We start from the raw sequence: 72089 nt of genomic DNA, 5'->3' as shown, positions 1-72089 counted from the left end.
ACGCGGAGGTGTGGGCGATAACACAGCGCCGCATGCTGCACGCCTTCCATCCAACTTCGTGCCCCTATCGCTCACCCATGCGACTCAACATGTACTGTCGAGCCCCGAGTCACGGAGGAACTTGAGCAGGATCGAAACACCTAGCTCCCTCCCGAATGTCGATGTCCCAGAGAGGGCCCAATTATTCGTGCTGTCCACTGATTGATGAGACCATGAGAAAATGGGCCACCGAAAGTGCGGCTATCTCAATCATAAAAAAAAAGGCTCCAGCGACATGGGAATAAAAAAAATTACTTGCAAAATAAAAACAAAATATAGCAGGAAGGAATACCATCGGAGGCTTAGAGCATCACTTAACTCGGCAATCCTACTATACAACGTGCAAAGTCAGAGCGCGCTGTGTCAGCGAAATGCAAACAACCAGTCACGCGTGCATCACAAGAACGATCTCTGTCCAGTCTCGGCATGAAAAGGAAAGTGTCGCCAGCTGTGGCATGTGCAGTCGCTATACGCGTCAACCCGTTCATTGACGCACGCTTCGAGCTTCGTACCAAATTCATGGCACTCTAACATAATAGGGGTGTCAACGAGTGCTTGAAGGTCGACGATGACGCGTGAATTCCAGTCATGCGTGGCTCCACTGGAGTGGACGCTGGTGCCGTGGGTGTAGAAAGGCAGCTCCACTATTGTGAAGCTTCTTAGTTATGCAACACGGGCGCGATCAATGCCACAATGACCGGAAGCAAAAGATAGCCTGTCTCTCAACTTATTTTTTTTTTCGCTAGCCTGATCTCCAGTGTGGTGCGCGGAAGGTTTGTTGCCCGATGTGCCGCTATGCGAGCGCAGCCACTGGAAAGCGGCTGTAAGACTAATGCTGCTTAATTCCCCGAATGAACGCAACAAACGCTGAGCGCACTTGTGAGACGGAAAGCCTCGCTATAATAACTGTAGCGCAACCTCGATGTCTGAAAGAACTCTAAGCTGGGGCCGGCAAGGTTTTCGCAGGGCTGCTTCAATGGCAACACTGTGTCAAGCCGATAGAGGACAAGACATGGTCTAATTTTACAGCTCGTAACCCAAATCACAGGCCACTCAACAAGTTCCACTTGCCGTGAAACTTGTTGAGTGGCCTGTAAATATAAATATATACATATATATATATATATATATATATGGTAGCTACTGCGGAAATCTCGTCGGCGGCGTTCTCAACCTATTGTATGACAAAATGCAACTCCTCGACCAATCATTAACCGCAGGTGGTCGAAATTTCCGGCGTCCTCCACTACGGCGTGCCTCATAATCAGAAAGTGGTTTTGGCACGTAAAGCCTCATAATTTTTTTTTAGACCATTCATTGGCGTCGGCATTTTGTCGGCGCCAGGCTTTCAGCGGCACGGTCTGCCAACTAGTTGGCCAATCGTCGGCATCGTTGTCATGTCGGTGTCGTGTCGGCTTAGTGTGACTAGGCCTTAAAGGTACACTAAATGCAAATACTAAGTCGACGTGGGCAGTTTAAATACCGTTCCACAAACCTCGCAACGCTTGCTCAGTGCCAAGAAAAGACTTAGTTTGCGAGAAAAATGTATCTGAAGGGTCCGAATACCTTTATCGCAATTCTCATCTCCCGCCACCCAACCGGGGGAGTGGTGACATTGCATACGCTATCACTACCCTTTGCTGCCGTCGATGAAAAACGTTGCCCGACAGATGGCGGTACCGAGCCAAGACAAAGCAGTGGATTCGCCGCTGCAGCTGCTTTTTGGTGAAGTGGCGTAGACCGTTCGGGCATCCCGCGGCATCACATGGAAGTTGAATTGTCCGCTGCTTGCAGTTTGTGCGAGTTTCGCGAGCCAGCCAAACCAGCGCACCACTACGCGATAACGAAACTACTGAAACGCGAAAGCGTGGGCGGTTGAGTACTTGTGACAGCTAGCATTTAACTGAGGAGTACTTTCGTCATCGGGCACCTCAATGTCTCAGGGGAGTCTATGATCATGACGTGCATTTACCTCACTTTCTCGGTTATTAAGCCTATGTTCGCAATAATTTGACGCCTTAGAGGTACTCAAGCACTAATCTATCACTATAGCTTGACTTAATGCTTGCCTTTAGTCTCCCTTTAAAGGGTCACTAAAGGCAAATATTAAGTCAAGCTACCTCTTTACCTATTATGTTTTACCTCTTATGTTTTTCTTTTAGAGTTGACGCCTTTGAACGCTTGCAGGCCCCTGTGCTCATGGCTTACCAGACAAACCCTAGGGTTCCCGGCTTCCGCTGGGGCATCTGCGTCGTCTCAGAATGCAACGAAGAAGAGCTCCAAGCAGTCGCTCGCTCCCGTACGACATTTTTTACATTACGGTCTATCCTGGCAGACGGCCTTTGTATACAGGCTCATGCTTCCTGCGAGTCAAAATTTGAGTTTCGCTCGCAAGGCGAAGCATCGGTGCGATAGCAAATTAGCGCACAACCATACGAAGTAAGGATAGTAGTTTTATCGGCCGTATAAACTTGGAAACATTCGCTTACTAACTGAATTAACAAGCATGTGGTGTCAGCGCGCACGAGCAAGCATGAACACATCACACTCGATGAGCATGGGCACTCGCCGTCAAAACGCTGGTGCGACCAAGCGCAGCAGCAGCAACGAGCGAAGTGACCTCGCGCGGTCTATCGCTTCAACGCAGGAGCGGCGACAACACAGCGCACACAAATGTACGAACCGTCTGCAGATCCCTTAGAAGATAAAGCGCACGCAACCGCGCCCGGCCGTGCAAAGTACGCACTTGTTGGCGGAGTCGAAGCCGCCCCCCCCCCTCCCTACCGCGCTGCCTACCCGCTTTCCCCATATACGGCGCGCGAGATTGAACCGTGATCGTCAGTTCCGCATGCGTCCGGTCGCGTTTTTACTCTATGCGTTTTTACAATTGCTAGTAGGTACAGCGGGGCGTGGCGCTTTTGAAGGCGCTCGACGTTTCTGCGCAGGCGCGAGTAAGAGCGGGTGCGAGAGAAAAATCTGGGTGCCTTTGCTCCTTGAATATGTGACTCTGCCTAGGCACTACGGTGAAGTTTGTTTGCGCGTGTAGCGTGCGTTTGTCCCTAGGCGTGCCGGCATGGCGGAGGGGGGTCGAGTTTGTTTGCGCTCGGACTCTGGCTGCCGGCGCGGTGAAACAGGTGAACCAGCGCGCACTGACACCCCATTTGGTGATCGCTGTGTCTAAAGGTACGACGGAGAGACCTTCTCGTCTCGCGCATACAGCGCTGTTGCTGAGTCAGTCATGCCGTACTATAACTTTGGCATGCCTTACGGCACTCTATACCTTCAAAAAAGAAAAAAAAAAGACTTGTTTCCGTGGGGGAGCAATAGGGGCCGTTGCAGAGGCCGCGCCTGCACTCCTGGACTTTTCAGGAGCATTTCTGAGTGGTCCCCTTTGAGTAAAATAAACGCACAGCGCCTTAGCAACCACGGTTGAATGCAGTTGCCTGATGTCACGCCGTGAGGATTACTGGCTTTTGCGTCTCGTCCACGTTATGTTAGGTTAGGTTAGGTTTAGCTCAGGTTTACGTTAGCTTAGGTTACGCTACGTTAACGTAAAAAGTGTTTGGGTGGCGCGGCGTCACAGCGGTTGTGCCGTGCGGCTTATTGTCTTTGCGTCTCGGCCACGTTGCTATCGTAATAAAAGCAAAAGGTGCCTGCGCGCGCGCACACACCTAGACAAACAGAGACGTGGTAAATGCTGGATGGCGTTAATGATGCCGGTGGATCGCGCAAATGATGCACGCATAATGTTGGCTGCTTGCGTGATCCACTGTTGTAAACTTCAGCTTATTTTACCTGTAAATGTCTTCTCTGTAAATGTTTTCAATGGGCAACCGAGAAAGGCTTGAGGGCTACTTAGTACAGCTTGTTGAGACGGCATGCATTTGCAGAAACATGATAACCAGCGCTGCATGCATTCCTCGACTGACGATGGCTGAAATATTTCGGGAAGTCTTTTACTGGGATGCAGTGGCCGGTAAATTATTCTTAGTAAATCAGGAACCAAGCGTTCGCGGTTAGCACTGTATCATAAAACTCACATACCGCTCTTTTTTATAATTTTGCACAATACATCCGGCCTCTAGCTACATGACCGATAAGAATGCGGAATTTATTGCTGGACATATCTGCAATAATGCTAACTTGTTTTTCGGCTCAAATGGAAACTATTACCGCGTATGAGCGTTACTTTGCACGCACTAATATGTTTAAATTGAGCTTTTTCCCTTGATCCATAGAAGATTGGAATTCCTTACCTGGGTCTATTCGCTCATGCTCATCCCGTAGTTTTGCATCTGCCCTCCAAGATGAATGGTCCTAGCACTTTACCGTCATCGTTGTATTGTACTTTTCTGTGCATAATTTTGTTTTGTTAATCCACTCCTGCTATAGCGCTTATTGTGCTGAAGTATGTATAAATAAATAAACAAACAAATAAAATAAATATTGTTGTGATTTATTTCGTTCTATTCCATGCCACTCTTATCATCCACCGCTCACGGTCGGCTGATCCCATCGATAACGCGGGCGGAGCGTCGCTCTAACCACTTACGAAGCGCGAAAAAGACTAGCATGGGAAAAGGCATCGTGACATCCGGCTTGTATCCACAAGTACTCTTTGAGACCAGTCATCTCGGTGAAACTGCACGTACAACTTGAGAACATCTAAACGTGCTACGAAACTAAAACCACACTGACGCATAACTCTGGCTGTGGCTTGACGGTGACGAGCTATAGATTCGTAGTTTTGTAGGTTTGGCACTTCTAAAGCTTGTACGTTTAGTATTGTAGCGCCCAGCGACGCCGTTACGCGCGGACGCTGAAGGTCGACGCTCTCGGTGGGCAAAAAGACGAGGAAAATAAAGTTAGGCGGCGCGTGCTCACGGCGCAAGCACGGTACGCGCTAGTACGTCATAAGAGCCTGCTACGTTTGTGCTGTGGTTCTGGCGCGCCGCTGCAATCCCTTGGTTCCCGATATTGGTGACCCGGACTTGCTTGAGTTCGGCCTGTTTGAGTATGTGCGCACGCCCCTTGGGCTACGCAACGCAGCTCAAACGTTCCAGAGGTTCATTGCCGAGGTAACGCGCGCACTCCCGGCTGTATTTTCTTACATCGACGACATCCTCGTCGCGATTCCCAATCCACAAGATCATGAGCGTCACCTCCGGTAACTCTTTCAATGCCTTCAACAATTTGGCCTGGTTGTCAACCCCCAGAAATGCGTCTTCGGGTCCGCCGAGCTCGAGTTCCTGGGTCACCATATCTCGGCTCTGGGAATTTGTCCGTTGCCTTCCCACGTCCAGGCCGTACAAGACTTCCCAGCACCCACTATCCTACTCCGGCTGCCTGAGTTCCTGGGCCTAGTGAATTTCTCCCGACGCTTTCTTCCACACTGCGCTGAGCTTCTGCATCCATTGACTGGCCTTCTTCGCACAACCAAGTGCTTCTCATACGCTATTTTCTGGTCTCCCTAAGCTCAAGCTGCTTTCCGGGCTGCTAAACAAGCCATCGCCGATTCGATGCTTCTCATCCACCCGAGAACTCGCATGACGGTGGATGCTTCGAGTTTGGCCATCGACACTGTTCTCCAGCAGCAAATTGGCTACGAGTGGCGTCCACTGGGCTTCTTCTCTCGGAAGCTCCAAGCTGGTGAGACTCGCTACCCAAGACCCGCGAGCTGCTCGCTATCTACTGCACCATCCAGCACTTCCGGCACTTCTTGGAGGGCCAGCCATTTTATGTTCTAACGGATCATAAGCCTCTGGTGTATGTAACTCTTCCAAGTACGTCGCACGTGAACTTACTCAACTGGCCTATATATCGGATCATCGGAATATTCGGCGCATCAAAGGCAGCGAAAACGAAGCAGCTGAAGCACTCTCCCGCATCACCTCCCTCGGCACCCTCCATCACCTCCCTCGTTCCCAGTCCACATCAACTGTGGACTGGGAACGTCTCGCTCGGGCGCAGATGGAAGACCCTGAGCTGCAAGCGCTGCGTAACCATCCCTGTTCCCGCCGCCTAAAACTCGTTCCTCACCCGTTTGTTTGTGCCTGGCTCACTCGAGTGTGACACGTCAGCGGCTGCACCTCGCCCCTTCATTCCTGCTGCTTCCGCCGTGCAGTGTTCCAGCCCTTTCGCGACATCTGACATCTCAGCATCCGAGCCATGCAGCGGCTCGTTACGCAGCGCTACGTCTGGCGCCGATGGCCGCCACTGGGTACGTTCGTGGCTTGCGTACCAGACCGCCGAAGTGACCCCCCCCCACACGAACAGTCCCACGCAGCCTTTCTTGCCTCCTGGCTGTCGCTTTCCACCTTCCACCACCTTACCACCTTCCTATGGTGCTTCTTGGCCTACGCGCTCTCCTTCGTCGTGACCTTGGCTGTTCTCCGGCCGAACTCGTATATGAGGCACCCCTGCGACTTCCTGGAGACTTGCTCATTCCCTCGGACCCCTCTCCCAAGCCGCTGCAGTAACTCCAATGCTTACAGGACTGCATTCAGCGACTGCGTCCGTCCCGTCTCGATTTTCAGACCACAGCATCTTTGTGCATCTGAACCTTGCGTCGTCGACCCACGTCTTTCTCAGACGAGGCGCTGTAAAGACACCTCTTCCACCCTCCTACGATCGGCCGCACCCTGTCGTCCACAAGAAGCCGAAGTCCGCCACCATTCTATCGAATGGTCGCGAAGAGGTAGTCTCATTGACCGCCTCAAACCGGCCTAACTCGAGACGCCTCCCACGGAGCTCACCGCGGATCTGCACGCAACCCATACAGCACCGTCTCCACTTCGCCCACGAGTACATCTCGCCGTTCCGTCTGGGCGGGGGGCCCTGTAGCGCCCACCGGCGCCGCTAAGCGCGGATGCTCAAGGTCGGCGCTCTCGGTCGGCAATGCAAAAAAGATCACGAAAATAAAGTTGCGCAGCGCGTGCTCGCGGCGCAAGCACAGCACCCGCTAATCCGTTCCAAGAGCCGGCCGCGCTGGTCCTCTAGTCCTGGCACTCCGCTGCAATCCCTCGGTTCCCAACGGCATCATATTTGAAACAGACGTTTCCGGGAAATGAGAAAGACCATACGCTTATTGCCGACATATCTGCAAGTGAAACTTTTGTCGCGACGCAGCATGCGTTTAAAGATAGGTCAAGTTAGATATAACATTAATAAGGTAGCCTGTTTCAATTGCGACCTTCTGCATGTGCTTGCTTCACTGTGGCTGACACAGACCAGAGCTTGACGTTTGGTGTTCGTACTTTTGCAGTCATTGGCGACGCCGTGACGGTAAATGTGAAAAACTGCGTCACGGACATCACGCCGCCGCTCACCACATCGCAGGTCGCCATCGTGTGAGTGTTTCCTTTACAACTGTCAGCGTATTGCGCGTGTATATAGCCCTTGTAAAAGGCTTTGATACCAAGGGTGCCGACGAACGCGGTTTCGTCGCTCGTTGTACATGGAGCCAAAATATAAAAAATAAAGGCTTACGATAAGTAGTTTTGTGCACAGCCTGCGCAGTGCGTTGCTTATTTTAAGGCGGCGCGTTGAGACCGCAATAACTAAAGTAGGGAAACTTTCGCAAGTTTCCCATGTACAAAAAATAATGATAATAATTGCGGGTGTCTTTTCACACGCTCTGCCTCATGCGTAAAAGCGTACGAACGCCTGCTTATTTTACATAGCCAAAAAGATACGTGCCTACACATAAGTAAGACGCCAGCGCACGCGCATGGAGTAGCTGGCAAATGCACGGAGACACCACGAGACAATATGCATAGCAATACGGGCACGCAACGGGTATTTGATTAGTATTCTAGTTCCTATAGCAGTTTGACCTAATTAATGCGTCATCTTTAACTTGTGCGGGTCAAACCCCGATTGTCCTTTCACATGCATGTAAAACGCATAAATGCTCACATGATACAACCGCTTGACCGATTTGAATCAAATATAATGCATTTGAGAGAGAAAGTAAAATTGTAGGAATACGAGCAAAATAATTTTTAGGAGTGTAAATTTTTCATTAAGGTTGCCGAAAATTTTAGATGAGTACAAAAAAAATTGAAGCACAAAGTTCACAAATTCAAAATTCTGCAACAAAAACAGGTATCGCAGTTCTGTAAAGTGCATCTGTTAGAAGATCCCAAGCGCACAAATGTGCATTAATTTACAATTTACGTGAGGTTGTTACAATGCTTGCAATGTTTTTGCAAAAGTCTCACTCCTACATTACAGGTATATATTTTAAAGCGGTGTAGAATACATCAATTTTGCCACCTTTACAAGATGTCCCAATTGGTGTAGTTTACAGCGTTGCCGCTGCGACCAGCTTCATTTGCGAATAAAATCCTTCCTCTACGTGATTCGTTATTATGTACACGCCCAAACCGTCATGTCACCTACTTTTTATCCTCAGGTATGTTGCAACTGATGGTGAACGAGAAGAAAGGGGGTTAACCGAGGGGCCTATCTTTATTAGTCATATCATAAGAAGCCAACAAACACTGACACCAAGGACAACATAGGGGAAATTACTAGTGCTTGGTAAATGAAATAAAGAAACGGTAAATTAATAGAAATGAAAGTGAATGAAATAGCAACTTGCCGCAAGTCTGGAACGATCCCACAAGTTGCTTTTTCATCCACTTTCATTTCCATTAATTTATCGTTTCTTTAATTCAGTTAGTAAGTTCAAGTAATATCCCCTATGTTGTCGGCGGCATCTTTGTTGGCTTCTCATGATACGATTAGAAAAAAATCGGGCCCCTCGGTTAACCACGTTACTTCTCGTTTATTACATAACGAGGGTCTCGAATCCGGCAACATTGGTGCCTTCAGGTAGCATGTGTGGGTTTATTGACCCGTTGGCTTCACCCAAAAAGATCACGTTCTCGTGACGCCTGCGGCAAAAAGGATGTTTCACATCCTCCATCAAGACCCTGAGTGGTGGCGCTGGCTAACACTCCCAGGGTTCTACTAGGAAACATAAATACCCAAGACAGTGGATGGGAAAATGGCGCCGCGGTAGCTCAATTGGTAGAGCATCGCACGCGTAATGCGAAGGTTGTGGGATCGTTGCCCACCTGCGGCAAGTTGCTTTTTCATCCACTTTCATTTCCATTAATTTATCGTTTCTTTAGTTCATTTATTAAGCAGAAGTATTTTCCCCTATGTTGTCCTTGATGTCAGTGCTTGTAGGCTTCTTATGATATAACTTATGGTGAAGTTACCTAAGGCCCAGCACTTATCGCGTGTTCCCCAAATTGCTGAGGACCACTGCAAAAGGGCCAGACGCACTCGCGTAGGCTGAAAAATAGAGAAGGCAAGCAGATGCGGTCCCATACGCTTGAAGCGTATGAAATTCATGCGTGGACATGATTGTGCGCGCACGTTAAGTGTATACTGCAGGTGATGCAGTACCTTTAACGGGTGTACGCATGCAGTCATACCTGTTTGCGTAGACTCGTTATGAACGTGATTATGTACATCCTCTCTGTGCGGGGCATGCGCAGAGCAGTGCGTCAACGCATTTATATGCTGGATTCGCAAGTGGGTGATTGCACCCAAAGTGCAAATTCACCTGCTTACGCAGGAGTTGCTGGGACATGCAAGTCTAAAACCAGTCGTCAAAGGGTGGGGATTGTTGGTTGCTCAAGGTTCTGACTGATGTAGCACAAATGGCGGGGCACGGTCCTGCTCAACTGAGCGTCGCTGTACTCGAACAGGGCGGGAAAACTAATTATTGCTCGCATTATTTCAAATGAAGTTGGCTAAAATCTGAAAAATGTTTAATGCGGCTCCGACTGCACCTAGCCCTGAGCCCAGGCCGAAGGTCTGATTTAACAGCATTAAAATTTCTGTCGAATGAAAGCGGATGTTTACGCAAGCAATTCTATTCAGGTCGCAGATTTATCCCTACGGTAGTGCAGAGCGTGGTAGCCCGCTCAAATAACCGTGCTTTAAAGAAGGCATTAGCATAGTTTCGGCTGCATTGATGGAGTTCCATGTGTAATGTTTATAAAATGGGCATAGCGTAGGCAATGTTCGTGATCAATGTGCTGCCTGCTACAGCTCTTTTTTTGTACGAGAGCAAGCCTGCCAACTGCATATTTTTTTTTTTAGTTGTTCAAGTATACTAGCTATGGCATCATCCTAAAATAGAAAGTCTGCCTGTGACTGTCCTCGGAGATCTCAACGCGGTTGGTGAGCTTGCTTCCTAATCCTCGCGTTGCGGATGGACAAAAGTTTTTTTTAAGCAGATGCAATTCTTGCACTGAAAGACTGTGAAATACTTGAAATACACTAGGCGCAAGGCACGCGCGCATTTGCTTTTCCACTTAAATTGAGAGTATGGCCGCACTAGTAGAAAAAAAATTGTTTCTTTTTCTCAGACGTGTTTAGGGGCATAGGTTGGCATACTCGCTCTCGAGTACACCGACTTGTGCTCGCTCGACAGGTTGCCCAGACGTGGGACATACCGCGTGTTTCAGCGAACACTTTCGAAAATTCTTAAAGGTTGCCTGTGGCATGTAGCACGATTCTAGTTCATGAGCTGGTCTACTCGAAGCAGCGGACACTACTTGCGCACAAAAATTGAAATGCATTATCGACTAATTAACGAAAAATTAACCAATGAATTTGTTAACTAATTACCTTATCGCCTACATTGCAATTTACAAATTCTAGCCGTGGAGTTCGCAAGACGGATTCACTTCGAAGGAATTCTGAGGATCAAACCGGTTTCGAGATATTAATTTCGAACTTTGCGCAGAAATTCATTGGCGTTCCAGTTACTTTGTTAACAAAACGTCGTTTTATGCATTCAAGCACAAGCGTAAACTGGAACGTCAATGCATTTTCGGCAAAGCTCGGGAATAAAAATCTCCAAACCAGTATGATAAGGTAAGTAGTTAAAAAATTCATTGGTGATTTTTTTTTTTGTTAATTAGTCGATAATGCATTTCAATTTTTGTGTGCAAGTAGTGTCCGCCGCTTCGAGTAGACCAGCTCATGAACTAGAATGGTCCTACATGCCACAGGCAACATTTAAGAATTTTCGAAAGTGTTCGCTGAAACACCCGGTATAGTGTGAGTGAGCGACGAAGGCTGTGCTGGTGGGAATGGGAATGAGTGCCTGCGTGTGAGTGGACGCATCAAGAGGTGTGAGTGCCGGTCAGGGTGAGCAGCTGCGAAAGACGGTGGCGGTGAGTGGACGCGAGAGTGAACGCGAGTGACCGTCGGCTAGTGTGAGTGGACGACCGGACGAACGTGCGTAAGTGCCGGTGAGTCTCAGTGGACGCCAGTGTGAGCATTAATGGGTGCCGATCAGTGTGAGCAGGCATGAGCCTGACAGAGCCCGATGAAGAAAAAAGAAAACATTGGCTAGTGAATATGAGCGAGTTTTCACTTATTGAGACGACCTTTAACAGGTGGGGTACTTTTGATTTCGATGTGCCCGCTGAAACACCGTGCAAAGAAAAAAAAAAAAACTCGCTTTCGGACTCACGCCATCACGGCATAAGACAGTGGTCGCTGCATTCCTAGCCGTGTACACTTGAATATTGGAGTAGCCTCGTCATGGCTGGTCCGAGTTGCCGTCCGGAAAGCACGAGCGTGGTGCCGACGAGAAAATATCGAGGGAGAGAGAAACAGCTAGTACGAGGAGCGGCTTGTACTTCGTGATGCGAAGCCATCCAATGTAAACTTATTCTTTGCTATGCTTCTTATCATTTATTATTGTATGCTTCTTTCATTATTAGTTAACTCTCGTTGTATTCCATTGTATTGTATTGCGGTGTCCATCGATTCTGACAAAAAAAATTATTGCAACTGATGAAGATGCCAACAGTAAATTCATGCAAGATAGGAAATAATTTATAGAATTCAGAGCACTTCGTCTTGAAAGGGAGGCTTAGGCGAGGTAATTTATTTACTTATGTAGCGCAAAAAAAACGATGTAAAGCGAATTAACGTGATCGTAAAACTATATGTCACGGGTTCCAGGATATCGAACCCGCAGTGCCCACAGTGCACAGGACACGTGCGGTACTGTGTCAGCTGCACGTGTTACGGGACGCGTATCAGTGCACGTGTGTACATTACGCAATTGGAAATACTGAGCAGCGTCACCCTTGGCTGCGGTGTCTGATGGTCAAGTTACATTCTTGTGATCTCGTACAAGAAGGAAGGTTTTTCACGAACCTCTTTTATACGCAGCGTATGGCGACCAGGCAATGTCGAGGCGCTTGTAACATAACTCGTAGGGGATCGGTTTATAGTTACGTAAGCAACGAATAAATATTGTCGCACAGTGCATGTCCGGCAATTGCCTCATTCGCACTGCATAACAGCGCCTTGAGCCATTCTCTTCCGCAGGGCTATCCTGGCGACCATTCTCAGCCTCATGTTGGCCGCTACCTTTGTGGACGCGTACGCATCCGATGACGCAAAGAAGAACGGTGAGTAGGCGTAAGTAGAAGGTGCCGCGTAGTATAACGCAACGTAGCCACTTGTTAAACAGGCCGATGCACCGATAGCGGCGGACGTTGAAAAGCATACAAGCACGTGTTGTAACCTAGGGCGCTATAACGTAAAACAATTGCAAACTTTTCTATTCCATTTTCTGCACTCAGCCCTCCGCTATTGGTCAAGAACTTTTTTAGACCACCCCCACTTCACCTGTCTGTCACGCGATGTCATGAAAACCGCGAGAGCTCCCCATCTCATATAATGTGTACACACTGATTATGCATGATTTGACCGAACAAAAGAAAAACAGCTATTTCTGATTCGACGCCTTTTCACCGTTAGCCCTCTGCGATTGGTCAAAAGTTTTCGGGCTGCACCCACTTTACCTGCCTGTTGCGCGACGTCACAAAACCGCGAGAGCTCACCGCTTCAAAGTGACGTGCATGCTTTAAAGATGCATTAATAAGCCGAACAAAACGGAATTTCTTTTTTCTGAGTAGCCGCAGGCTGCCCCGTTCCGAAAGGAATAAAAGATGGCTGCCACCGATCACTCAGGCACTGGCTACTCGCACCTGCCGGAGAGCCTGGGTTTATTTGCGTAGAATAAAGCTTTTTGCGTGGCCGTGTAACGTTTTCGAGCACTTTTCCAATTCAAAGAAGAAACACGGCCAATACATTCGCAAAAAAATAAAACCTACTCATACTTGATAACAGACTTCTTATCCTCCACGGTGGCGTCGGTCCCTTTTTTTTTTTTTAGTAAGGTAAGGTTTCAGAGGTAAAATGACTTCAACGTTTGGACTTACAAATATGTGACCCTTCAAACCCTATAAACAATATAAACCTTGGAGACTCCGTGTAGCTGTGGGAAATCAATTAGATTACTTTTTTTTTCCAATTCATTTTCACGGGTGAACTGTGGAAAAGACGGGAAAAAATATCGCCCTGGTTTTACTGACAACAATGTTTTACTTTTTCACGTTAAACCCACCCCTTATGTAAAACCCCCTGCAGGGGGTCTTTAAGGAAATAAAAATGAAATGAAATGAAAACAAGAGGACAAAAAAAGAGCGGAAAAGACGGGGAGTTTAGCCAGTGTAAGTACACGCTGGCCATCTTGGGCTAGGGAGAGGCGCAAAGGGACCAAACAGTGATAGAATGAAAAAAAGGGCTAAGAAAGAAGAAGGGGCGAGGGGAATTCCCACTTAACGTGATGCAATGGGCTACAACTTTCACAGTCAAGACAGCCGCCCAATGCCTGAGGCTGCACGCGCAATTCGCGCTAAATTAACCTCAGACGCGGCACCTGTATTCTAGAGAAGCCGCTTAATCTAGGGGCTCGATTTCTTGAAGATGTAATTCATTATTTCATCTATCTATACATTATTTCTTTTTACATTCACGTAAAGCGGTAAAAGGAAGAAAAATAGACACTCCATTGCTGTTACTAATATTACTGCGTACCTGGTGGTGCTTTTCGCATAAGTGGCCGTGAATGTCCTGATGTGCTTCTCCATGCCGGCCAACCTGAGGCTGCTGGCGTCCACGCCCGAGAAGACGTCGAACGCTTACAACCTGCGCTTCCTGCACGGCATCCGTGCCTTCAGCATCTACTACATCGTCTTCGGGCACTCTACGACAGAGCTGGCGTTCACCACATGTAAGAGCCAGCACGAGAGCATGAACAGTGGGTTGGGTCTACATCGCGATTAGGAGAGCTATGTCGACCATAGCTTCTCGCTTAGTCGCCCCAAGATTCCGCAGCGCCGGGTGCGCGGCGAAGGGCTGTGCCACTGATGATCGGAACGAGTTAGTTCAACGACGTATCCGGTGGCACTGTCGGAAAGGCATCAACAGAAAAAAAAAAGAAAACAATTTGCTTGTAAGGTTAAGTTATTATTTCGCCAAAAAACTATCCTACTTTTTATTTGTATTAATAGGGCAACCGGTGCTTTTGGCACGTGTTATTTATCGCGAAATGAAGAAGGCATGACCGTTTGGTACGGCAGAAATGTTTCACGAAACGTTTTTTTTTTCATATTATATTCGATCCCCATCTAATCGAAATGGCCGCGCTGAATGGCGTATTATGTGCGTCCAGTTTCGCAACAGTGCGGTCAAGCCCATACGGTGGTGCAATGCAGCCCCGTTTTGGTCGCAAGGTTGTTGATTTTGCGCCTATCAATATGGCGCAAAGGCTCGGTGAACGAGGGCAGGTACATGCCCATGAGAAATTTGGACACCATGGTCGTAAAGAGCGCGCCTAGCGCCAGCCAACAAGAAGGCTTTTGCAGAACCTTTGCAAAAATAAAATACACATTCGACAAAAATTGGTACGCACAATGTCTTATACACCACAGCCGCTGACATCTACCAACGTTTCTTTAACGGACGTCTGCCGTTTATTCACAAGTACCCCCGCTCGTTCAGAATTTTCGGTCCTGCACTCCAACCTTTCAAAAATAGGCTCACTCGATATAGCGTGTGCATTCTCATGTATTCTCGTGGACTGAGAAAAATGTCCAACACGCAATAAAAGGAACGCACTTTGTCATTTGTTGCTCTGACCTGGCAGACACGTGAACCATGTGCCCGAGGGAGTGGCTGCTTAGGACGAGGTGGACGAGCAGTGCTGCTCGCTCAAGCTTTCGGCACACATGTTAACCTCTCGCGGACGGCATATAAGGCCGTCTTATGTATACATGCACACCATAACCGAAACATGCGATGCAGTCTTACTTGGCAGCACTATTGAACTCACTCAGGCAGACACCCACTCGTACTCATTTCGACTCACACTCCCAAGTTGTCGCGCGCTCATACTCTCACCTGCTCTCACTCCCAGCGACCCACTGACATCCATACTCGCGTCCACTGACACTCAACAGCCCTCATTGACGTTCGTACTCGCATACCCTGGACCCTTGGACATTTACGCTTACATGCCTGTGAATTAGGTGCGCGCATGAGTATGCCAACCTCATCGCTAGAACACCGAAGAACCTGGACGCAGGTGTAAGGAGCGCACTCAATGCCAGCCAACTGTAGACCTATAGACCTCCACGCTAACACTCACATTTCACAAAAATAGGCTTACCCAATTCTATGCACACCTGCCAAGCTTACATTTGTGAAAGTTGATATATTGGACATGTGTCCAATGTTCGCATACTCTCACTTAGGCTCACTGGTTCCAACGGACAACGCTCGGGGATATAGCAGTCATTCAATACAAAATATATTAAAAACAAAACAAAAACGGAAGGACCATTATAAGGAAGGTCAGATGGGAAGGTCCAAACACTGTTTCCCAAGAAAGCGCGCCATCCGCAGCTGTTCTAAGCTTGACTCATTGTTCCCACCTCTGCTGGCCTTAAAGCAGACAGATTAACGCAGCATGCGACTGCGACACGTCTTTCTCAATTTCACTGTAAGGACATGAGGAGAATTCAGGGCGCCTGATGTTGCGTAAATGGTCGGCGAAAGCATAATTTACACAACCATACAATAGGCGTCCGATAAACGCATCAGCGTAAATCAGTGGAATGCATCGGTGTAACACAGAACTTTTGGTCGCCACAAATCGTCAACAAGGAAAATAAAGGAAAAGAAGTTCAGCTATCTCGCATATATAAAACTTGCACATGTTGTGCTCACCTAATTTGTGTGCAAATATTTTATCATAAAAAGATAATGTGGAAACCAAAGCGAAATTATATGTTTGATGGTATACACACGACAATATTGGGTGGGTACAATTCGAACTTTGAAAACCGATGGCAAAAGGCCCCAATGACGTAGATTTGGGCATACCCCAGTGTGTATTAAACACCGAGCCACAAAACGATACTTGGCATATACTAGACATATACTAGGATACTAGGCATATAAAACAATGCTCAAAACCTGCGTACTCGCCGCAATAGAAGGAGAAAGAAATAGCAAATTTTTTGGTTGATAAGCTTTCCTGAAACAGTTATTCTTTTCAGGGTACCTGAGTAGTTATTTGAAGTCCTTAGAGCCTGCGGTCGCATTCACAAAGCTTTTCGTTCGTACGTTCTCTTTGGCATATGCTTGCCACCTTCACTAATAATATGTCCAGCCCCAGGATTTACTGGAAATTGCTATTAAGAACAATTCTAGCGTAAGAAAATTAGCGCAGAAACCTCCGCCGCTACAATTGTTCGTAAGGGCAAATTCCAACCTATATTGATCAGGGTGTCTACCAAGTTGACATTTTCGAATTCCCTGAGTATTCCAGGTTTTCCCTGAGCAGGGGGGGGCTTTGCGAATTTCCCTGAATGAGCCAGAACTTTGTTTTATGCCAAGACGGGCTGACACCATGTTGCCCGATGCTGTCACTCTCTAGTAAGCATGTAGAAAGAAAACAAGACTTAATCCAGTTTGAATAGTAAGGAGTAATATCTATTTTATTCAAAACGAAAACAGAAGGAAGGTGTTAGTAAGATGCACAGCCAATCAAATATATTCGAAAAAAAATGGTAAAGCCCATTCGAAATCGAGTCGAACATTTTCAAATATGAATGAAAAGGAGATGAATAAAGAAGTAAGTATTTTAGAATATGAGCTATTTCTATCAACTGATAGCAAGTTCATCCGTATGAGGCCTGAACTTTGTCACAACTAAGATTCTCTCTCAGCATCTGGAAAGTCAACCTCAACTGTCCTGACATACTCTCAGCCCGTACACATCTCAGTGTTGGCTTTCACTGCTTTAAAGAGTCAGTCAACTTTAAAGAGTCAGCGTCAGCCAACACTGTTTTTTGAGCTCAAGCTCCTTCAAAGAGGCGGCGGCACGCTTCCTTTCCGGTTCATTCCTCAGTGCGTCGGTCCTTTCTGTTCTCATCCTCCTTCCGCCACGCATTCGCCCCACGGACCATTTGAAGCATCCTCTTGGTCAGCTGTACAGTCAACGTCCGAATTTTCGGACTCCCTAGGGGCCACGAAAACGTCTGAAAAATCAGGCATTCCAAAAAAAAAAAATGAATGCATGTCTTTAACTGCCATTAAGGGCTCGAATTGCCACAGGCAAGTCTGAAAAAAGTTATTAAGGCCTGCCAGTACACTTATCAGTCATATCGGTGCTTGTACTGTGGCAGGAGACAGGGGTGCACGCGTGTATAAATAAAGGGACACTAAAGGCAAATATTCAGTCAAGCTAAAGTGATAGATTAGTGCTCCAGAATCTCTAAGGCGTCAATATTATCGCGAACACAGCCTTAATAATCGAGAAATTGAGGTGAATGCAAGACATAGAGGAAATTCAAGTACTTGCCCGATGACGAAGGCACTCCTCAGTTAAATTCTGTCACTAGTACTAAACCATTCGTTGCAAAAACATCCTTGTATTATACGACAAAATAAAATGCTATTTGCCCAGTTCTATATAATTTTTTTTAGAAAAGAGAACTCATTGAAATTACGCTTGACAACGACGCGGGCGGTCTAAAGGTTTCATTTTTGCTCGACTCTGCGCCGCCAACGCTTTCGCATTTGACTAGTGCTGCGCTGGCTTTGCTGGCTCGCGAAAATCGCACAAACTACAAGTAGCAGTGAATTCAACTTCCATGTGATGTCGCGGGATGCCCGAACGGTCTACGCCATTTGACAAAAAAGCAGCTGACGCGACGAATCCACCTCTCTGGTTGGATGAATGTTATGAGCGTCCCCTTTGGAACAGGGCAGTGGGTTGCGCCACCAAGCTCTTGCTATTATACTGCTTAATGTCCTACCTAAGTTAAAAAAGAAAAAAACAACCCCACGATGAATTCCCATACCCAAATTTTCTGACCCCCTATTGTGAACTTTGTTCTTGTCTCCGTTTTTTGTCATTTACGTACTTTCTTTAATCTTCCAATCGCCTCTTACTGATCTCTATTGCGGACATGTTTACTTTTCCCCTGCTCTCGCTGAACCCAAGGGCTTCAAGGAAGCCAGTGGTGCCTAAATCGACCACTCGGCAGATATCTTCACATTCTAATAAAACATGCTCCATCGTTTCCATAGCTTTACAGTAGCAAGCGCATGCTTCTTCTTCCTTCTTATATCTCCCTTTATAGGTGCGTGTTCGAAGGCATCCCGATCTCGCTTTGCAAAGTAATGCGATTCCCTTTGAGTTATCATAAATTGTTTCTTTCCTGATTTCGGTTTTCCCTCTTAAGTAGTTACTCATGGAAGGTTTCTTTTACATTGCCGCCACCCATGAGATTATTTGAGCCTTTCTGACTTTCCGCTTGACGTACTTTGTTGCTGTGTTGCCCACCCTACAGGCCGCATACATGCTGGTAATCTTCCTAGTTCGTTTCCTCCACTGTGAATCAATGTTTTTCCTGTACAGATACCTCGAACACTCTCCCAGCTCAGTAACTTTCTTCCATATTCCTCAGTCGTTCTTCATACTCAATTTCACTGCGAATTTCCCTCACTTCGAAACTAGTCCAGCCCATATCACCCTGCACAGCTTCATTTGTAGTCTTTCCGTGAGCGCCCAAGGCGAGGCGACCCACTGACCTTTGGTTCCCATCGAGTCCTGATTGTACCCCTGATTTGATTAAAGCAAACAACTGCATTTCCAAAAGTAAGTCCTGGAACCATTACACCTTTCCACATACCTCGGAGCCCCTCGTACCTATTGTGTCCCCATAGCGCTCTGTGCTTCATTATGGCTGCATTTTCCCCCTTCTCTGTTATAGTTTTTTCCTGTGTTTCCATATATCTATTGCCTTCGTTTATCCATATACCAAGGTATTTATATTCTGTTACCCGAGGTATTTCCTGGCCCTGCATCTCCACTGTCTGTTCACAGTTCTCATTGAATACCATTACAACTGGTTTTCTAACACTAAATTTCAAACCTAAACTGTTGCCCTCCTGTCCACAGATATTAGCCAGACGTTGCAAATCATTTTGCTTGTTAGCTAGCAACAGAATGTCGTCCGCATAAAGTAAACCTGGAAGCTGCTACTCTACTACTGTACGCGTCTGTTTGTATGAGATGTTAAACCCGATATTGCTTCCTTCTAGCGCCCTCTCCATCCTCACCATGTGCATCATAGACAGCCGTGGGGATAAAGGGCACCCCTGCCACAGTCCCTTGTTGATATCAACTTTCTCCTCGCTCCACATCCCTTCCCATTCTCTGTCTTGGATCGGTACCGCCGTCTGTCGGGCGCCGTTTTACTCACCGATGGCAGCAAAGGGTGGTGATGGGGTATGCAACGTCACTACTCCCCCCGCTATGGTGGCGGGAGATTTGAATTTCGAAAAAGGCATTCGGACCATTAAGATGCAATTTTCTCGTAAACTAATACTTTTCTTGGCGCGAAACGAGCGTTGCAAGGTTTCTGGAATGGTATTTAAACAATCCACGTCGACTTCGCATTTGCCTTTAGTGTCCCTTTAAGGAATACATACTTTGTCTCGTGACAATTGCCCCTTCCCACGCTTGTTATGCTTAGCTGCGTAACATTTCTGCATTGAGGCGAAGCTAACTTTCGGAGCTTGGCATTACGCAACGCGCTGTGCTTTGCGAGCCTCGAAGCGAATCGCAAAGATTACAAAGGCGGAGTCGGTGCCATCGGTGACAGTGGCGAATTCTTTCAATGAAAAACACGGCACCGCACGGCAAGAAGCTTAATAGCGAATATAGAAGCAGCTAGGCCTAACGTTGCCGCGGTGGTGGCTACGGCTGCCAGCGGATCTGCGTGCGAGAGCGCCGGTTCGAGGCAGCGAGATAATCAAAATGGCGGCGGTGGTGACTTTGGCTAATGCAATTTCACACCTGCAGTCACGGAAATTTACACTGACTCCATGGGGTACGTGGTGGTGCCACGAAGCCGTGCAAATATCGGTCATGTCCGAAAAATCGGGCGTCTGGAAAATCGGTCGTCAACTACTCAGGCAATACCTCGGGCCGACGACGCGGCATCAATGACGATTCGTTGCGACTCCTCTGTTACTGGAGTCAGCATTAACGCGACTTTCGTTCCCTTTCAATATAATTACAGCTAATTTTCCCTGACAGAAGCAGACATTCCCTGAGTTTTCCCTGAGTATTTCCAGACTATTCTAATTCCCTGATATAAATTCCCGCCCGGTTTTCCCAGTTGGTCGACACCCTGCTTGATGCTCCACATATTATTGATGGCGGTTGGTCAACAGCAAAAAAAAAAAGTGCTTAATAACGAACAGCTGTGTGAATTCGGCCTCTGAGGCGTTATTCACGAGGAGTTCTTAAAGGGGCCCGAAACACTTTTCGAACATAGTACGAAAGCGCTACCCATCTGCATAAGAGGCTCCTTTGAGCATGTGAGCCAAATATTGGCCAAACATGGCTCCTTTGAGCATGTGAGCCAAATATTGGCCAAATATGGCTCCTTTGAGCATGTGAGCCAAATATTGCAGTAGGGCAGTTACAATCTCAGGTCAAAAGCACCGCAAAAAATCGCTTGCTCTCGCATCCGTAATGTCGTTATGCAGCGTCATCCCAAGCAGCTGGACCTACCAACGTCTATTGGCTAATTTCGTGATCGTGAAGACTGCGAATAATACTCTGCTCTCCGCTTTGGTAACCAATAGTTCAGTCGCTAAACAAAGCCTCATTTATAACACAAATTACCGTGAATTCGTGACAGCATTTGACAGATTAAACGAGACTTTGAGCATTATTTGTTGCAGGGTGCTTTACTGGCTGCAGAGTGCAATTTTTCGTTTGAAGCGCGTCAGCATCGAGGCGTCCCACAATGTTGTTTCTGCGAAGGCATTGAGCGTTCAGGAAGGAGGTGCTCCCGCTCCCGCATCAGTTCATAATTGATGCGGATTTAGATTGTGATTGGCAACGCTTAGCTGACTCATTTCGGGGCGTTGTGTCGTGCGAGTGGGCGCACCGGCGCGGCATCGTGCACTAGATGGCTCGCAGCAGGCAGTGCCCGATCTCGGAGGCGGTGCTCCCAGGCTGCGGCTTGCGTTCTGCGCCACATCGCTGTGCACGTCGCCTTGTCCGCCCGCCCGACGATGCGCGTTGAATGAGGACACACTGAACGACGTACGCACAAATTATAAGTTCCTTTAACTCTGTGGAAAGGCGAGGCTGGGGTGCGACTGCCCGCAATGCCAGATCCGCCAGCATCCAATAACATCTTCATCCATACTCGTAACTCCCAAAGTTGAAGTGTTGCTTGTAAATATTTAAAGGACTGTATATTATTATAACTGCTACTGTACCTTGAGTTTGCGCGTTCAAATAGATTTCTTTTGTAGAGAATCTCGCAACCAAAAATGGTGCCAGGAGTGTTAATTAGTTACAAAGAATTCTCGCAGAATGACTGAACTAATACGTAACAGAGCACCATTGTTATCACTTACAATGATTTGCAAATGAAGACTCTCTTAATAGATGGTGATTAACAAATACTGTATAATTAACACTTTCGAAGCGTAACAAATGTAATCGCAACTGCACAAATGAAATTCTATCCAGCTTTACAAAATCATGATACCATTGAAAATCTAACCCAATGTTATTTCATTCGCAAGCATATTGTGCATCAATTTGACGTTTGTGTTTATTTGTGACATTGCACTGAACGTTTCTAGCGCCAGATCAAAGAGAAAGTTCAGTTAACCTGGCACACGCTTTTTCTTCTACTAAGCCTATATTTGAAGCTAATCGCGAAACCCATTCTTTCTACGCAGCTGGGTCTATGTATATCCTGCCATACATGGATCAGTACGACTCGACTCTGACGGCAGCTTCCTTCATGTCTGTGGACAATTTCTTCTTCTTGAGGCACGTGAGGCACCTGTGACACGCTTGTCTGCAACTACTGCAAAAAATGAAAAGCAAGAAAGTTTCTAGGAACATTTACTTTTGTCTGCTCACTCCAGCTTCCTAAAAGAAATATATAGCGCTCTTACCTGGATACAACACAAGATGCAGTTGAACATTTTGTTTGGCATAGGTACTATATGTTTGGGTGTGAAAACGCTACTGTAACTACTTCTGTGTAAAATCAGTCGCGCTCCAATTCATTTTTTTTTTCGTGCTTATGGACACGGACACAATCACAGTGACAATTCTAGAAAGACGTAGAGATCGTTCATAAATCTTTGAATGAGTGTCTAATGTCTGCAACAGTGGATTCATGAAAGAATTTTTTTGAATATATATTCTAGATTGTGGTTGTTCTTTTGTTCTGACCCCGTCTCACGATAGTAAGGCTGCTATGTTGAGTGTTACTTTGTTGTGGTGTTCACGTTCTTTCCGTTTACTCCCTGCAATAATCGCACGTTATGAGCATATCTGTTTTGCGTCTTTGGCTAGGCCTTTCTTCCACTGTGTGCGGTATATGTAATTATGACAGGTACCCTAACGTTCCTCAACCATGAGCACATGTGGCACCCATTATACCGCTTCAATGTCCGTAGTTCCGGTGCCAAAGTTGCATGATGTAACCTTTCCGTATGTTCTCCGTGGGAAACATGCACACGAAAACTTGCTCCCTTTCAGAGCTAGAGCGAAGAACCCTAAGATCACTGCATTATTAGATACTTTTAGCGTGTCCGGTATTCGGGCTAGCGCGGGCGGTTTTCCGGTTTAGCGGAGGCGCCAACCTGAGCGGCCAGATTGGTGGCGCCAGCTGGTGGCGCAAAGCTCAACCACACAAACACAGAGCTAATTACTATATTCTCCTTAGCTGCTGGCGTAAATTTTCGACAGTGGCGTAATCGTGTTCACAATTACGCCGCTGCCAAAAATTTGCATGGGTGGCGAAGCAGGATATGGTGAGCTACTGCAGTTTTAGCTATGCGTTTGTCTGGTTGAGCTCTACAACACCAGGCGGCTTCCCCGCTCACGTTTACGCCCCGACCATCCGGTAATCCGCCCAAACCGCTCCCGTTTACCGGAATAGCGTACAAGCTAAATGTCTCTATAGTGGACGCAAGGCAGCTCCCGTAAGCCTGCGGAAAACGTTTTAATTTTCGACAAATCTTTCAGGTGCTTACTTGTTGATACAAAAAAGTGTTCCCATACACAGATATGCGTTCTCATGTTTACTGCCTGTTTTGTCTTTCATGCGCTCGGAATGCAGCGCCAAGTCAGAGGCGTTCGCACAGGCCAGTCGCCCTCAGGAAACACAAAGGCGCCTTCACAGCTTCGTGGGCCGACGAGCGATGAGCACGGTGCTCGAGTATAGCGCCTGCACGGACGAATATTCTGCGCAAATGCGAGATAATATATATAGTATGTAAGCGATAACCACTTCCGCTAGGTCACCACTATACGAAACGTCGCGGGTTGTTGACAGCTGAAGAAAAAATGCCTATCCAGGAAGAGCATTTTCATCATACATCTTCTGGCACATTGCCGGTGCACTTAAGTCGAGGCTCTCTATTCGCAGCGGGTACCTGCTGTTCTACACACTAAGCGGCGTCAAGAACGGAAGAGGAGTCGTAGCTGTCATTATCATCGCGGTTCGACGTTGGTACAGGTAAGTGCCTTTACTATTGCACCATTAGTACAAACGCTAAACACGTGCTGCAAAAGCTCCGTTCGCCTTCAGTGTTTCCTCGTCTTACTCGCTCATAACTGCTGGTGTACCACGGGCAGTGGCGCTAAGGTCGTTCGTAATTACGCTGCCGAAACTGAAAGTCACCAAAGGCAGTCGTTTTAAAATGGCCGCGAAGCCCGTTTGCAGAGGCATACATAGGCGAAAAATTGCACAATGAGTATAATGATGATGATTGTAAAGGCTTTATTATGAATGCAAGGAAGAAACTACCGACGAAACGCCTGCCAAAGCCAGATAGTGTTTGAAACGTCGCTCTGGCGTTCAATGGAGTCGCAACATAGTAGCCAGAAAAAAGTGCGCGCGTAGTGCAAAATGAAAATTTTCGGTACACATATGTGTCAGATCGTGCGTTTGCATCTAATATCAATTATATCTATTTCTATACACTGTCATTGTGGTATTTTCTAGGTGCTTATTTGCCTCTCTCAATGACCCCGTTTTTTATAGTGTTTGTCACGTCTAAATCGTTTGCTCACACTGCATGGTATTGAGGCGCCAATTACTCAGTTCTTGAGTTTTCTATAGGAGGAGTTGAACCAACACACTTACAGTGAAGAAGGGAGCGAAAAAGAAATAAAACGGCTGCGGCGGCAATAGTCAGGGCGAAGGTGCGATACCCTGCACCGTTGTGCACAGGGGAATAATACAAATACTCATAGTCCAATAAGTAGAAGCACACATCATCATCATCATCATCAAGATAATCATCATCATCATCAGCCTGGTTACGCCCACTGCAGGGCAAAGGCTTCTCCTATACTTCTCCAACTACCCCGGTCATGTACTAATTGTGGCCATGTTGTCCCTGCAAACTTCTTAATCTCATCCACCCACCTAACTATCTGCCGCCTGCTGCTACGCTTCCCTTCCCTTGGAATCCAGTCCGTAACCCTTAATGACCATCGGTTATCTTCCCTCCTCATTACATGTCCTGCCCATGCCCCATTTATTTTTCTTGATTTCAACTAAGATGTCATTAACTCACGTTTGTTCCCTTACCAAATCTGCCCTTTTCTTATCCCTTAACGTTACACCTATCATTCTTCTTTCCATAGCTCGTTGCGTCGTCCTCAACGCGCAACGATCCAAAACACCAGCGCTGTCTCAAAGCCAGAGTTCCACTTAGCATAAAAACAGTGCTGTAGCCACACTGAATGATGTCAGCATTTCCTTTTGTTTAAGGTTTATGAAATGGTGTCGAAAAAATCAACGAATTCACTCGGTAATCTTGATAACCTAACGTACATAAACAAAAGGTTCGGTGGTGGATGCACTTATTTCTGCCTGAATGTCTCATGGAGTCGTATGTATATATCTCAGTAAAATCGGCAGTATACGATATTTTGTTTCATTCTTCTGCCTGTTCTATACCGCCTTGCTTTCTTTCTACCTACAGGTAGAAAGAAAGTCCAATAAGTACAGGCTGCCAGGCAGAACTTTGCCGCGAGTATCACTGCCTTACGCGTACCGCATGTAACTCTTTCCGTTCAGCTTGCTGTAGATACAATAATTCTCAGTTCATTTCGTGAAAAGTTGAATAAAAACACACACGTTCAACGTCAAATGGTTTCGGCTCGCTTCCGCTATGACACGGCTCCTTGACGTAAAGAAAAGGGTTAACCAAGGGGCCCGATTTTTTTATTAATCGTATCATGAGTAGCCAACAAAGACACCAAGGACAACACAGGGGGAATTAATTGCACTTACTAATTGAAATAAAGAAATTATAAATAATGGAGTGAAAAGTGGATGAAAGAAAACTTGCCGCAGATGGGGAACCATCCCACGTCTTTCTCATTCTTACATAACGAGGGTCTCGATTCCGGCAACAATGATGCCTTCAGGTAGCATGCGCCGGTTTATTAACCAGTTGCCTACACCCAGACAGATCACGTGCTCGTGACTCCTGCGGCAGAAAGGATGCCGCCGCCAAGGTTTGTGAATGGTGGCACTGGTTAACACTCTCAGGGTTAGTTCTAGCAGTAACACAAAAATACCCCAAGAAGTGGATGGAAAGACGGCGCCGCGGTAGCTCAATTGGTAGAGCGTCGCACGCGTAATCCGAAAGACGTGGGATCGTTCCCCACCTTCGGCAAGTTGTTTTTTCATCCACTTTCAATCCCCTTAATTTATCATTTCAGGTAGTAAGTACAATTTTCCCTGTGTGGTGTCTTTGTTTGTTGGCTACTCATGGCTCCTTGACGTGTGACTTTCAAGAACGTTGCGGTGCTGCATGTGTAAGATACGACGATTGTGACGGGAGAGTTGACCCACGTTCAACATGGTGAACAGCGCTAATTACGAGACAAATGACACAAACAGAACAAATACGCCGTTCGCTATGTTGGCCGCGCGGATCCTGCGAACTCGTGCCATTAATAAAGCAGCTGCGTCTTCATTCGCGCAGCTAGTCCCATGCTTGTTTGTTTTTCGCACTGCTTTTCGTCTTACGTCTTACGCTCGTTGACACGCCTCTTGAGGCAGCTACGTGCGGGGCGGTGAGCCGATGCTGTCTTGAGAAATATGCAACAGTTATGCCGTTGAAGCGTTGCGGAAGCGCTGTAGAGGGCTCGCCAAGGAGTTACACTCTTTACACCTCGCGTTTTCTGAGTAATATTGGTTAATGGATCATAAAACTTGCCTGAACGGCCAGCCGTCACCTAACCCATATCAGTATAGTGTTTCTAGATACTAGTGTTATTTAGGTCCGGAGGCAAGGCAGCACGTCAAATTGAGAGTTTATATATATATATATAGATCTGGTCAATCGCATTTCGCAAGGCAATCAACCGCGCTGCAGAGTTGAGAGATTATATGAATGCAATTTATTCGGTGATGATCTGTCGCCTCCCTCTTTGCCACTTGGGCAATCAAGCTGCACTTCAAGTTAATTTAATTTATAAGTCACATACTACATCATTATAGAGAAGGACGTTGCAGAGCCCATAGCGGAAAATGAACCTCCTATGACAAAATGTGTATAATACAAAAACGTTTTGTAGCTCAACAGAAGCGGCAATGTAATCGTATAGGTAAAGCGTATAAATATAGAAGTACAGTTGTAGTTCATGGCGATTTCAACACAGTTATTTACTTAATTATCAGCATTGCGACCATCCATTGTTTCTTTCGTGAGTTTTTTAGTGTTCTTTTTAGTATAGCTTGATACTACGAACTAGTTAAGCGCACCATTGTTAAAAAGGAATAGAAACTGCCATTCGCCAATGGAGGCCCTGCGAATGAAAAGTATCATGGAGGTACAAATTCATCTGGGCGCCATATTCACAAAAAGAGTTCTTACGCTAAGTCTATTCGTAAGACAGCAGATTTCAGCCAATGGCTATAGAATGGACATATCATTAGCGAAGGGTAATAATATGTCATTGGCAAAGGACACTGACAAAGTGCTCAATCAACAAAAGATCGAGCTCCTTGGATCCACTTAGCTCCGTGCTCAGGCATGCGCCTTAACTTGAAGGCCAAGCTTGACTTGATCTAGATGACGTTTGACGTGAACACGCCGAAGGAAACGCAATGAGCGTTTTGTTCACGTTCACGCAGGCGTCATCTAGATCACGTAAGCTAGGGCTTCAAGTTCGGGCTTCAAGTTAGGGCTTCTCGCTCATTACGAGCTTTGTGAATTTCGTCCTGGAATTTCTTTTCTCCGGCCATTTCCTGTACTCAGAGTATACGCCAACTCTCTTCGCCCCACCATGACAGGCTTGTGTTGCCCCTGGTGTTCGTGGCATGCTGTTTCTCGCTGCTGCCGTTGTTTACTACGGGACCAACCACTACCGTCGTTTACAACAAGTTCTACGAAGACGTCTCCAGCTACTGGTGGGCTCTAGTCTTCAACATCCGCAACATGTATGAAGAGCTCACATTCGTACGTATACCAGTGTCCTGAAAGGGGCAGGCGGCTGACCGCCACTAGAAAAACTGTTACTGCAAGGGTAATTTTTTTGTGTGTGTCATGCATTAATATGCGTACAATGTTTGTTTCCAATGACGAAGGCTCGCATGCCTAGGGAAAAGAGGAGAAAACGGTAGGGCTGGTATGTCCAGACGCGTGGATGAGCAATAGAGAGTTTGTAAAGTACGGGATGGTCGCCACCCAGGTTTGGCGGGCATCCAGATAGTCACGGCTAATCACTGGCCTAGATAAGTACGGCGCAATATATCCCCCTCCCTTCGGCTGAGGGCAACTCAGCCGAAGGAAGGGGGATACATAGAGCCAGTATGTAAAATACTGGCTGTATGGAGCATTCGCTCTCGGTACCAGTCGGTACAGAGTGAGGCGCATAGACGTGTTCACATCCTAGTCGTTACGAATAGGGTTGAGCGTTGTCGGTATAACGAAGAAGCTTTGTTTGCCTCTTCCGCCAACGTTTCGAATCCTGGCTACTGCCCTATTGGCTGCTGGCTACTGCCTTGCACAGTTGCCTAGTACGGACATACTAAAACCAGTGCTGAATATAGCGTAAACCGAGTTGACCCCGTGTGGCACATGATGTACGTAAGCGCGAACGTGAGCTCCATCACAAACACACCGTCGTCGTCCTTCCGTCGCGGTCACTTCACAGCCTTCATTCCGTGATGATCGTTCCTTTATCGTGATGCCGTCCTTATCGTACCGCCGTTTTCACTATGTCTTCGCCACTGCGTTGTCACATTTTAGTCATCACGCCGCCTTCTTCACCCTGTCATCATTATTCCGTCGTCGTCGCTCCGTCGTGGCCATTCCATCGTTATTTCGGCGTCGTGGTCACGCCGTTCTAACCATGTACTAGTCGCCATTTAGCAATCATCATACCTTCGACGTCATACTGTTGTCATCACGCCGTCGTAATCATGCCGTCATTCGATCATCTTCATGCTGGCGTCATTTTGCCGTCGTCATACAGTCGTCGTCGTGAATTCGTGGTCATGCCATTATCGTCATGCCGTCATAGTCATCCCATTGTGATCATGCTGCTGTCGTCACGCTGTCGTCATCATACAATCACAGCCATTCCAATGTCGTACCACTGTCATCACATTGACGCCATACCATCATCGTCACACTAATAAACAATATGTTTGCGAGATTAATTTTTGTTAATTCATCGGTTTCTTGTTGAATTAACTATTGTGTAAGGTTGCGCTCTTCTTTCTTTTCTATATAGTTTTGTAATATCCCCTCGCTTAGTACTGAAGTCTTGAAGGCTGTGAGATAAGTAATTAAATGCCCTCGCCGTCCTACAGTCGCAGCCATGCCGACGTGATTTTCCATTGTCCGCATTATGTCTTAGTCATTCCAGTCTCACCATTTCATTGTCGTTATGTCGTAGTCGTCCCGACAACGTCGTCATAGAGTCGCCATCATCGTAGTTGTTCTATCGTCGTCACTCGATCGTCGTCATGCCATTGTCGTCTTCGTCGTCACGCCGTCGTGTGATGCCGTTGTCTTCATTCAATCCTCGTCGTATCTTCGTCGGCGTGAGTGTGATCCACAGTACAGCTTGTTCGTGTGTTTTGTACTTGTAAATGGTCGATAAACAAAAACACTTTTTCGCAAATGCCAATAAAAGCTTCGCTTAAGCTAATTCCCACAGCAAATGGTATACGCATACTTTGTTTCTACAAAGCTCGCCGTACTTGGTTCGGTCGTCATCTCCACCCAAAAATTCCGTCTTTTCTGTGAATACATGCCTTTAAGTAAAGCTTGCACCAGTTTCTTTTCTGTTTTCCTTTTTTATTGACATGTTTTTGCGTCAACTTGTCAGCTTTCTTTCGATGACTATATGGTATACTAACTTTTTTTTATGTTAAAATAAATTCTACAAGTGCAGACCCTGCTCCTGAAAACTCTAGTTATCTCCAACAAGCATAATAACGTTTAGAAGACGCTATCTAGCAAGGGCACAATGCCATACAGTGGTCAAGGAGAAATGAAAAGTGCATGCAATTGGTATTTGAACATACAATATAATGATGCTTCATTATTAACACTATGAGGCCAGAAAGCGCCAAATCATACAGAAGAAACGCTGCAGAAATCATCTATGATTATTGTGAAGAGAGAGAGGTAACTCATAAGGGAAAGGCAGGGAGGTTAACCAGGCTGAGCCCGGTAGGCTACCCTGCAGTGGGCAAGCGGGAAAGGGGATTGAAAGAGGGGAAGGAAGAAAGAAGGTCACATCTCCACTGTTACGCACACAAGCGCGCACCACTGAGTCGGTGACAGGTGGTCATACAGGCTGGTGCATTTCAAGAAACGTACCAGCGCCTTTTTGACTTTGCACGTAGCAGACGCACGAGGTCACAGGCCCAAGATCGTCTCCTCTGAGAGAGAGGACGGTTATCTCAGTACTCCAAAGCTGTACGAAGGGCACTCCTCTCGTCTTCGTATGCAGGGCAGCCACGCAGGAAATGTTCGGTCGTTTCTTCGACACCACATCTGCTGCATTTGGGACTGTCCGCCATTCCAGTTAGGAGTGAGTAGGGGTTTGTGAAAGAAACACCTATTCGCAAGCGGCACAGTAGCGTTTAGTCCCGTAGGTTACAATCCGGTAAAACTTCCAATGTTATATGCAGGTCCATAGCATATAGGCCCCGGTTGTTGAACTCCGGTGTGTTCCATTTTCTTACAGTAACAGTTTGGCGAAGACCGCTGAGGTGCCGCGCTGCATCCGTTCTCGACAATGGCATCGAGGTGCTTTCGCATACATTATGTGACTCACGGGCAACTTTGACGGCACTTTTATTGCCAGCACTGCCCGGCTAGTCACTGAAATAGAATGGCGTGGCCTCCGTCCACTGGTTGGTGGTAGCGTATCTGTATCTCTGCTGCCAATTGTTCATGTGGGCTGTGGCGCAGAGATGATAAAAGTGATTGCGCGGCTGCCTTTGAATCACAAAATACAGCCCAGTGATTTTGTGGTTGTTGCTGCACATACAGTTGAACTACGCTACGGAGGGCGGAAAGTTCGGATCCTGTCGATGTTGTGACATGGCTGATGTTGAACTTCTTGCAGATTACATCGACGGAAATTGACTACTGCACCAGTAGATCTGGTTAGAGTCGAAGAGCCATCGGTATGAGCGTGAACTCGATTGGTGTATGAATCATGCAGTAGATGTAGAGCGGCTTGATTGAGGGCACAACTTGGCAAGTCGGACTTTTTTTCAAACTCCTGGAATGGAAAGCCGCATTTGTGGCTGCCAGAGAAACCACAAAGGACAAGGTGATCTTGCTGCAGGCGTGAATCGGACGGAAGAGAGGATCAGTACGAGGCTTGTTAGGTTCGACCTGCGGAGGCTGGCGCACTTAGGGGAAGCGACCGTCGAACTTTGCCTGGCCAGCTGCGATGACTCACTTTGTGAAAACAAGAATGCACCTCGTCAACAACCCGTTGGCGCCGGCATGTCTGCTACGGTGACTCGCTTTGTAAAGACGAAAATACGCCGCGTGCCCAAGCGAGCGTCGCCGAGATGTCTGGACGCAGTCAGCGGACCAAGTATTGTTTGTGGAGTCGCCATCGCCTTCGCGGTTTGATTGGAGCAGGGGAACTCCTGGAAGAAGAAGTTTTGGGGCACTGACTTCTCGATGAGAACAAGTCTCTCCCTTCAACAACGTCCTCAGCGTGGATGAGTTGGACGACGGCATGGGCCAGCTACCATTTCTTTCATGCCCTACCCCAACCATTACAGGCTACAATGCCCAAAAAGTCGCATCTGGTCCACTTTCCGAGAGGAAAACAAGGCATTTAGGCTGGAGTCGGGAAAGGTAACGAAGATGATTCCTAAGGGTGTCTATGAGCACATATGTACTGATGGGATGTTCCTTAGCGATGGCAATTGTTGCGGCTGTTGAAGCGCATCGCGGTAGACCCAGACATGTTTAAGCACTTGAGCTTGCCTGCTCTCAAGCACTCGGAGATTTATCCTCCGGGTGCTTTACAGCACCGGAGTGCTGTAATGCAAGAAACCCATGAAGAGCGCTTTGTACAGTTGAAGCATAGAACGCACCTATCGTCCCCATGCTTTTCCAGCTATGGCTTTGAAAATATGGCTGATTGAGAGGAGTCTCTTCCTTGGGCAGGATACATGGGGGCCCCAGGAGAGGTCGCGGTCAACAATCATCCCTAAAAATCGATGGGTTTGTGCAACATAGGCTGGCCATTAATAGACATCGGGTATCCAGTCATCGATTTTCGCGTGAGGGCGACTAATGTGCATTTTCTGTAGAAATTCTGAGGCCTTGTCTCTGAAGATAAGTACACATCATCCTTGCAGCCGAGTAGAACTTGTTGCTGGGCGAGTTGGCTGGGATCAAATGAATACATTGTTGCGCCAAAAAAAGGAAAATAGTCTTGGGAGGAAGAGTACGAAGCGACAGTTTTTAGATCTGTCTTTAGTTTTTGACAAAAACCACGTATGTTGGCAGTATCGCCCACGTGCCCAGATGGAATTGCTACCGTACGATTCGGCACACTCAAAGTTAGTTAAAAGAGGAATAGCCACTCTGCCTTGAATCTGCTCTCATGAAGTCGTGCCCTCACGCGATGCAGACTAGCTTTGATAAGCAATTGGCGAGGCTACACGCAGCCGGCTACCCAAGCTGGGTCGTTGGGGCGGTGTCAAAAACATTGCTCCAGAAAGTGAAGGGAAAAAGGCATACGCCTAGGCCCGACCAAAAACGAGGCAAACCCGCAGTGGTGCCATACGTCCCCAAGCTTTCCCACAAATTGAAGAAAGTCGCTGCTAGGTTTGGTGTTCCAGTTGTTTTCTCGGCGCCACGCAAGTTGGCTGGACTGTGTCCGCGCATAAGCCACGTTAATAAAAAGTCAGGATGCCAGAAAAAGCACACTAGACAGTACGTGAAATGTGCGACGGGCGTTATGTGAGAAATTCTACGTTGGACAAACGGGGAGATGTGTTAATGACCGGACCCGGGAGCATAAATTGTCTGTAATCAACAAAGTATAGCGCATTTACCTGCGCATTGCACGATTTGCCTGGAAGGCAGATGCCAGCCACTACTGCGTGAGATAAAGATACTTGGCAGGAGTGGTGATACGTTAGCAAGAGAACTTTTGGAGACATATCACATAAAAGAGAGAGGCACGCGTTATATTTGTGATACGTCTGTTTTTCTGTTTGAAAACGAGTTGCAACTGTTAAAAGCATCACTGTAATCGCTCTAAGCAACATTGACGTACGCATGCGCATTTGTTCATTCTCCCTGCCCTGCTGTAAGAATAAAATCAGTTGAAGTTCAGCGCTCAATCTGTCGTTTCGTACTCTCCCTCCCAAGTCTTTATTTTCCTTTTTTTGCGCAACAATATATTCAATAGAACGTTGCAGCCTTTTGCAACCTTGCGCGAACCTGCGGCCGAGTTACTCCTGACGCCCAGGTGCAGATGTCATCTGCGTAAATTGACAGACAGGCCAAATTGACAGACAGGCCAAACAGGAAAACAGGCCAAACGGCAGGATTGCGGCAGGAATTCCGCCAGCCCAAGCAAAGCGAGGTTGAACAAAACCGGGCTCAAAACGTCACCTTGTGGAACTCCACGGCTGGTGTAGTGGTCGGAAGTTTGACCATCTTCGGTGACTACAAGGAAGCTCCTTCCAGACAGGTAGCTCCGACTCCATCAAAAAGCGCGGCCTCCGATTGCAGCAGCCACGAGTGCGTCACGAATGACTTCGTGATAAACATTATCATAAGCGCCCCTCACATCTAAAAATAGCGCTACAGAGGGGTTTGGATGATTTCTGTTGTCGAATCGAAGACACAAGATTAAGGACATTGTCGACCGACGAACGGCCTCGTCGAAAACCCTTCATCGCGTCTGGATAAACATTGTAATTTTCAAAAAACCACTCGAGGCGCGTGAGAATCATCCTTTCCATCAACTTGCCAACACAGCTGGCGAGAGCAATAGGTCGAAATGATGTCAGTTCAAGGGGAGGCTTTCCATGCTTTAAGATTGGGACAAGACGGCTACGCTTCGACTCAGAAAGAACAACTCCGTCACTCCATGAGACGTTGAGATGACGCAGCAGGATCTCTCGTGCTTCATGCTCAAGGTGGCGGATAGCAGCGTACGTGATGTTGTCGGGTCCGGGCGAAAAGCAACGCCTGCAAGTGGCTAGAGCAGCCTCTTGTTCTTCCGTGGAGAAAGGTTCGTCCATTGCCGAAACTTGCTTGAAGGGAACTTGGCAGAATTCAAGATCGTTTAGTAGCTCTCTGTCACCTGCAATTGCCTCACCAAACTTATCCCCAACATCCACTTCTCGACAACCTTGGTGGACAGTCAGAGTGGCTTAAAGGGCTGGCGTTGCTGAGGAGAAGAGCGAAGGTCTTGGAGAGTTCGCCATACGCGAGAGAGAACTTTGCGTGGGTCCAACGAGTTACGAAATGATTGCCATCGTTCATTGTCTAATTTGTCCGTGCGACGACGTATTTTCTTCTGCGTGCACCTGGCCTCCCTAATGTCTTGAATCGACCTTGTGAGTCTATATCTCCTCTGAGCGCGTCGATGCAATGCTCGAAGCCTTTCTAATTCAATGACAAAGTCAGTGCGACAAGCAGCGCGTTGCAGCATGCATCGCGCGCGCAATCATATGGTCTACGCTACGTGCAATGCCGCCCTTGCATTCAGCGTTCACAAAGGCTTCAAATGCAGGCCAATCAATCGCTAGACAGACCATAGGAGAAGACATACTGCTTACACCTTTTATGGCAACGTAAGTAGGAATATGGTAACTTCCACGTGCTTTTAAGTCAGTAAACCAGTAGACGCTCGAAGTAGGGCGTCGCGGCACCAAAGCAAGATCTGGGCAGCCGCTGCACGACAACTCTTTCAAGAATGTTGGGCTGCCGTCGTTCAAAAGGCAGAGGTCATGGTTCGAAGCAAAATATACAAGAGTCCTGCATCTTAAATTGGTTCTTGTACTTCCTCAAATTGGGTGGTGAGCATGAAAATCTCCTGTGATTATCCAAGGACTGAAGGTCGTCATCAAAACATTTTCAAGCCTTTTGCAGTCTAAACGACTTGATGGGGAAATGTATCTTGCGATGAGTGTGAAGGAGAGCCTGTCCTTCTTTATGCTAAGGCCCACATACTGGTTATCGTCATGGGGAGGCACGGCCTGGGCCACGTAGGTGAGCTCCTTGCGAACATAAACAAGGTCCTTGCTGCTTTTGTCACACGTCGCGGAAACAAAAGAATCGTATCCTGATAGTCTGAGAATGTTTTTCACGTTTCCTTAACAGATGACTAGCACCGGAAATAACAAAAATTGGAAATACGTGACAAAATTGACAAAAGTGACAAAAGTTGGGAGTACGTGATTTCAGGCTTCTCGCATTCCGCTGAACTGAGGCATTCTTGACTTCTTGAAAGGTTCGCTTCTGCAGAATTGGGCGAGCCATGTTTCTAATGCAAGCTCTCAAGCACAGGAGCGAGAGCATTCAGTACTTCTAAAGCGCATCGAGCAGTCGAAGTTTGTGCATTCCCCAAAAGCGTGCGAATCGCAGCCATTAGTGACGTCAGCAGTATAACCAGCTGTACATTCTGTTCAGGCAACTTGTCGGAAGCAGGAGGTACGTTCGATGAAGGCGATGTTAGCCGCTCAAGCTCAGCAGGTGGGCGTGCATTTGGCTGTGCAGGACAGGCAACGTCATAATCACTTTTCTGGGCTTCTCTGTAATTCATAGCGTGACGTCTGGTATCGCGCAATGACTGCTGTTCCACAATTCGAGGTGATGACGCCGGTGGGCGAGGTTGGCGCTGTGAGTGGCCTTTCGCGTATTTGGCGAAAGTCGGCGGTGGCGGCGGAAGCGCCGTTTTTCCACAGAAACGACTGTTTCCCGGTGCGTAGAGCCTTGCCTTACGTTCTCCTTAGGTATACTCCACTCAATCTTGATTCGGGGCAATTTCTCGACGTCGCTTCATGCGATCCTTTGCAATTTCTGCACTTAAGTGCAGTTTCTGGCAGGATTCCGTGGTGTTAGACTCAGCGCAGCGCGCACATATACTGCCGCGTTATTACAAACGCCTCTGGCGTGACCCAACCGAAGGCACTTGTGGCGCTGCAGAGGTTTCGGAATGAACGGTTTACGGTTTTACGGGGTGGCGAAAATGGCCCACCTTAACATTACATGGTATGGCGTTGTCCTTGAAGACTATCTTCCCACAGCGCGAATTGCCAATTCGAGATAGCTCCATGAAGGTAGCATCAGGAGTGGCTGCCTTGACTAGGATAGGCAAGTCTTCATTTGGTATTGAAACATATACGTCATAGATGACACCTGTTGTAGTAGCCTTGTCAAATGGAATGTGGCAGCGCACTCTGATCCCGTTCATATCGGTTACTGTACGCAAGATGTGAAAAGTGGTTGAATGCAGGACATATACGGCGAGTATATTCTTGCGAGTGTTAATTCTTATGTCGGTTATCTCATTTGGTACTAATCTTTCAAGGAAAGCCGATACAGCTTGCCTATTCAGGTGGCGCAAATTGCACGAGGGAACCACCGGCATGAAGAGTACGGTGGGGGCTCGAGAACGGCTCGTATCCTGTACAGTCGACACACTTGAAGGCGAAGGTGTCCTAAGGCTCCTCCACTTCGCCTTGCGGCTTCGCAATGTTTGGGAGCCGCCTTCGGAGTCTTCTCCGCTGGCTCAGTAAAGTTCCGTGCTCCCACTGGCGGCATCGTTCAGTTCACTGTTACGCTTCCGCGATGGCACCGCTGAACGCGAGGCCAGGCCTGGAGCAAGCCAGGCAGTGTCCACTTCCATAACTGCCGGCGGCGGACCGATGTCCCGCAGGTAAACGCCGGGAAAATAAAAAAAATCATCAGGAGACGGGAAAGCACCGGTCAACTAGAGACACACTTCGTTGTCGTTATTGTCAAAGTATGCAAATAGCTTAAGCGGACACCGTAAATGGATTGTGCACAATAGCAATACTTAGGAAGTGGGCTGTTGACGTCGATAAAGGTGTTTTACGAGGGCGGCGCAAATTATTGCGGACATGTTTTGGTTGACGGCATGATAGCTTGAAGATGACGATGTGACCTTGATGGAATGACTACGAATGAGATGATGACGGTCCGAAGACGAAGGCAGCATGACGACAACAGAATGGTCTCCCACGTGACAACGATGGCATGACACCGGCGGCTCCCCTGATATTGCTTCTGCTCTCGTTTCTGCACTCCGGTCTAAACAAAGTTGTGTTGAGCGGCCAGCAAGACGAAACGGCGGATATCGACTAGGTACGCGCAGCACCTTTGGTTAACGAACGCGTCCCGCAACCGTCAGCCACGGCCACGGAGGTACGCGACACAGCGCCACCAAAGATCGGAGCATCTAAACCTTCAAACTCCACAAATCTTTCGCCCTGAAGCACGTGTGCCTCAAGGAGCTAGTTGGCATTCGGCGACAAATGCAACCTGCAATTCAATTGCATCGCGAGAAAGTCGGCGGAGAAGGTCCAACCACCGAGCACCACAGAAACGTGCAAAAAAGCTAAAGAAAGCTATTTTCTTTAATATCACTACGTAGATACGACCACGTGTTACCACCAGTGAACTTGCTCAGCTCATCAACCATAGTGTCCGCAGCCCCGCTATATGGTTGACTACAAGAGCTAGGGCAACCCGCCGCCGCGCCCGGGTGCCCTTTCTTTACTTTTCGTCTCCGTCGCAACGGCAAATAAACCCGAGGCTCTTAAGAAAAAGATTCGGATTGCTTGGGAGGCAGGCTGACTCGTGACTTTGACCTCACCATGCTTCTTTTATCGGAGCGCATGCATGTAGGCTAGCAGCTGTGCGCCAGTCGCCATACTGGCCCTGAGAGGTTTATTTCACTCACACTTTTCGGTTCATACAGAATACCTGGGAAATATTCACCATACTTTTTTTATCGGGTGAACGCGTAAACGCTGAACCTTGACTATAGCCAAGGTTGAGCAGAGTAACTAGGTGGGCCTGTTGGTTGAACATAGTGGCAGGCTACAGCACGCGAACCGACGGAAACAAAGGAGGCACACAAAGTACAAAGACACAGCGCTGTACTTTGTGTGCCTCGTTTGCCTCCATCGGTTACCGGGCTGTAGCCTTCCACTATAGCCAAGGGTCTTTCCAAGGAGTCCATGGAGAGGCTGATTAATTTTTTTTTCTTTTTTGTCATCCTGTTGGGTTGCCAGTGTCATCCCATTTCGGGCAGCGATTGTTTCTTGCCGCAACATCGCGCCGCTGTGCCTATTGCACAGGAACTGGCTTCGTAGCAAGTGACTCTTAAAAATAGTGTTTATGGTATGAGTTGGATTATTTTATTTTGCCAGATAGAGAGAGTTGACGGAACCGGTACAGGCAATGACATGTCTTATGCGAAGTTCCTTGGAATACAGGTACACTGGAGTAAATTTCTGTACAGTAATCAATGTGAGTATGCATGCTATTGATGAAGGCTTTTAAACTATAAGTTGTGATGTCTGGCGAAGTCCTATTCGAGGTGACCGAGGGAAGTTTTCACAGGGGTAGGTACGCTATTGCCGCTTGAAACATGTCCTCACGGATTTGAGGAAAAAGGTGTTTCCTGGAAAACTGGCGTGCGCGCATTGGTCACACATCTATCGGAAGGTATACGTAATGAGCGTCGCTTACAGAGGAGCCCCTGAAAGCAGCCTATCAGTGGATTTTCAAATCGGGGACGAGATGCGACGCGACTCCCCGACAATTACAGCGAGGATGACAGAGGTACGGATCTGCCATTTTGCATTTGTGCGCGCGAATTAGTATTATTTGTGTAGTGACAGCGTCCGGAAAGGCACTCTACGACGGCGGGCAGGTTTCCGATGTCGCTGCGATGTGGGAAGATCCATTCCGCACACGCGCGGAGTGCTTGTCTTAGTCTAGCATGACAGCGCACGGCTACGAATGCAATGTATGGATTGAAAAGCGCTGACTTGCTGGCATAACTTAGTCGCCGTAGTAAGCTTGCTGTGTACCCGTGCGACGAATCTACGCGCCCGAAATAGTTACAGGAGCCGTGCATTTGTTTCCGATAGAGAGTGTACGGAATTGGCAACCCGAAAGATAAGCGACACTTTTCAAGCATTGATAACGTAAGCTTGCTAGTTTTACGAATGTATGTAGTGCAATGGTGCGCAATTTGATAACTATGCACTTCACACACGATTCAGTTAGCCGCTCTTTATGGCCGATTACCACCTGAAGTTATCGCCGGTGTAGGGCACTCGGCGTGACGGATAAGAAAATATTGTTACGGAAGGATAAAAGAAGAGAAAGGAAGAAGAAGGATCGCGAGACGCTGGCTGCTGCGTGTTGTTGCTGGTCAGCCATCTTAACCGCATTGAGTCTGCAAATACAGCCTGTCTATACTCCTAACATCCCCGTAATAATATTTTTGGGAAATGTATTGTTAGAAAACACAGCCACCGGCTTCAGAAAGGCCCGAACAAGTACTCATTTTAAAGTTTCGGCCCATGGTCTTACGCCCGATCAGCTAGTGAAGCGCACGGCTTACGGGAAGACGCAGAACGATGCTGTACGCCTAGCTGAGCGCATGCTTCTTTCCTTGTAAGCACCCTGGGATATGTCAATACTGAACGATGTGCGATATTGCAAGGGGGATTCACAGCCTTATAGTTGCTCGCGAGACCCGTTTCCTGCAAGCTGTAAATAACCGCCTCGACTCGCCACGGGAGCAAGGCGTTATGCTCTTGAGCACGAGGTTACGGGTTCGATACCGGCCGCGTCGACCATATTCTGATGGGGGCAGAACGCAAGAAATTAATTCGAAGTCCCACACTACGGCGTCCCTCATAATCAGATCGTGGTTCTGGCACGTGAAGCCGTTGAACTTAATTTAAGATATTTTAACGACCACCTCGTATGGATATCTTACAGGACGCAGTTTTCATTTTCACATTCAGCGTCTTCTAAAGACTGGAATATCAACAACAGCTGGCGCGCAATATATGTGTAAACAAAAGTTTAAGATTATAAGCGATCCCGTGCTCCAACAAGCATCACATCACAGGTCTCTCAATTCCTCAATTTTGTGACAGCTGGCCGCGTGAATTGATTGGGTGCAGTGCATGACAGTGTGCTTAAATCCTAAACACGCATGAAACAACAAAACTCGAACACTTAAACAAGGAGGCAACAAGAAGCATCGATTGCTTCATGCAAAGGATGCAGTGTCTCTTCCCGCCAACTTTCGCGCGCATAGCGAGTGTTACTGTGGGCTACAAGCGCTCGCACTCGTCGATGTGGCGCGATACAGGACGTCGCCGATAGTTGCAGACTCAACACGCGCACCACTCTACAATAGAGCACGTAACGTAAACGATGCGGCATCAGCGCTTCCCCAGCCGACGCAGAGAGGGACGGCGTTTCCGATTTGCGCGCTGCGTACAGGCGGCGCTATGGTCGCGAATATCACCGCCGATACGGGTGAACTTGTTCCTCTACCATCTCGCAACACACACACGCACATGAAATTGTCTCCAACCAGCGTTCGATGCACCTTAAATGTCGCGCTCCACACGACGTATGTCTTGAGCTGCGCGTTTCTGAGAACCGCTTTTAGGCCATACTACGTACAGATGAGTTCGCTGCGATACCGCGCCCCATACTTTCTCTGCGAGCGGCGAAGGTTCGTGGCTCGCGCAACTAATCACTGCATAAGGACGAATATCATTCCGTGGCAAAAACGTTGCACCCAACTCGAAATGGGCGTCGGGAAAAAGAAATCTAACGTGGTGTTGACCAACGCTGCACGAAAATCGTGCAATTCTTTGGAAACATTCAAGGTTCTTTCATCTCGTTACAAACATTTGCGTGCTTTATATTTTCCTTTTTTTCTGAATATACCTTGAATTTCCCAACTACGTCTCTTCTAAGAAACACCCGAATGAGATGACCAGCTAGGTTTTGCTTTCGCTTCATTCACGATCACCTCGCTGATCTCTAAAACATCGCTTAATGCCTAATCGCTTTTGCAGGGTATCAACGCCTATACTTGGTACATCTCGGCAGACTACCAGCTCTTCCTTGCAGCTCTTCTTGCTTACCAGCTGGTTGGGTAAGGCTTCTTCTGGTGGGGACGTTCGGTGGCACCAGAAAATCACCAATGAGTTCTTTTCTCAGTTTCGCTCTATCATACTGCGTTATACAATTGGCATAAATTTTTTTTTGCGAGACTGCTGGAGGAACATCTGTTCTGCCTAATCGCATTATTCCTTTTTCTAGTTTACTTGAAGCACCAATGACAAAATATTTTGTAGAGAGTTGTGCAAAAATTACGACTATATGATGTGCGTAGAACATCTTGAAGTGGCAGCGCAATAAAACGAAGACAGAAGGCAGGAACACGGGACAGCGCTGAACTCACAACTAACTTTATTCGAAGGCATACACAAACTTATGTACACAACTCTTAGCCACGTGCTCTCCCATCGATGGCGTCATTATCAGTGCGCAGGCAAAAAACGCAGAACCCTGTAATCTAATGCTACACTATGAGGCGGCTTAAAAATTCAAGTTCACTGTCATGCAAATTTGACGATGGCATGCTTACACAACGCGACCCTTTTTTACTGATATAGCAGGCCTCAATAATCTCCCTCGTGGTCTGATTTGTATGCGTGGAAAGTATTGTGGTGTTGTTATAGATTGGAGTGCACCCATGCTCAGAGCAATGCCGCGCGACATGCGAGTAGACATTACTCGATAGCGAGCACCTATGCTCAGACAATCTAATATTCAGGCAACGACCTGTTTGACCGATATAGACGTGACCGCAGGAAAATGGAAGCTCGTAAACAACTCCCATTCTACAGTGCACAAACGGGGAGGAATGCTTAACAGTACAGCCTTTCCCAGCATGAGTGGAGGCAGCCTGGGCCAATTTCCTATCAATCTTACCACAAATTTTCCTGCGGTCACGTCTATATCGGTTAACTGATTAGTCGAAGAATCTACTTTTACATGTGGTCAATGACTGGTTACATGTGTTCATGGCCGATTATGTAAATTTTTCGGCTCGCATGTGCTTCCATGTTGTTGAGTTTTCCTCCTGCTTTTCTCCCTCTTTTATTTTTTCTTGTTTTTTTTTTTGTCCACCAGAACACGTGCAATCATAGCCGCTCTGGCGATGCTGTCTATTGCATGCAGCTCCTTCACTGCATGGCAGATTCACGGAAGTAGGTACTCACCGGTTATCGTTCAACTGACAGAGACGTACGAGTGAGTACATTTCGACTTGCATTGCAAGCATGCTGAAATAGGAGTGGCGAAAAAGTGGCGTGGTAACGTAGCAGTCATTTTAAAAATATGTCTGAATTCTAAACATAGTACATTTTATTGCGCATGGAATGCGTATACATGTAGGCAGTGAGCAAGCGTTTTCACCGAGCTTTCACTGACACTTGGCGCTTTCCCAGATCCCCACCGCTTTTGCGAATGCCTAAACTACTTCTGAGCGTAAACTTGCTGATATGATAAAAAAATGTGACCACTGGACCACCACGTCACGACGCCTTGCGCCATCGTCTTAAGATTCGAAATCCTTTAAACTTCTAGTTTACACGAGCAATGCTCATAAGGATTGGGTCATTGACTCACGGTGAGAACCATTAATACACGCATATGCTTGTCCACCTGCCGACGCTCGCAACATGTGAATTTTGCGACTGAGGTTATGCGGTGCTTTATATAGTTGGTGGAGGGAGTCGAGTTAATTGCTTTTCAAGATGCAACAGATGCCTGATTTGTGGACTCGTTCGCAGTGACTACTTGAAAATGTTGACCGACGTCTACATGCTTCCTACATACCACGGCGTCTGCTTCTTTGGCGGTTGTATTACGTTCTACGTGGTTAAAAAGTTCAAAAACGAAAAGATTTCAAAGGTAAGCCAATACATTTGCAAACGCTAATTGAGAAATAGTCGCTTACTGGGAAAGAAGCAGGTAATGTTCGTATACGACAAGACTGTACTTAGCGTATGCAGAGTTTGTTTTCTGGAATCTAGTAAAAGCAATTATGACGTGTGTATATGAAGGAATTTGGAATATCTTTGTAATGTGTTTTACGTACAGCGACATTTTCTACTAAGGGTCCTTGCCACATACGGACAGTTTCTTTCTGCTGATGGAGCAGTCGTTCGCCACCGCCAAGCGAGTGTTGAGAAATCAAATTTAATTTAATCGCAGGGACATGTACAACATTAACAATACTAAACGACGATACAATGGCTACAGTGTGTTGTACTCGATGCGATGTGCTCAGCAAGAAAAGCAATGAAAAATAGATAGAAGGCGCAATGGGCAAGCGGTTTAAACGTTTGTGACATGTCACGTCAAATGCGTACTCAGAACCGCTGCAGGATTGTATGTACTACAGGGAAAATATCGCTTGCACTCACACTTAGGGGAAGAGATGACACCTGGTACGGGCGCGAGAGTAGCGTTTTACGTAAGTTAACAAACACTACTGTACACCATTCCATTCGCAAATCAACTCTACTGCCGAAGAAACTCGGCGAAATCAGCTAGTGACCACATACGCAGTGTGCCAACCTGAGCAACAATGTTTTAGCTGGCTACCGAGAATTTTCTGGAACATTTCTGAAGTTCCACAATATATTATTTTACGTTGCAGCGCACGAGACACTCGGCTGTTTCTGGTCGATACTGTAGAGCCTCAGTGGAGATCTCAAGCATCTTAGCAACTAGCCTCCAGAACGTGCACGCCTTGACTCTGTGTTCGTTAGCTGTTTTTTTTTTTTATGCGAAGCATATTACTAGAGCTCAACCCAGCTCCTCAGGCGCGGCGGTGTCGCCTTCAATACCACGTGACACCGTGACGTCACGACAGAGGAGAAACGGGGCTCCAACTCGCGCCATCGCTCGCGGCGTCGCGGCGGTATATAAGCAGCTGCGCTTTTATGCGAAGCATATTACTAGAGCTTTCTAGGTGGCTTTGGCTCAACTCTTGCAAGATGGGCTGGGTGGGAACCGAACCAGGGTCTCCGGAGTGTGAGACGGAGACGCTACCACTGAGCCACGAGTACGATGCTTCGAAACGGTACAAAAGCGCCTCTAGTGAATGCGGTGTTGCCTTAGAAACGAGCTGTTTCTAAGGCTCAGGCGTGCATCGCTTGCTCAGGCGCACATTTCGTTGCCGCGCCGAACGCTGCGTTGCTCGACGCTCACCGCGTCCAATGCGGGGCGCGTAGTCGCTGCGCCGTAACCCATTGTCTTACACCCCTTGGCGGGTCGACGGGAACGCTGTCGCTTTCCACTCTTGAAGGCGAAGCAGAGTAACGCATGAGTTGTTTCTTCTACCAGCCGAACCAAATATAGCCAAGCAACAGCAGTTCACCAGGCTAAACAGTGGTTCAACAACTAAAATAAAGGCTAGTATGCTTCGCATCCTGGGCTTAACCTTAGCTAAGCCACAGCCATTTTTTTTCACAGTACATTGGATTTCAACACATCTGCCTCGTTCAACAGCCTGTCGCACGCAACGTCTCACAAAGCTTTGAAACCGGTGTCATGCACCCCTCAACTCGTAGACTTGGTCGTGATAAGAGTTGAGTATGCAAGCACGCAGCCGCTTCACACTACGCTTCTGGCGTTACAGCTGATGGAGCCAAGTGCCCACAAAAGGTAGCACAAGCATTCAATGATCGTAACCCAACCAGTAGACATCGCCCGTATTCGCAAAAAAAGTATCGACGCTACAATTGTTCTTCAGAGCACATCCCATGCCGCTAATCCCGTAGCTCGACGTACTATTAGCGAACGCACCCGCCCAATGGCAAATAGCACTTACGAACGAAAAACTTGGTAAATTGGGCCTCGGAGACCATCGCCACAATTGTCGCTCGCGATCCAATACGATTCATTGCCACTCCTATTTTTCAAATTCACCAATATGACCTAGTGAGCGTCTCCCTGTTTTCTTCTTTCTACCCCCTTTTCCCTTAATTTTAGTGAATTAAATTTTCCCTTAACTTTTGAAATTTGTCTCACTGACTTCCCTAGCCTTTCGCTCTTTTCGCCTTTTTCACTCTTCTGTGGCCGAACCCACAAATCTTTTTTTTTTTTTTTTGTTCGTAAGTAACCTTTGCCATTGGCCGGCCCTTCGTTAATAATCAGTACCGTGTCAGGATTGGCTGGAATTTGTTTGCACGAACAATGCTAATGTAAGAGTTCTTTTTTAATACGGTGTCTCAGCCCGGTATTCGCAGAAAAGTATATACTTAGGTTTGAACATGCACGTGAGAGCAGATGGCCGGCGTTCCTGATGTTGGACATACCATTAGCGAAGGCAACCGGCCAGTTACACTCAGCACTTTCGAAAGAACGAAATGAGTTGCCAATACGGGCTCCGGTACGCTGCTTCCAAGCCGAAGCTACAATAATAAAAAAAGAAACGTATTCACTGTGCATACTGCCGGTGACGGAGAGAGCGCAACTCGTGCATATAGTTTACTAAGAAATACGTGCTCATTGAGGGGAGCCTTTTCATGATGGAAAGCTCTCACTGAATTTAGCGACGCAGGCCGAAACGGCGATCGGGCAACAGACTGTGCAGGGCCTTCGGTTGCAGGATGCGCCTATAATGCCTCGTTTATGCGCTGCACGTTTGCCTTTAGCCGAACATACGAGTAAATGCATCCTCTACTCACAGTTAGCGTAAAAGTAAACAAAGAATACCAATAGTGTATAACAGACCAATATTCCAAATACACACTAGCCGCAAACTGTAACGTGCGCCGATTGATCGGCGAAGTTAATCGTCGATGCGGCGAAATAACAACAAACGCGTTTTCCCATTTAAATCACCGCGTCCACGTTCGTGTTAACGCAGAAGTGAACATTTGATCTCAAAACCACCCCGACTGCGCTGGCGGTTGTTGGTACCACCACCATCGTATACCGTGCGATCTCTCTTTAATGGAAAGAGATATTTTTTAAAAAGGATTTGAACGTTGTGATGATACTTTCTTCACTATCCGTTTTTTTTTTCAGTACTGCGGACACTTGGTGGTCGAGTAGCCGTTGCAGTCCGGTCAATTATTAAACAAGATTCGTAAATTATCTTGAATTAACTGGCTTTAACGCCAATGTGGTAATGGTCATTTTAAAACAGGACGAAAGCGGAGTTCATCGCATCGGTTAAGCCCTGTTTAGAAGAAAAAACAGTGTTTCCATTAATGTAGTTCACCCGGTATAGTTACGCTAGACTTTGTGACAGTGATGTGAAACCCTGACCAGGAAAAATCTCCGAACCACATCGTAGACATACTGCCTGAAAGGAGTGAAAACCGAGTCCTTAAATTAAATATCCAATTCCGTATGCACACTCACGTAGTAGTACGTCGGCAAGGCCTTGTTTTCTGCACGTATATTAATAATTTCTATAGGCTAAAATAGGTCAAACATTCCGTAAGCCAGAAATTGACAGTCAGAGATATCCAATATTGCGTGCATTTCGAAGTTAACTTTAGCCGCAAAAAAAAAAAGAAAAGAAAGGAAACAGAACGACAATAATTTGCCTCGGACACTTCGTGAAATGTACATAAAATTTGTGTGTTTGTGCGGAGCGTTAAACGCCATATATCTGTAATTGACATTTAATTTATCTGTAACTGTGTTTGTGTTCCCAGTTGGTCTAAGATGTATAGTATAGAGGACGCGTAGCCGAACATTTCTGTGAACACATGACGTGTATACAGGGTGTTTCAGCGAACACTTTCAAAAATTTTAAAGGTTGCTTGTGGCAGAATGCACAATTCTAGTTCATGAGTTGGTCTACTCGAAGCGGTGGACATTGCTTGCACAAAAAATTGAAACGCACAATCGACTAATTAACAAACAATTGCTAATTCAGTTCTAACTACCTACCTTATGACCCATGTTGCAATTTGCAAATTCTACCCGTGGAATTCACAAGGCGGATCCACTTAGAACGAATTCTCAGGATCACATCAGTTTCGAGATAATAATTCCCGAACTTTGCGGAGAAATGCGGACAAATGCTCTGAAACACCCGGTATAATCCACAGTAGCTTCATCCTGGTGGTATCGTCTCGTCATCGTGACTCGCTCAGTTTGTATTGGCAATTGCTGAAATAATATTTTTCTAAACACAAAAGCAATAGTGCCTGGTCGGGATAATGTACCGATTCTATTCCAATGTCATTCCTTTTCGTGCTTCCTCACTGGGCCCAGCGACGCTCGGCCTACGCTACCAGCGGTATCAGCGGTATGCTGGATGATAAAAAAATGGAATAGAGCGAAAAGAATACTTACCTTACAGCGGCCCTGGATTCATGATGTGCAGCTTTAATACGCCTATACTCTTCCCTACATCCTATTTCACTGCCTCAATTATTATGCGCACACACAATAAAAGAACGTTGTTTTGATACCTGTTTGAAGATTACGGCGACCAGAGGCTCTCGTCGTTGAGATGCAGAACGTATACGCGTGTTTTAAGTGAAAAGGAGCGTGCGCAGCTAAGTTTCCTATTCCTACGTCATACGGAGAAAAAAGTCAGTTTCACCCGAAAGGGGAACCAACGAGGCATGGTGTATCGCACGCACGGGCAAACATAAGCACATCCCACTCGACGAGCGCGGACGCTCTCTGTCAAAACGCTGACGTGAGCAAGAGCAGCTGCAGCACCGAGCGAATTGACCTTCGCACTGCCTCTCGTTTCAACGCGAACTGAGCGACGAAACACACCGCACACGAAGCTATCTGCCGTCCGCGCACCTCTCTAGTCATCGCAGATCGCTTTCTAGATAGGGCCCGCACGGCCGCGCTCAGCCGCGCCATACACAGCCGCCGCTTCCTTAAAGTTCCCACACCAGTTTGCCTTGACGTGATGGATTTTGCCAACGCTTTCTAGGCTGTAGTGAATACTGTAGCGTTAATTATAGACTGCATTGTATCCTAAAGGAGCCAAATATTGAACATGGCAAGTTTTGGGAACTTTTACTGAGCGAACTATGAACAAAAATACTTTCAAATCCGTGACGACACACTGGCGTACCGCCTTTGACGACTCGGCGCGAAATTCAAAAACGGAGACATTGACCTTCATTTTCTCTTCCAATAACCAGCCTATATCGAAATTAGGGACAACAGAGTTTTCAAATTATAGTTTATCCGTCTAAAGTAATGGTGTTTTGCTTTAATGTCCCTTCAAGGAAGTACGAGGGTAATTTGCCGCAGAGCCAATATCCCGCAATCAAAGCTGTGAGGCTGCAGGCAGCTGCGTCTTGGACAAAACCACGAACGTCGCCCGGCCAACATGTTCTGTGCTACCGCGGGCTTTGTTAGGATAATGTCGAAAAGAAGTGCCTGACTTGCGATCTCGCAGGCAAGCTCATGACGTCAACCGGCGGATCCAAATGGCGTAACACTCACGCAGGGCATCCAGGTGATGCTGTGGGCCGTGGTCATCGGTTTCAGCGCGGCTTGCGTGCTTTACCGTTTCGAGTGGACACGCGGCACGAGGCACAGCGAGCTGGCAAAGGTGTTGCTGGCCTTTTGGGATCGAACACTCTGGGCTTTAATCCTGGCGGTATTCACCTTCCTCCTAGCTACCGGAAGAGGAGGTGAGTGGCACTTTATGCAGTTACGTATGAGGCTACAGCAAAAAGAAAGGGTGCAGAAAAGCACCAACACATTGAAGACTCAAGAAGGAGAGATTAAGAAAAACGTCTTCCCTCATTACACCTTACCGATATTGCATGGCGAATTTGCGACTCAGAATCCGTATTTCACAGGACATATAGAGCAGGGCTCCATATTCACAAAACATTCTAGCGCAAAAATTTTTCCCACGAAAAGAGTTCAGCCAATCGCTTTGCCGCACATATTATTAGGAATGCGGCCGGTCAATTGCAAACAAAATTTAAGAACGAAATGAATTGCCGGCTCGGCTCCTGGTGATGATGATGCCGCTTATGATGACGATGACGATGATTTATTGGCATCCCCTTCGAAACGGGGCGGCGACAAATAGTCACCTAGCCTGCTTGAGGTAATCAATTAATCTATAAATATTTATCAGTCTAGAATTTTGTCTATCCCTTCTTAATCTTTTATCTCTTCCTTAAAATATTTATGTCTACCTCGTATATAGAGACGTATGCCTGTAACGGATCCGGTACTATCAATTTCTTCCCTGTTTGTTTTCCGTAAATTTTCTAAACGTTTCTTGCTGATCTCGACTGCTGACCGGTTAATGATTTCAGGCGCCCTCCGACGGCTAGGTGCGCTCCTTGCAGTTTTGATGAGTTGACAAAATCTGTCTGTCATCGAGTGCTTCTATCGGTTACCGTGATTACAATGCAAAATAGTTTGTACGTTACCTTATATGCGTTCAGTTTCATCTGTTCGCCTAGTAATACCTACCTAGTAATAATACATACCTAGTAATACCTTCGGAACTACAATCTTAGCCCACCGCTGCGCGGCGATGCCTTCTGTCTCACTAGTTGCGCTGCGCACGATTTGCCAGGTCATCAGCTGTGATTAGAAATATACCTACACATAAAAATGGCCCGTGAACGACATCGCTCCAAAGACGCAGGAGTGTTGACACTGATGTTCCAGCAGGGCGCACTGCATAGCTGAGAACTGTGCCGTTAACGCCTTCCTTGGCAGACCCAAAGAAATCTATCAGTTTGATCGACAGCTTTCCGACACCTTGTTAAGCATTCCCTTTGGAATTCTTCCACTAGGAACGCCATGCACCGTATGAAATGGCGACAGTATTTTAACTCTTTGTTAGACTAAACACCTTTCTGCAGACTGGGGAGTCTGTAAAATATTAAAGATTCACCTGGAGGTATCGTCGAAACTAGCCCCAGTGGTCGTGGCACTTCATCAATTAGATACCATAAAACTTGAGCTTTGGTCCACTCGGCAGCACAATTTTTCAATGAAAGTAGCAGTGACGACACAGAAGCTGCTGTGGCGCTGTCTAATTTTCCGATCCAACGTCTTAAGCTGGGTTAACGATGTCTGAAACATCGCTAGATGCTCATGAGTGCGTGTTATCTTCATAATTGTGTTCCACTAATATCAAGCGCAACTTTATTTGTCGCACCGTGGGATGTTTTTATCCATCAACGTTTCGATAGCACATGTACAAATGATTACGAGCAATCCTTCCCGTCGTGTGGGCGTTTCACTCACACAAGAGCATGCAGTTGATTTCAGACCGACCTTCAACCGCAGCTTAACTAGCAGTCTAATCTCTTAGTTTTTCTTGTCTGCCTGTGCAAATGTCATCTTTGATTACATTAGAATATTCTGCAGCACTGCACATTGTTATGCAGTACTGTACAGGTACTCTAGAAACCATGTGGATGCTCCAGTGCCTGTTAACGAGCGCTAGACCGGCTGGCTTAGGCTTACGCAGAAAACCTGATCGAAGACAATAAATAAGTACAGGAAGCCTTGACACGCCTCAATCTCACAATCATCGCTCAGCAAGCGCAAAGGATGCGGTAAAAAATGGAAACAGGTGCCTGCTGGGATAAGTAAAAACAAATACTCTCTGCGCAAGAGGCACTTGCCCGCTCCCATATATTGCGGAGCCACAGGTTTCCCGCATAACATGGCCATCACCATGGATAGCATTCACACTAACAAATCTGCATAAGATTTTTTTTACGCGCTCTAACTTACAGAAATTGGGAACTAGGTTCCAGGCGCACATTTTTTAATATTTCAGTTTTTTTTGGACATATTTTCGCTTTACTTTCATTCAAAACACCAGCGAGTTCGGTAGACACTATGTATCATTCTCTATATAAAACGTTAATACATAAAAGCATCGAAAGTCAGCAAGTTTCTAGCTGTAAGGAAAGAGTTAAGCATGCCACGAGAAGGTCCCAATGTGCCAGTACAATTCTGAACGATACTGTCTCGCAGAGAGGGCCTACCTCACAAGGCCGTTTGTAAGCTCGAGCACTGCGTAAGAACGTGCGCCGATGGCCAGTGTAAAAGGAAAAACAGAAAGCTAGCTAAAGGCTCTGTCAGTTCGGCATTTGAAGTACGTTAGGCGTTCTTATAAGTATTGCGCGGAAGCGCACTATTATGATTGACAGACCGCGTTCCACGTGACCGTGAAACGCGGTCGGGTCTACCATGGCAGCTACGCTGTCCGGCTGCGGCAGTTCGTGTCCCATGCTGCCTTAGTAGCACACCTTTGCACGCTGTGAGTCCATCTAGGCATTCACATCACTTGTAGCCTAACTTTGGCACTGCGCGAAAAAAGAAATCTCATTGTTGCATGCTGGCCACTACAGTGTACAAATTTCGGTGATTTTTCTATGAAGTCTGGTGCTCTCGAGAAGTTTTTGCGCATATTTTCAGCTTGAGTAGACAACTGAAGCTTTCTAGAGCTGTGTTAGAAGGTGCCACGAACCACCGTTTCTTTTTTTTTTCGAACTTGACTTCAAAGATAGTGTCATGTTGTTCTGGAAGGTAAGTCGCGCACCTCCCCTCAGTTTTACTTATAGGTCTCGTGGTGTTGCGATATAGTACATAAAATTGTCGACGCGGGATATAAGAAGCCTTCGCAGGCAAGACCTGTAAACAACGGGGCTGAGTGAAGCCAATTTCTTTCTGCGGAACGCACGTCTAAATTGTACACAAGTGGACACCGTGCATGACAACAACACGTGCGTGGGAGCATTTCCCATGCAGTGCAGTCCTCGTTACTCTCACTTTCAACTTGATTGTTTTTTATATTTGCCTCTTATTTTGATGTACTAACGCTTTTTTCGTTATACTATCCAGCGAGCTAATAGGAAGGAACAATTGAATACGTTACCAGCAGTTCCTGCCGAAGCAGAAATGAAGACCACTTGTCATGTTTTGTTGCGGCCGCAAGCGTTATGACAATGTGAATAATTTTTAAAGTACGAAATAACGTGAAGAACAAATATGTAAAAGGTTGTTTGGAAATGCAAAGCGACATAGAATACGTTATATGCAAGGCGTCTTGGGCGCAGCCAGGGGGGGGGGGGGGGGGGAGGGAGACACTGGGTCCGTCCTCCTCCCCTCTCCTCTCCATCCCTACCCACAAATTTCTGCATATCAGGAAGGTTGCACAAGCGACATGCGACAATGCGCGCCTTGCCAGACACCCGGTCAAGTGCGTACACACCCACCTAAAAAATAAAATTCTTCGCTACTACAACTCTGCAAGGTATACTTGCACGTTACCGACAAAGGTGACCGTTTTTTTTTTTGTGTGTGTGTGTATTCCATAACGAAAAATAACGTGCGTTGCATCCAAACCTCGCTATTCACGCTTGCGTTTGTTAATTTGGTGGTAAAAATGCGCCAGTAGGAGCAAAAGAAAACAGTCGGCACCTACACTGACTGGAACTGGAGCGCATGTTGTCCACTGTAGAGGACATCCTGTATCCTGTAAAAAAAAAAAAAAAAAAAAAAAAAAAAGAAACAGGAGAAAAAAAAAAAACATTTGAAAGCACACGAAACATTCTTCTCGGCTTTTCCTGGACACATATCGAGAGAAAATAAAAGCAATTACAGTTTGCATGTGCGATATTTTTCATGTAAAAAAGGGATATTATTAACATTGCCAACTGCATGCTCGGCTACTTACGCAGTAAATTTTACAAAACGCAATCTTCTCCTAAATTAATGCTCTATAAAACACTAGTTCAGTCTCAACTGAAATTTTCGTCAGCAGTTTAGGATCCCATTAACGAAAATTTAATTACATCTCTAAAGCCAGTGCAATGTAATTAGGTTTCTTTAGCTACTATAGCCAAACCGCTAGTATAACGTTCATGAAAGCTAGCCTCATCCTTCCTTCTCTAGCAAAAAGCCGTGAAGTGGCACGACTGTGTTTATTTCAAAAACTATACCATAATTGATCACACTACTCTTCATGATGTTCTAATTACTCGTCCACCATACGCGTCACATCGCATCGATCATCAGTACGAAGTCTGAACTGAACCATGCAACACTAAGTTTTCTTCAGACATGCACGGAACGGAACAACCATCCTGCAGAAATTGTGGTCATCTCTAACCATAAACATTTTCGCGAAGCCTCAGCTACCATTGTATAAATGCGATCAAATTGTTGTGTAATAACGAGACTCACTCTATTCTGTTCATACTGGGTGGTCATTGTTAAGCTATCCAGAATATTTAAAAAAATGCCTGAGGCAGATAGCATAATTCCTGTCCTTGAGCTGGATCACTTGAAGAGGCGGATCACGATAATTCAAAACGCAGTATGATTAATTACCAAAATTTCACTAATTTCCCTCTTAATTATTTACTTTGTGGTACGTATTGCAATATACGAAATCTAGCCGGTGAGATTGCAAGCCGTATCCACTTGAAATAAATATTCAGGATGACACCAGTTTCGAGACATTATTTCCCAAATGGGGAACTAAATACATGGACGTTCCGATTGCTTTTGGACTTCAATGCACAAAACTATGTTTTCATAAGGAAGTGTAACCACAGTGCATTTTTACGACGAGTTTGATGGCGCATATCTCCAAACTGGCGTCCATCTGGAAATTTATTTCAATTGGATACGCTTTGCAATCTCACCGGCTACAATTCGTAAGTTGCAATATGTTCTGTGAAGAAATTAATTAGGTAGGTAATTAGTGTTTTTCTGTTAGTTGAGTATGTGTTTCGATTTCTCGTTCGAGTACTCTCCGTCTCTCTTAATAATCCAGCTTCAGGACCATAATCAAGTTATCTGCAACAGACGATTAAAAAAAAATTGGAGAACTTAAATATGATAACCCGGAACATATCATGAAGTCTTGTACTTCCACTCTTCTCTATTACGGCACATTTCCCTAAGGGTACCTAAATAAATGTGCTGTTGTTTGGCCTGGCGTCGGTCTCCGGGAGCGTCAGGTGGCCATTGGGCTCTGGAGCCACAACCCTAAACCCACATTTTGACACGCTACGAGGGGCAAGCTGCTGGTTCTTTTCTAGGATATAGACGTGTTTTATTCGCTTTCCCGCTTTTTTTTTTTTTTCTTCCATTTGCGATGTGCTACACCTTTTTAATGCAGACTAATTTTCTTGTTCGGCTGTGGATACCGCTTTTCCTTGTGCTGCGATAATTTTGCATCACTGTGCCGTCTTTGGTGTTCGTTCCCTCCCCCCCACCCCCCCTCTCGTCTATGGAAACCAGTCTTTCGACGCGGAAGGCTGCTCGAAGGATGTCGGTGAATGACGCAGCGCTGAACCCCCAGCAAATATCAGGGAGCAACACACGATGATTTCTCGGAGCCTTCTTTGCAGATTGCTGCGCCTGTGCGACACTTTCGTGACACGGTTTTGTTAGTCATGAGCTCACTAGAATCATCTTCTCTAAGTGCAGTTGTGAACGTTTCTTAAATGATGATAGACACTACGGTGTTAGCAACTCTGGCGCACGAAAGAAGTTGGCATGCTACGTACTGACCTGCCGGAAACGGCCGGGAGACGCGCCACTCCAGAACCAGCCAAGAGAGAGAGAGAACAAAAGCGCACTTGCTTATAAAGCACAGCATCACAAAACAAGGTCACCCTTAGCTAGGTCATACAGATACGCAGAATTAATTTTTTAAAAATCAACACTACGCGCAAGCTGCCACTTCCGTTTGGGGCCAGCGGTGTCGTCCATCCGCGGGCCGCTGCATATAGGAACTGGAGTCACAGAGCTTTTCGTCTCACAGACGCGTATTTAATTGCTTGGCTGCCTTCGCTAGCAACCTGTCAGCCGTCATGATTGGCCACACTTGTTTCTACAAAACCTTTTATCACATGAACGGTTCTGTGAATATACGGGCACGTTGTCTCAACATAAATTGAAGTGTTTATTAACAGAGAAAGAAAGACGACCAAGGAGACTTTTTTGGTGTTCTAAATACGATCTTTCACATTCACCGCATGTACCTCGATTATGTTGTTCCCCAGAAAACAATATGCGCTGCCAGCGCAAATTCGCATGACGGACTTTTACGAAGTAAAAACACTCCACTGGCCCACTTAATTGGTCAAATCAGCCTGCACTGGTGTATAATATGCGCGAAAACGTGGTGTAAAGTCAGTGCGCAGGAAAGCGTGGAGTAGTGCGAGAGAAAGCCGTAATGAATTTCAACAAATATACCCTGACCGAAGGAAATAAGCTGTACTGTCGGAAATTTTCCAAGAAAGGTGCATTTTAATAAAGTGTTTACAGAAACTATGACCAACATCCTTTAAATTCTTCATGTGCTTTCTTTTACAGCGAAGTTGTATATGGCTAGCCGATACGTCCGTCCGTTCGTCTGTCGCTCGCCTGTACGCCGAAAACTCCTCCTGCGCAACGTCATGCGCATGCGCGAAAGAAAAAAGAGAGAAAGAGAAGCACGCGATTAGCCAACATCACCTAGAGAGCACAAGGCCTGTTTATGCCGATCCATGACGTAACGCTGCCTGGCACGAAATTTCCATTGACAAGGCCGGCGTGACGACAGCGGTGAGGTCAAAATTACTGTTGCCTACTCGGGAGCCTTCCCATTAGATTCTATGGCAGTCCGATCTGGTTACGTGGCGTCATTGATCGGAGTGAAAAGGCCTTGTGCTATCTAGGTGGTGTTGGATTAGCTGCGCCAGTAATGACATCGTTGCTCTCAGTCGCAGACGAGCGCACGCGCAGCAGTTTCTCTCCGGCTCCGAAATGGGCAGGCCACGCGTCTTACGTACTTAGGAGCAGGTCGCTTTCGATCAGCAACGCCGCGAGCAGAACAGGGAACGAGCTCGTCCACGCCGTGCTGATGCTGCAGCCCGGGCACAAGAACAGGCTCGTGCAGCCGAGCGCAAGCAGCAACTGCATACCGATGATCCAGCAGCCTACCAAGCCATCGTTTAAGGAAACGTCTTGATTACCCAGTGATAAGCAGCGGGGCCGCACGTTTACGCTTCGCTGGTTAACCATCTGAGCGGATTGCTTGAGCGATGATTTTTTAAAACACGCACTCTGTTTCATCAAATTTTCATTACGATCACACTTTACGCCAAATTAGTCTTGTTTGAAACATCTGAATGGGTGTTATTTGCAGCTAGAGACGTTTTGAATCGATATTCCAACATTAACTCGAGGTGTTTATGTTTGACCCTCTAGATGTCGTTCAACGTCTCCCGTGACCTTGAAATTCCAGATCCCGTCATATTAAATTATTCTTATTGCCATCTTTAGTTTCCTTTCCTTGTTTCACCTATATTGTGGAATTTTCATTTTTTAGTTTTGTTGTAATTGGTGTGCGAGCTTTTCATCGCGCATTTTCTTTCGCAGGAATATTACTTCTTCAGTATTTTGTAAGCATGTTTTGTTTTCCTCTCATACTCTTCTTTATTTTTCATCTGTGACGCCTAATTGCCAATCACAGCGATTGCGGATGCAAAGCTATGGCCAAGAAGGAGTGGAAAATGAAGGTTCAAGAAATACGGGCCTACATATAACAGTTTTAATAGCTCTATTGTAGATTCCCGGTAAACGAAGAAGAAATTTGATAATTCGATTCTGGAGCGCTGCATAATTTCCGCCTAACTGTGAAGCCACAGCAGAGTTCTGATGTTCTGGCGGGCTACTTGCTTCATAGTTTTGGACGTTTCTTTTAACTGCGCGAAAAAAACGAGGACACACGAAAGAAACATACACCACACCACTGCGATCGTGGTGGGGTGTATGTTTCTTTGTCTGTGTCCATTTTTTTTCGCTCAGTTAAAAGAAACGTCTAAAACCTCAGCGAAAGCGCGGGCCGATTTCGCTGCAGGAGTCGAGGGGCAAGAATGTGCGAAAGGAGGGGATTCGTTTTGTATTCTCTTCCGTACATTCTTTCTCGTACATTTCTGGTCTCGAAGAATACTTAAAGCACTTTGCTTTGTTATCCGTAGGCTCCGGTATATTTGGCATGTATAGAGGGACTCTCCTCAATATTTTGACCGACTGGGGTTCCTTAACGTGCATCTTTCACGTGACCCTCATCTCAACACGGTTGCTGCGTCCTGGAATTCAACCTACCAGCTCTTTCCCTGCAAACATACACTGGCCAGATATCGATGGTCGTATTTAGCGCCATGAACCCCAAAAAAGAGGAAGAAAAGAAACAACAGAATAAAATGACGACGAAGAAAAATTCACGCGTTAAGATCACAGGGACAAGGGATCTTCCTTTTTACTTCTATCAGTAAAATAGGCTTAGAAGAGCTATGAATTGGGCTAGTTGGTGTGTATTCATGTCTGCTTCTTATCCAGCGTTCGTTTCGTCCCCGTTGCCTCTTACAGTACATAGCGCAAAAAAAAAAAATGAATGACTTACGTACTTGAACGATTCTAACGCGCACAAATTTTTGGCTAGAAAATGAGTCCAATTTTGCATGAGCGTTGCAATCGTAACTAATTCTAGTCAACATCAAAAACGAAACTGATCCTTACTAAAAAAAGAAAAAGAAGCTCAATGCAAGGTAGCTAGCCACACTTCCATCAAGGGACGTAACTTTCTTTTTCTGCTTAATATGCGCTCGCTATTTTCTAGTTTGTTGTACGTGTGGCATTTCTAATGCATTACATGGAACTGAAGATGAATTTTTGTTGTTGGTAGACAGCGAAAAGGAGTTGTCGGACTCCGATAGTGACTAGCCGCGAAGACTGAGCTGTGTGCCATTCTGTGTGTCTTTGTATGTTCCATAAAATTGTTTCAACACCGTACGTGTCGACTGAAGTTTCGGTACTTAAAGTGCGCGGTAAAATCGGCACCAAGTTATTTTCCTTTTTCTTTCTTTTTTTTGTGGGGGAGGAGGGGGGAGGATGTTGCCGGTGCTGTAACTGCGCGTTACAATCGGGGGCGCGGTAGAATCATGCAAGGACGCCACTTATCATCATCATCATCGACAGCTGCAGAGGCTGTGGGGCGCCTTGAAAGTGCGCTGTGCAAATTGACGCGGGTCGCGCACGCTATATAGCTACCCTTCGACAAAGTGAACAAGACATAAGGCCGAAATCAAAACGCGATTCGTACGCAATACGGTGGTTCCAATGAATTGGCACCGTTGAATCTTTGTATCGAAGGTACTGCTAGCAAAGACCAATGACAAACCATTCTTGTGAACGAATTTTATCGCCTGTACGTTTTGTGCGCAATGGTTTTGTCCAGTGTTGGACCATCGCTCCCACGCTACGCGGTAAAGCATGAATGCGGCCCTTGAGGCCCGCTGAAAACAATTGAAGGCGAGCAAACGCTGAAACATTCTCCTGGTGTTTGTACAGCTTCTTCGTACTTCTGTTCCAGGCTTTGTACAAAAAACGCTGTCGGCTGCTCCACTGGCGGTGCTGAGCAGGCTCTCCTACGGCATCTACCTCGTCCACTTCCCGTTCTACTTTCTGTGGAAGAGCGCCGTGAGGGAGAAGTTGTACTTCAGCAAGTTCAATTTGGTAAGTGCCACCAGGGAGCAGCAGTGCGCCCATACGCTTTTGTTTGCTAAGGGCTGCGAGATTTGTACACGTGCCGCGACGGCCAGCTTCTGTTTCCAGCGAGTGCAAAACCATTGCACTCGTTGGTGCACAGAATAGAATGCACTGGACCGAGCGCTTACGCTAACGTACGCTTGCTCAGCCGTGCGGCTTGTTTCTCCCGTCTGGCACTGATATCGCTGACAAAGCGTCGTTGATATAAATATATGAAAGTCTGCGCAGCGTGGCATTGGCCTTACCTTCTTCGGGAATTATATTTATTGAAGACACGAGTAATTACCTGGTGTCAATTCAAAAGCAAGCAGTACACATAGTCAAGCAGTATAAATGCTTTGGTGTAAACATAAACGAAGGAAAGACTTACTCAAGCACCCAACAAGATAATCTGAAAATAAAGGGGAAGCAGAACATAGCAATAATGAAACACAGAGCACTTTGGGGCCACAATAAATATAAGCTGATGCGTGGAATCTGGAAAGGAGTAATGGTGCCAGTGCTAACGTTCGAAAATGCCATTCTATGCTTAAAATCGGATATCTTGTCGGGGTTGGAAGTTAAACAAAGATTGGTAGGCTGGTTGGCTTTGGGAGCCCACAGTAAAACCACAGATGAAGCAGTGCAGGTTGACATGGGTTGGGCCGCTTTAGAAGTCAGAGAAGCACAGATGAAAACTATCTTTGAAGAAAGACTCCGGAACATGTGTCAAAATGAATGGGCAGCTAAAGTGCACAAGTATCTGTAGCTGAAAATCGTGGACACACAATGGAGGAAGAGGTCGAGAAAGTTGGCATCCAAGTACAGGGTAACGGAAAGTGTAAATGGACGAGCATGAGTCACGAGAAAGTAAGTGAGAGAAACAGAGACAGGGAATTGGATACAGCGAATGGAAACAAAAACGTCCATGCAGATTTACATGAAATGGAAGAAAGAAATAAAAGGGGAAAATCTGTACGATAGCACAAAGGGCCCTGCTATTTGAGGCTCGAGCTGGTTGCCTGAGGACAAAAACATACAGGAGCCAATATTCTCAACAAGATAAGGCATGTGCATGCTGCATAAGAAAATCCGGACACCACTCAGCACATCCTGATGGAACGCGAAGGGGTTCACCCACTGAGACCCGTAGGTAGCGTACACCTTCCAGAAGCGCTTAGACTTAAAGTGAACGGAAGAATGAACCGGTCAGCACTCGAGGCAAGCAAGCGAGTATTGGTGCAGACACAGGTGTAGCAGCTCCACCCCTTCATTGCCGCAGAGAGTTGTGCGCGAGTATAGGAAGAACAAAAACGGACTGACGAATGGGCGGATGGACGCAGCAAACGCTGTTTCGTGTTTGTCGCAGTAAACTGTCCATGCCTTTGGCGTTGTAGCCAACAGCAGACATCCAATTAGAATATTCTCTTGTCGATTGTACACTGCAACTGTCTGTATATCCGCCGCGGTAGCTCAGTGGCTATGCCATTTTGTTCCTTAGCACGAGGTTGCGGGCTCAAATCCCCACCGCGGTGGCTGCAATTCAATGGGAGATGAATGCAAAAACACTCGTGTACTTAGGTTGAAGTGCATCTTAAATAATCACACGTTGCAAAGAATAGTTCGGAGCCCTACACGACGGCGTCTTCCTTAGCCCCAGTTTGCTCTAGGACGTTAACACCTTCGAATAAACGAATCTACAATTGACTGTGAACTCTCTTACTACGATCAGAGCAAATGCGCATGTCATTTTTATTTACTTGTCGTATTCATAGGATTACTTCTCGTGCAGTCCCTACTACATAAATCGCCGTTACTTCGAGGCTTTCACTGCCAGCGCTCATTTTCCTCCACTTCCCCGCAGTTCTCCGAGAGTGTGTCTGTGTTTGTCTGGAGCTGCATGCTCGCGCTGGTTGTGTTCCTGGCCTGCGAGGCTCCCGTTGGTCGCCTGGACAAGATGGTGTGGGGCAAGTCCACGCAGAAAAAGAAAGGAGAGCAAATCAACGGACGACACGACCTGGAGCTCCCCACACGTCACGGTGAAGCGCCGCAAGACACGCATCAGCAGTAATAAATAAAAAGAAATAACGCCCACCTTATGCACAGTGTGCATACATTGTCTTCGTGGCGATCACTTCGGAAGCGCGTTGTTTCCACTCACTGCACTATGAAGTATGGCACAGAGCTTCGTCTGGCGCAGTGACTCAGCACATCCTTCTGCCGAGCCCGAGGTCCCGGACTCAGCCTGCAACCACGGTGGTCGCATTCTGCATGATAGCGCTGACATGAGGACTATCGTGTATTTCAGAGCTGAGCGCGCGTCAAAGAGCTCCAAGTGGTCGAAATAAAAAAACATGCTGTTAGAATAGTGGGCACAGTGTTCATTAAACATTACAACTGTTCTCCTTCCTCTTCGTCTTCTTCGCTTTTTTCATTTATTTTTGAGAATCTTAAAAAAACATTGCCTCTGGTTTACGGCGAGCAGTTGGCTAAGTGGACCGTGGCAGCCTTACAGCTCAAGCAGTAAGGCGGAACCTGTCTGCAAAAACACTAAGGCCCAATCAATGAAACGTTCCTTTTCTTCGAGCGCTTCCTAACCTTACGTGAGGCCTCCTTACAGCGAAGGACCGGTGGAGGAAGCAAGCGTACTCTGAAAGCTCCCTTCACCCGTCCTCACGTAAGGAGCGGTTGCCGCATGCCTGGGTTCGAGATTATCTCTTAAAATCTTTACGCGAACACCATTATTCCATAAAAAAAAATGTTGTATCGTCGCACAATCTTGAAATTGAAGAGCTAATATAGAGAAGCGTGGACGCTTTCTTCTAGTTCTGTTTACTAAAGTTTAAAAAAGTAGCGCATTACAGTGCAAAACTTGATGTGCTCCATCAACGCTGGCACGCCGGCGTCGTGCAACGCCTAGCAACGCTTTCATGCCGCACGCGTGACTGAAACGAACATGCCTGGCAAGACGTACCGTGCTCGCGCTTCTCCGCAGGTGGGCGACAGCACGCATGCGCAAACAAACGTCACGTGGGTAAGCAGTGAGGTGAAGCGCTCGTTCAGGGCCAGGGGCGGCGTAAGGACGCATGAAGTTAGCTTTGGAGCTACCTTATGCTGAGGAAGCACCAAGGAAGCCTTCACTGAGGGTTCCTCAGTAAGGAGGCTTTCAGAGTGACATAAGGTAGCCTCACCGCAATGAAGGCTTCCTTACTGAGGTAAGGAAGATTTCATTGTTTGGGCCCTAAATTTGAAGCACGCGAAAACAATACTCCAGAGTGTGGACATTCCTTGGCAGGGACGGAATTTGCAAAGCGTTTCTTGCGTAAGTGTGTTTTCCCAAGTGACCGGTCGTCTTCGCTAATATGCCCAGCATTAGTAATGGCTGCGATTTGCTCTTACGGGCAATACTAGCTTAAGAGCGTTCTTGTAAATACAAGCTTATTGAAGCTCTCGCGATGTTCATTATTTTGTACTTGTTATGAAACGATTACGAAGTATCGCCAACTGTGCGAGTGGGTGTCATAAAATAGGGAGAGTCCCCGTCGTGAGGAAGCGCTCGCGCAGTCGTCCTTTCTTTCTGTCCCTGTGTAATTCGCGCTATTTTTCACTATGATAGAAAGGTGTAGTAGTTCTCTACGTTCAATGTTACGAATAGCATGTAGTACTCCATTTTGCGCCGTTTCTAATGTGTCCAGACGTGTTTCCATTGTTGTTGATCACGCAAGAAAGTAGTATGAAACGCAGGCCTCTGTATAAGCACAAAGTATATCGTGTGTGTAACATACATGAAACAACGGTTCTCAACTTGCTCAACAGTCCAACAGCAAGGAAAATGGCTATCTCAGAAGTGTGCGTGTGCGCGTACAAGGACAGGTTCTCGTCGAATATGACCCCGAAAATTTGAGCAGTTGTTGCCTTTCGATTCGTATATTATGGAATATTAAATGATTGTTTTCGGCGTTGTAGTATACTCTTCGTTTCGAAGAGGGAGTAACGGTGCCTTTTTTAAACGTAAGCTTGTTGGTATCAAACAAGCTTAAACGCCTGCAGCCAGTCGTTTGCCTGTTTAAGGACGTCGCTTGCGTCTGTAACCCCAAAAATGCATTCGAATCATCTGCATATAAGATAATCAAAGAGCAGCGTTTCACGGTGACATCATTTACATACAGTAGTTAAAAAAATGCACGCACGCACACACGTATGCATGCGTGCGCACTGCATATGTTCTGATTTGCAGCTCTTGCGAACGAAAAAACACAACCTGGAGATCCTCGCGAATTTTGAAAAATCAGATGAAAACCTGCCCGGTATTTCGAGATACCATCTAAGAAAAACTGATACGTACAGGCAGACTTTGAACCAGGCATTATCAGCAGTTCCCATAGCTTATCGATGTCTCTCCAAAGACATCGTCAAATTCTCGTCAGTGTAGCGTGCTATTGTGTTTGATCAGATCCCGAGGAAAAATTTAATCTCTGGCCCAAAATGTACATTTTACACATTCTTACCCAGTGGCTAGTGTCGTAGGACTGCAACTTTCACCAGACCTGGTTGCTGTGCGTAGGCAAAACAACACAAATCTAAATGAAATCCCTCATTTATGTCAAATGAAACATGAACGTTGGACAATGAACGTACGAATTCCCTACATGTACATGCTTTTGCCTATGTAGATTGTGAAGCTTGAAGATGTTAGTTGTTAAATGCGCTCACGCAAAAATAATTAGGCCACTGCGGCCCTTCTTTGTGCCACCTATCGCATGTTTTACGAAAATAAAATTATGGGGTTTTACGTGCCGAAACCACGATCTGATTATTAGGCGCGCCGCAGTGGGGGACTCCGAAATAATGTATTTAACGTGCACCTAGAACTAAGTACACAGGTGTTTTCGCATTTCGCCCCATGGAAATGGGGACGCCGTGGCCCGGATTCGAAACCGCACAGGTTTTAAAACAATTGCTGTTACTGATTCACTTCATTTAAATTAATTTTTTCCCTTTCAGAACAATGTACATAGGCAGATTTTAGCGTTGATTGTACATGTTGACCTGTTATTCATAAGGATTACTTGCTCTTACTGCCGAGTTATTGATCTTCGTAGAGTGCGACATTTTTAAGTGAATCTATAGATGGACTCTATAATCAGCAGGACTACAGGAAAATCAGGGCCCGTAATAATAATTTCAGAAAAACATCGTATGCTAGGATCGTTGCTAAAAGCGAACTTTAGTCAATTGTTAAGCTGGAAATTCTATTAGTGAAGGCAGCCAGCAAATATCAAATAGCACTTAGGAACGGAAAGATTTATGAATGCGCTTCCGATACTGGGAAAAAAGAAAAAAGAAGAAACCTCTATTTGCCAAATTTCTGTCGGCAGTATATGCCATTTTAGAGGATGTTGTGATTTCGGGGTGGAGGACGAGAGACGGACTCTTTCCGCAGACGAAGAAGAAACGAAAAACTTTATGCAATATTTACAGATAGTGGACGATAGCGTACAGGTAGCTGTAAGAGCGCATCAGACCGACTGGACGGCTGGAGGCGACTCTCTCCCTTCACAATGGACCGGTTCTCCCTTAAATCCCTTAAATCTCGTCGGCAGGACCAGGCGAGACGGGTGATTACGTCACCCGCGTCGAATTCTTTATTCGTCGCGGAGAAGTGGGAGCTCTCGTCGCCTCGGTGATAGGCACATAGTATGGCACTACAGTACCCCCACCGCCAGATAATGCACCCAGAAGTCGTGCTGTTGGACGCGGCTCGACGTATGCGATGTGCTGATTGAGTGACGTCCTTGATGGGGTTAAGAAAAGGTCTTTGCCGCCCTTTCATCCGCTGGTCTTTCCTTTGCTTGGATCTGAGAAAGCTCACGGAGTCACCAAAAATCAACGCCAACCACTTCGATGAAAGTGAGCACCCTCCCAATGCTTTCCACAACGCCAGACCAAACTCCATGAAAACAAACGCTCTAACCCCCCTGTGCTCTCAACCGAACATTTACAGTTATTGTACTAAACACGAAACACGCGCCCGATAAAGAGCCCGGGATACAGACTTAAACAAATAGTGCTCTCAAAGAAGGCACATTCAAAGAGAATAAACAGCTAAAGAATAGATTGTAAAGCCATTCCTAACAGTCATTCGGGTAGGCAAAACACAGCTGAGGCAGTCGAAGAAAGTTTATATTTTGCCCTGTCTCGCTGCGAGCGAAATTCTGTCCCTTGGTTTGCAAGGATAGCCAATTCGAGTGGCTGCGGTAGGCTCTGGAGCGATCCGGAGGCTCATTTTAATCGGTGACACTAACATTACGATTCCCTTCACACGATTGTGTGTCGTAAGTGATTATCAACCAACTTCAATTTGCTAAAATAACTGAAGAGACAAGAGCATTCATGAAAACGTAGCATTAAAACTTTTAACTTCTAGGATAAGCTCTCGGATAAGCATAGGCTGCAGCCTAAAAGGCTCTGCTAAGTCCATCAGCATTTGTATGTAGCTTCCAGAATGGTTCTTTGATAATAGGCACCAATTTGATTGGGGCCTTCCACTTGTCGTTGGATTTACCAACTCGCTGACATGCGTCGCATGACCGAACAAGTGTTTCAACCTCTTTCCAGCATCCTGGCCAATAGAAATCTTGCGCTATCCTAGCCTTTGTCTTCTCGATACCGAGGTGACCCTCCCAAGCATTCCCATGCGCTAGCTGTAAAAGCTGTGGTCGGTAGTTTTCTGGCACGAGTAGTTAGTTGTATGTCCGACCCTTGGAATCCTGGTATTTCTGGTACTTGAGATGACCTAGTGTAGAACGAGATGTTCTTTCAGGCCACTCCTTCATTCACATTAGCCTGCAGCACAGTTAACGAAGGGTCACATTTCTGTGCCGCGATAAACGCCTCTCAGTCAACCCTATACTAAGCTGCTCCCAGCAAAATGCTGCGGGACTAAGCAGTGAACCGTCCACTTCAGTCCTAGGCGCCCCGTTTTCCCGAGTCTCGAAAGGCTCGGGAAAACTGTCACTGATCCGGTAATTGATCCGTCACAAGTCTGAGTCCTCTGCTTTTCATCAGCCGCGGCCTAGGCTGCCGCTGTGAGGACGTTACATTGTCAGTTTCCTCGTTTGAAAATGAGCTTTCACGTTTCTTTGAGAGGGCGCGTGACGGCGCTCGCGTTAATGCCATGCAAGCGAGATTGGTAGAGAACGACCAGCCCTCCTTTTCTAAAAGCTGCTCCGATTTGTTCGAAAAAAGATATGAAAAGAGTTCGGGTAAACTTGGACCCACGGCTGCATGCGTTTGCAATCTACCAAAAGCGCCCTCGAGGGTTACCCTGGCAACTACCAAGCACGCGCTCTGCTCTTCTGCGACTTGTCTGACCCAGGTGCATTCCCCTGTATACTCCCCGGGAGAAACACAAGCCGGATGAGTAACATCCTAGGTGGCGGCGGTATCGTGAAGTGCCCTGCACATTTTCCCGTTTACCACGACATCCTGCATATATGGCTCGAGCAGCTTCAGATTTTCGTGACTGGCTAATGCTGGCGAACGCGATTTGCTCCTTGCAATTTGAGTAAATATGGCCTTCCTTGTTGCAACGGAAGCAGATAATTGGTCTCCGGGCCTCCAACGCGCGCTCTACCTCTGCCTTAGCTTTAGCGGCCCCAGCCAACTGGGCTGTCCTTGCTAGCCCTTCCCTCGCCAACTCAGCCTTAGTCGATACTTCTTTGCTGAACCCGTCGCTCGTAGATCATTTCTTATTCGGAAAAATTGGGTTGCGAGGGGTAAACCGCTTTACAGAATAGTCATTATTCTCTAGCCTATCTTGCTGAACAGGTTTTTGTTGGAAATTTCGGGGCGCGTAATATTCCTCCGCGAGCTGCGCTGCCTCCTCTAAGTCTACATCTGGGAGCCTGTCCTGCAGCCAAAGTCTAACATTTTCTCGAAGAACTCGGTAAAACTTTTCCGGTACTATGCATTCAAGCAGCTTGTCATGGTTGACATACACTTCTGCACTTTTGAGCCACTCTTTTAAGTTAGACTTTAACTCGTACGCGAACTCACTGTGCGACTCGCTGCTCCTTTTTGCCTCTCTAAACCGCTGTCGAAATGCCTCGGCAGACAGGCGGTATTCACGAAGAAGCGCGGCTTATACCTTTCCATAGTTCTCGTAGTCTTCTTTAGACAAGCGTGCAAGAACTTCCGCAGCCTTTCCTGGGACAACTGAAAAGAGTTTTTGAGACCAAAGGCTTTCGCCCAGCCCTATCTTTTCACACGTACGTTCGAAATTCATGAGAAGAAGTGAGATATCACCGCCTGTCCTGTACGATAGCATCATGTCCTGTATTCTCAGTTTAGGCGTTTCGTCTCCATCGGAAAGGGGACTTGAACGTGCCGAGCTGATTCGAATGTGCTCTATTTCTAGTTATCTCATTTTAAGAACATTATCTCGCTCTTCGTGCCTTTATTTCTCCTCTGCCTCTTCGCGCCTTTTTTTTTCTTCTGCCTCGTCGCGCATTCCTTTTTCTCGCTTCTCCTCTCAAGCACACAATTCACGCAGCTGCAGAAATTGTAGCATCTAATTTCAGAAAACCCGTAATGGAACAGTAAGGAAAAGTGCTCCATTGTGCTGTATTTGTAGATGTCATTTTTGTTAAATTATTGGCTTGCAAAAATGGCTTGGCTTGCAAAAAATGTTGCCTAGTAGTAGAGAAAGTGGAAGGTCAATTTCACAATTTTGTGGCTCATATGCAGTACCGAAGATTCCATTGCGATGACGAGAATTTCAATGTAGTTTCATTTACTTGCATATATTTTATGCTGGTAATGTCTGCAAAGCTTTGCTACACCGACTCAACATTTTTTTAACATAATCTGTTCCTTTTACGTGTCCTGACAAGAGGTTTAGGGCAGAATGTCTTCAAAATTTGTAACATAACGTGGGAATCGGAATGATGTCGCAGCATGTGCCTCATCCTTGCATACCATCCTGAATAAGATACAAAACACGAATACAGTTCAGGAGAGTTACTTTCAGTTTTTAGCCAAGGTTTTGGGTTAGCATGTTCTGTACGTCAGTGCTTATGTTGCTCTGTGTGTCTAGGCAGAGCTTACATGTGGGTGGTGTTTCTCCTTCAAGTCCATTAAAAGAGTGCACAATATTTTGTAATTGCAGCTATTTTTTTCATGTTGATTGCTATCAGACATAAACCATGTGCACAGAACAGTACGTGTAGCACCTGGAGTGGATCGAAATTCAGGACGGAGTCCAAATTTCTCGTATGTCTGGGATGAGCACCAGAAAGGACTTCTGGCAGCAGCTGCTGACAGCAGCTTAGAGCTCTACGGGGACGGGCGCTGTGACTCACCAGGCTACAGTGCTAAGTTCTTGACATACTCTTTCTTGTGTCCTGGCACGGGAAAGATAATACACAGAGCAAATTCAAGTCAAAGAAGTAAGTAGAAAAAGAACCACCGAGCATCAGTTGACATATTTGATTATTGCTATTTTTCAAGCATTAAAAAAATTTAATCATGGGGTTTTACGTGCCAAAACCACTTCCTCATCATGAGGCGCGCCGTAGTGGAGGACACCGGAAATTTGGACCACCTGGGGTTCTTTAACGTGCACTTAAGTCTAAGTACACGGGTGTTTTCGCATTTTGCCCCCATCTAAATGCGGCCGCCGCGGCCGGGATTCGATCCCGCGACCTCGTGCTCAGCTACCTAACACCATAGCAACTGAGCAACCACGGCGGGTTTTTTTCAAGCATCGTGCAATGATTGTTACATGTTTATCGAGCATTCCGTGAAGCACGGGTCAATCGAATACATGCCTCAGTATTCTTTTTTAACTTATCAATGCACATGTGAACGTGTACACGCTGCATTTAGAAGGCCCATCCTTCCTTGTAACAAAACCTTTCATAATTCTTACACCCTTGACGGTTTACTCACATACTCCTGAATTCATCTCTACACAATGGGCAGTGTGCGCTGGAAGAAGATAGTGCCACAGCGATTGGACTGTGTCATATTCTTGTGCTAGTGTGATGGTTTCAACTTACGGTAGTCGAGGTGGGGTGTGGGGTTGAGGAGCGTTTTAAGAATATGGGGTAAGATGCTTTATTTGCACAGCTTCACTTCATGCAATTATGTATCATGTGCACATACAATTTTTTGTCTTCCAGAGTGCCCAAATTCAGGCAAGCTCACAAATGAAGAAGGCCTCATCAGAGGTCTTCAATTTCTCTGTGACCAAGGCATCTGCATAAGGCCCCTGACAACTTACCGCCATACAGAAATAAAGAAATACATGAGGCTGCATTGCCCGGCCACCAAACACCAATTTGACGTCTTTTGCAGGTTGCAAATGGTAGTTATGAATGTAACTTACATATTTTCTCCTGCTAGTAAAATACCTAATGTTGCTTAGTAGCCGCAAGGCAACTACTGACTGCAGCAATTAGCGTTTATTAAAGAAGAATGCATCACACGTCATCGTACTTGAAACATTTGCATTGAAGGGACTGTCTACCACAGGATCGTGTCCTTGCATTGTAGCGGGAACGATAATATTGTGTGTCACATTGATGGAAACAGCAAACTTGTATCCTATAAGCCAGGAATTCTATTTCTTATTTGGCTCTGAGAGTGGTGCAAGAATGATGTATTCCTCGACGGTGAAACAGTGCAACCACTGTGAGCACTGTTATGGCACCAAAAAGCTGTGCAGAGAGTTATTTTGCTTGGATACATTATTTTGTTGTCTAAAATTGTATTTTAGGTGCCTCTGCTAACTTTTCTTTGGATGAGATATCAATTTCTTGTTTTTAATTAGCGCGTGTTGAAAGTGGCACTGCCATCGTGCAGACAAATAAAATGGTGCATCAATGGGTCTTCAAGTATGCCCCCATGACATTGTGACATGGAGCAGTGCTAGTGCTAGTACATTGTGCGAGTGCTGCAAGGGTCACAGTCTTTTTCAGGTTGTTGAAAATTCGTTGCGCATTTAAGGCATGCCGGCGTCGTCACAACAGCAGTGTAGGCACACCTTACCACAATGTGCCTCTTTGACGGTCGCACAAAAGGCTTGGATTGCTACTCAGACTGTGCCTGTAGAAAACATGCGATTATAGGTGGCCAAAAAAAAAACTTGCAACTTATGTGCTGAGGACAGCTATTAGTCATTTTAGTGCTTTACACAAAGTGATCCCGCAGAAATGCTACATGCTTCCGGTTTCTCACTTTTGCCACAATCGCATCGATTAGCCCGTTCTTCAGGCATCCATACAGTTTTAAGAGACTACGAAAATCGAAATACATTGTTTTAAAAGTTCCTCCTCGCTTACCTGCGAAACCACTGCACGTTTACACTTTAAACGATAAGCTTTCTATTACATCACAAAATAGGAAGTCCTTGAAAAATGGTGGACAGTCCCTCTAGGTATGAAGGAACTAGTACCTTGAAATAAAGAAGCTACGCACTTATTTGAGGCTACACTACCAGAAATAGTGTGCAGAAAGATTTTTCAGCGCACTGTATTCCAATTCCATTCTGTACTGATGCTTCTAGCTAGTCTTCTTCATCTACCTATAGTGTAAGTTCACACGAGATGAACTAAGAAATTATGGTGCAAATTTTTTCCAGGCATAAGACGAAAATTGACAGCTGCTTCCCGGAAGGCCGGATGCAGGGAGCTGTTGAGCTGGATACAACCCATTGTGAACCATCTGTACTGGTGCGCATGTGCTTGCGGAGGAAATGGAGACTTACTAGTCGCGACATGGACAAGTCTCCTAAACCACATAGCTGAAATCCATGACGGTCATGGCAACCTCTATTCCCGTTGCCTCCATGGACGATCCAGCAGAGTCTCCTGGCTCAAAATTGGTAACTACAAGTAATCTGCCACTTCGAGTGGCACTGCATTCTGTGCAGTGTAATTACATAGTCGATAAGTTGAGATTGAGAACCTTTTCGACAATTAATCAAATTTAGCACAGTGCGCATTGTCCATATATAATTGTGATGAAGGGAACAATACATATATGTCCTATCTTTTCCCACATTAGACTCTCCAGCGCACAAACAAGTCAAAGCCATTGTCATGGCCCCACTGCTTCTCAAATACATTCAACAGCTCTCGCCAGACACGCAGACATACAGCCTGGAATCTTTCCATAGTGTCCTGAACGGCTATGCTCCTAAATCTATCGCATACACATATGAGGGAACGAAGGCTCATTAATTTTTCAGGCAGACAAGTACTTCCTAAAAATTTTGCAAAGTGCTGCTGAGAATTAACCTTGTGGGAAAATTGCATCTCCAGAACACTGATTGCTGCCCTTCATTTCAACGAAGATGCCAACAGAGAGCAAGCAACAGCGAAGGTTGGAACACAGCAATGGCACAGCAAGACATTTGAGGCCAGACATAGCATGATGACTGTATGTCCATTAAAAATGGCTGCTACATTTGGCAAGTATAACCATGTCACGCCTGTCTTTCAGTTAGCAGTTCTGCTCTACAAGTGCTCAACAAAACTACACCTCACGTTGCATTTACAAGCAATTCACAAGCTAGTGTTGCAAGGAGCAGAGCACTGCAGATTGTGGCAGAACAATCTTTTTTCTCGTAGGGTGGTTATAGAGTCAGGGTAGCGGCATGTACTGCATTCGTTGCATATTCAAGCATCGTGCAACACTTTCTGAAGCAACTGCGATCGGCATGCACAGACAGCTTTTTCTCCCAATAATACATTTTACCACAAGTAGACATTCTCCATCTTTACAGCTAGGTTCAATACAGAAAAGTTAAAGTTCTTGCTACTTTGACAGAGGACTGGCGAAACACACTCGCAGCGACAGACAAGGAGCAAAGTTTCACACGATGCATTAATTATAGAATGTTGCTTTTACTTATTTGTTCCCAGGTGAGGTCACCTCCAGATATTTGCTATAGCATTAAAATAAAATGCAGCACTGAAGTTACCTAGTTTGTTCTACTTTCAGATTACGTGCAAGATCTACAAAACAAGGTGACCGAGCTTTGCATCGAGAACCCGTCATTTCCAGAAGCACTAGTCCAGGAACCAGAAAAGTTTGCACCAGCATTTGTGCTACAGAACGAACCTAGACCCTCCAAAACAGATCATAGTGGCGCACAAGGCACGGTTTTTAAAGTTTTGATAGATGTAGAGCAGTCAAGCAACTGGTGGAGTTATCACAAACCAATTGTTCGAACGCTATACTAGTAAGCTGGAAAAGAGCAAAGACAAGCTTCATGCTCGAAAGGGTTTGTGCTGCACTGAAGCGTGGGAAAGAACTAACCAAGTCGCATAGGCTATTTCTGCAATTGATGCTGCATGCGTGCAAGGATACCATAAGGTTTCTACCGACTGGCACGGTGACACGTTTAAGAGCATCATAAGTCAAGCAGAAGACACTTG

The 72089-nt window shown here is 46.4% G+C and overlaps 1 protein-coding gene and 1 non-coding gene across 2 annotated transcripts; both read left to right on the top strand.

Annotated features, from left to right (window-relative positions):
• Positions 1–9057: 9057 nt before the first annotated feature.
• Positions 9058–9130, top strand: TRNAT-CGU (transfer RNA threonine (anticodon CGU)). Its single transcript has one exon. It is a non-coding gene; the product is annotated as a tRNA-Thr (tRNA).
• Positions 9131–48546: 39416 nt separating this feature from the next.
• On the top strand, positions 48547–60979 carry LOC129381818 (uncharacterized). The gene is made up of 3 exons (XM_055065003.2): positions 48547–48758; positions 58490–58632; positions 60509–60979. Exons 1-3 carry the CDS (start codon positions 48584–48586, stop codon positions 60713–60715), a joined length of 525 nt encoding a protein of 174 aa, XP_054920978.2. The 5' UTR covers positions 48547–48583; the 3' UTR covers positions 60716–60979.
• The last annotated feature ends 11110 nt before the right edge of the window (positions 60980–72089 follow it).

Source organism: Dermacentor andersoni, chromosome 1 (genome assembly GCF_023375885.2).
Source record: "Dermacentor andersoni chromosome 1, qqDerAnde1_hic_scaffold, whole genome shotgun sequence".
In the NCBI taxonomy this organism is placed as follows: domain Eukaryota; kingdom Metazoa; phylum Arthropoda; class Arachnida; order Ixodida; family Ixodidae; genus Dermacentor; species Dermacentor andersoni.
The sequence above is the reverse complement of the archived record's forward strand: the minus strand, read 5'-3'. Positions and strand labels throughout refer to the sequence as shown.

Bases quoted from the DNA above. Each gene is read 5' to 3' on its own strand.
- LOC129381818 (XM_055065003.2), top strand. From the start codon at position 48,584: ATGCTGTGGGCCGTGGTCATCGGTTTCAGCGCGGCTTGCGTGCTTTAC. The intron at 48,759-58,489 runs GTGAGTGGCACT...CTTCTGTTCCAG, and splicing joins CCTAGCTACCGGAAGAGGAG to GCTTTGTACAAAAAACGCTG. The intron at 58,633-60,508 runs GTAAGTGCCACC...ACTTCCCCGCAG, and splicing joins ACTTCAGCAAGTTCAATTTG to TTCTCCGAGAGTGTGTCTGT.